At 44.9% G+C, this 58,502-nt stretch overlaps 1 protein-coding gene across 7 annotated transcripts; it reads left to right on the forward strand.

The window, feature by feature from the left end:
• The first annotated feature begins 372 nt into the window (after positions 1–372).
• Positions 373–42,487, forward strand: IRF2 (interferon regulatory factor 2). Of its 7 annotated transcripts, none has more exons than XM_061474382.1 (10): positions 373–658; positions 18,189–18,322; positions 19,765–19,857; positions 25,213–25,312; positions 25,904–26,080; positions 27,213–27,259; positions 30,991–31,102; positions 34,645–34,803; positions 39,745–39,791; positions 41,133–42,487. In XM_061474382.1, exons 2-10 carry the CDS (start codon positions 18,317–18,319, stop codon positions 41,442–41,444), a joined length of 1,053 nt encoding a protein of 350 aa, XP_061330366.1. In that variant the 5' UTR covers positions 373–658; positions 18,189–18,316; the 3' UTR covers positions 41,445–42,487. The 7 variants fall into 7 exon arrangements, with proteins under 7 accessions (XP_061330366.1, XP_061330377.1, XP_061330352.1 ...); XM_061474393.1 differs by having other exon boundaries at positions 376–658; positions 19,754–19,857; positions 34,639–34,803; XM_061474368.1 differs by having other exon boundaries at positions 376–658; positions 34,639–34,803.
• The last annotated feature ends 16,015 nt before the right edge of the window (positions 42,488–58,502 follow it).

The raw sequence follows: 58,502 nt of genomic DNA on the forward strand, positions 1-58,502 counted from the left end.
TGCTCACTCCCCGCTGCCCGGAGCCATCCCAGTCTGAATGGGACGTGGGGCTGGGGCTGACATCCCTCCTCACCACCCGGCAGCAGCCCCGGGCTTGTTTAGAGCTGGCCATGGGAGTTATTTCAGTCACAAGTCAGGCTACGAATAGAGTCCAAGATTTCCACACGCAAGCCAGACCGTGGATTAAAAATACTTAAAGATGCTGTAGGAGCCGACGCAGCAGCACCCGAGAACCTTTAGCACCGAAATCACCCACCGCCGAAACGGGGCTCCCCGGGACCGAGGGGGCGCGGGGAGGAAGGGGATAACAGGGATAACCGGCTGGGGGGAGCGCTGTCCCTTGCCTTGCCGTGCCGTGCCGCGGCGGTGACGGGCGCAGCGCGCTTCCGCGCCCGCCGCCGCAGCCCTGCCCCCGCCGCCTGCGCGGCCGGCCCGGCCCGGCGGAGAGGCGGGGGGATTTCCAAGCGCCGGCGGCCTCGCCGCTTCCTCTCGTTGTTTTGCTTTCGGTCTGCCCCGCTCTCCGCCCGGGCGGAGGCAGTTAACTTTTAGTTTTGCTCCCGCGATTGCTCAGCGCCTGTTTTCATTTCCATTTCGCGTCCCCTGGCAACGGCGGTAACCTTGAGGAATTATATAAGGGCCGCGAAAACGGGCCGGCAAGGTAATTTTTAATTGGTTTATGTGTTTCTTTTTTGTGTTTGATTTTTCATCTCGTCCCTGTTCTTGTTCCGGTTCGCATCGCCGCTGTTTTCGCGTGCGGGGCTCCCGGGCAGATGCGCATCGGTTTAAAAACAAAAGGTCGGGCTGCAGCGCCTGCGGCCGAGTCGGGTTCCGCCGCTGCCTGTGGGAAGGGGCGGCGGGGAGCAGGTAGCGGGGAGCAGGAGGGCGGCCGGTTTCGGCGCAGATGGAGCGGAGTCCCCGCCATCCCCGGGTCGGGAGCTCCGGCCGCAGACAAAGGCGGGGGCGCTGGATCTGGAGGGCCAGGGCGCGGCGCGGGCCGGGCCGGGGACCCCGGCACTTGTTGCGGGCGCGGTGGCTGCCGGTCTCCCCGGTAAGGAGCAGGGGGAGCAGCGGCGGCGCGGCGGGGCTGCGGGCGGGGGTCGTGCTGTGAGGGGGGGGGGGGGTCGCTGCCCCCGCGGGTGCTCGGGGCCGGTGGGGGGGCGGTGCCTCGGCGAGCCCTTCCCCGTCCCGCGGACGGCCCGTTACACAAGAGGCGGGCGGGGCCTCCGCTTCTCCCCGTCCCGTCTCTAGCGGGTTAGGGCCCCCGATGGCTGCTGAAGTGCCCGGAGGCGGCGGGGGGGCTGCCCCGGTGAGCGGACGGCAGCGGAGGGAGGTTGGCACAAGATGGAGCGGGGCCTGAGGAGCGGTCGGGCCGCCGCGGGTGGGCTGTGTGGGAGCGGCGGAAGGAGGAAGTCCTGCGGAACGCTGCACAGGGCAGGCTGATGGGCGGTGGTGCTTCCTCGCTCCTGTGCAGCAGGCCTTTCCGCCTCTGCGTCTGCATCGGAAAGTAAACACGCCTTTAGAAAGCGAGCGTTGCTGTCCGCCGCCCCGTGTGGTCGCGGTGACTCCAGCCTTTGCAAGTGCCTCCTTCAGAGCCTTGAGCCAGGCTCTTCATTCTGCTTTCTGCAGGAATAGCCTCTTTTTTTTTGTGGGTACAGGCTCCTTGCGTGGCTGTCCTACTCCACGCCAGCAGCCGGAGGGCCCAACCCTGGACTTCTTTCCCCGGAGGACGTTCATGAACAGGGGTTTCGTTGTGTGTACTACGGAGGGTCAAATTCCAAGCATCTCGCAACGCATCTCACAATGTCTGGGGGGCAAAGCTGCGAGTGCTTGAAGGATTTGATTCCTCGGCTCAGGTTCCCAGAGATACGGGTCTTTAATTGCGATTTAGATTAGTGTGAGCACCAGACTGCAGAGTGTTTGAAGCTTATTTGTTATTTAGACACAGAGCTCAGATAAAGGAATTTCAGTATGCAGAACTTTGCTCCCGGTTACTGTATGGTTATAATTTATAGCCCAGCTCACCATGCTAAGATCTTGCAGACGGTCGAACGTAGGAGCAGTTGTAAACTACAGCCTGCTTTTCTGGAGATGAAATACAGCATGTTTAAGTTGATAGTTACTGACGTCTGAATGGTTTGCAGATAGTAACCTTTGCAGAATGCCTGAGTTAGCACCACAAAAAGAGAGTTGAGTGGAGCAGCAACATTTAAATTCACCCTAATATGGAAACAAAAATGACAAAATTATAAAAGCAGCAGAACTGATCTGCAAGGCAGATGGCTCCTGTTTGAATCTCAGTCTTTCCGTGCCACCAGCCCCTTTGGCGATATTAGTGTCCTTCTCTAGCCCCTGTTGATAATGTCCCATAGGGGACTTCCTACACCTGCTCCTTGCATGCAGCGGCTCCTTTTCACTTGTAAATGGTGGTGGGAGGTCTGAGTAACTCCTTTGACATGGTATCACTTTGTTGTGGTCATATGCCACACTGAAGTTCTTCAGCTGGGTGCAGGCATGGGGAGGTGTCAATCTACTGACCCTGGTGTTACCCCTCTGAGGTTGGGAGTCCCAGCTGTCAGCAGAGGTGGGTAGAGGTTAGCCTTTAGATTTGACACATATCTTTGCAGTGCCACCTGGTTACTTGCTTACTACAAAGTGACAGATTTCAGAAGATGTCAAGTCAGCCTCTTGAGCTGTTCATCACAGACCATGTTACATGGAAAAGGGTAGCCAAGAGGTATGAGAGATAACATACATGCTGTTAGGAAGGGGGGTTAAAGACTGTAGTCTCTGATGAGTGGAGGTCTTTTATGTACGGGACCAGGTGGAGTTAGGAAGGGACAGAGTCTTAATGCACAGTTGAGAAAATGTTGCAGAAAAAAAGGAGCTAAGATTCAAGAGGAGATGGAAATATTTTTTGAATAGGAAGAGGGAAGAGTACACATTAGAACAGGCTTTACATAATTTTTTTTTTCATTAAGCATTAAAGCATCACACAGCCAGGATATGTACACCTTAAATTAAAACATATATTTATATATACTATGTATATATTATTACAAGTTTAAAAACCAAATAGTAGAGAAAAGCTGACAGGTGAAGAACGTAAAGTTTGCCGTGACACATTCTCTCTCAATAAATGGTGTTCAACATGTTTAACTTGTGTTAAACATCACCATGATGTAATACATGGAGTATTAGAAATTTTGCAGAAGCTCAGATATTGTAGAAACAGACTACAGATGACAGAGAGAGGACAGAGTGGCTTGCACTTGCATGGAGTGAGGTACTTTTTGTTCAAGAGGAAGTAACTGTTTAGGGAAGTAGCACAGGATCTCATAAATTAATGTTCAAGGCCTGTATAGGAGGAGCAGAGATTAGGGCCTATAGGACTGTTTGCCCAACCAAGATGCTGACAGCTATTGTCATACATTAAGGGGGAGTAGAGAAACTGAAAAAGTGGGAAATATGATGGTAAAGGGAGGCTTCCCATGGTAGGTGACCCTACCTAGATTATGTCATGCTCCAACATGGAATTTCCCAAGGTACTAACTTTTTAGATGCCATAAAAACTTAGTTCCTAGGTGTAGCTTGTAAGCTGCTACTTTGTGGGTAGCAACTCCGGACAAGGTCCTGGCCAGCAAGAATTAAGTTCAGAATTTTACATTAGAAATGCCAGCCAGCTATGGTGTGACAGTGATCATAATGTGCTTAGACTCGGTGTTGCTTTGGGGGCAAGGGTGGTTGTGGCAGCATTTAATTTTCTGAAGTAAATGTTCATAAAGTGAACTAAAAAAAAGAAATAAAACGGGGAGAGGCAGCCAAAAGTGTAAAGGACTTGCAGGTGGCATGTAATTCTTCAAAATTGTAGTAAAACTTCACAGCAATTGCATGGCATCTGTCAGAAATACCAAAAAAGCTGAGCAGGCTGACAAGCAAAATAAAGGAGTTCAGTAGAAGTAAAAAGACATCTTTCAGAAGTTTAAGCTCCAAATGGGAAAGGTGGAAAAGAACATGAAATCTGTGTTAGATGCAATGAGGTAGGCCAAAAAGAGTCTTGGAACAAGTTGCTAAAGGAATGAAAACAATTAGTAAATACTCTTTGAAATGCATCAAAAGCAGGAAGCCTGCTGATATGTGATCCATGCGTACGTGGAGTGCCCAAGGAAGATAAAGTCTTAGCAGAGGAGAGAAACAAATTTTTGGCCATTGCTTCACTGAGGAAGAGTTAAAGGAGATTCCTTTGCAGGAGGCTTTTTCCTGTAAAGGGTGAGCCTTCTGGAGCATTTCTCCAGGACTGAAGTGTCTGTAAGAGAGGGCATCAGAACGAACCATTCAGAAGGATGAAGTAGATGGCAGGTGTTACTTGTTGAACAGTTTTGAAGGAACTTAAAATGCAAAATTGCCGATACTTTGCCTGTTGTGTGTAACTTGTTGCGTAGGCTTGTCTTGGTGCTCTGGGAACCTTGAAAGTGACTAATGAGCTGTCAGGCTTTCAAGGTTCCCAGAGAGGCTGAGAACTCCAGGGTGGTCATTTTTGTTTGCTTGTTTGTTTGCCAGGGATTAGTGAATGGGATTAGTGAATACAGGTATAAACATAATGCATTGACGTAGACTAGACCTGACTTTTGTTGGGTGTGTTGGGTGTCTTCTGGAGTTCTCTAAAGGCATTGCTGAGCTGTTGTTGGAGTCTGTTTGATACAGTCCTTCTTAGAGCAGGGCCAGTTTCAAAGCGGGATCAGATTGGTCTGGGTGGTATGGTTATGGTCAGTTTGCTCAATGCTAGTTGCCCCCTCCAAAGTCTGCCCAGGGTCTGTGCCTTCAATGGATGGAGGAAGGGTCAGGTGGTTATGTGACACGTTTGTGTTGGTTGTATTAACTCATTAGGAGAATAAAAATCCTGAAAGTGGAACCACAAAGACTGCGGAAGGATCTCATATTGAAAGTCCAGATGTGAGTTTACAGGTGAAATTCAGCACGTCAATGTAAGTGTAACACGCACGGAAGGGAATGCAGATCTTCACTTTCTGTACATAAGGGCTTTTTACTCAGGAAGAGATCATACTACACAGATAATCCACAGATAAGGTCTGTGCTCAGGAGTGGCTGAGAAGGGAGAGGGCAGGCTAGGAGTTATTACGAAAGAGTGAAAAAAACAAATAGAAAACACTGTCATACCACTATAAATCCATGTTGCTCCCCTCTCTTGAATAGGGTTGACAATTTTTGTTCCCCATTATAAACAGGTTGTAATGAAATTTGATGAGCTACAGAGAAGGACATCAAAGATGATCAAGGATAAGAAAGAGCTTTTGTAAAAGAGTAAGTAGCTTGGAAAAGAAATGCCTGAAGAGAATGTGGGGATGTTCTTTAAAATCACTAGTGTCATGAAGAAAGTGAATAGGTTATAGAACAGATAAGATAAACACGGCCCAAGTAAAACAATTGGGAGGCAGCTTCAAAAAACAGGAGGTGTTTGTCCTGCAATATATAAATTGCAGTGTTCATGGGCACTGCCTGTGTGTTGGGAGTTTATGTGGGTTCACGAATGATTAGGCGGTCTGTGGGAGAAAAACTTGCTGTGCAGCTTAGCAGTCAGAACAGTTCAGTATCAAGTTTTGGGCACTGACTGCTCACAAAGAATTACTGCAGATGCTGATTAAGAATTATTGCTAAAAACTGCAAACAAACCTCCACTGAGAAGCGTAGGCCGCGGTCCGTTTGCAGATAACATTGAGAAATTGGACTGGGAATTGCCCTTTGTTATGTGAATCTTGTGGCATAAGATCTTACGAAACTTGCAGCAAAAAAAACGTTTCTATGACGATCCTGTTTAATCTGTGCTTGTTATCCTTGGACTTATTAACCTGACACAATTTACGGTCAGGTTAAGTGTATCCTGTATGCATGGGAGTGCATGGGAGTGGTACCCCAGCAAGATTTCTCTGATGTTTGCAGGATTAGAACCTCTATTTATATTTTGTGGATCTTACATTGAAAGTCACGGTCCATTTGTAGGTAAAGAAATAAAACTAATCACATGTAACTCTTACTTATCTCTGCGACTAGTTTGTAAAGATTGCCCTTTTGAAATTCTATTCTTCAAAGGCCTACCATGACTGTGATATTGAGGGCATAAACCATAAGGTAGTGTTTACAGAAATTTTATTGTAGCTTATGGTGCTATAAACTGTGATTAGTGTAAAACATTTTCTGATTTGTCCTTTCAAATCACAAGTGCAAAAGCAAACCAAGAAATAAGCCAAATGGTACAGTGAATGAGAGGAAGAGGTTTATTAAGTTGCATATTCCTCATGTATGAATAACATTATGGAAAAAATCATTCAGTGTCATTAAATAATCCCCCCCCTTTTTTTTTAGAAATTTTGTTGGGACTATATGAAGGCTCTTCCTTGTATTTACTATGTGGGAACTCTTAAGATTGGAATAGATTAGTCAGTAAGAAAAACTGGAATTGGCAATTAACAGTTATTAACAGTGAAAGGGAATGCATGTTAACAGTTAAGAATTTAATGTCTGCATGTATGTGTATATATATGCACAAATGCATAGGTACATATATATAAAAATCAGATGTGTATAGCATAAATAAAATATTGTACAGCACACATTTATTATTGACAAAGGGTAAAACAGTTTTAAAACTTGCTCTTCCAATTAGCACTGGATAGGTTTTCAATTTCTTGGGAGTTGATTAAAAGATTACTGCTTTTTGAATAAGCTAGGGAGGAAAGAAAGAAGTGGTAAGCAGTAAAATAATGTTTGGTTTCTCAGTGTGTAATATACTGCAAGTCTGGCTTTGTGTGTATTGGAAATCTTCTGACCCCTTTGTTTACTTGGGGGCAGATTGCAAAAAATGTACAGCAGTTTTTAGGACAAGGCAGACGTTTTATCTTGTTGCAACTTGGACACAGGCGTCCAGGAGCAAATCCGGTGCATGTGGCGTGTTTCACCCAAGGTGCAGAACTAAATCCTAACTTCAGATTATTTTAACGTTCAGTTGCTGTTGCTGGTTGTTGGCTTTTGAGATGAGCTTGGAATAATAATAATGATTTCCATATTCTGTGCCCTTAAAGAGTAGAGCGTGTTCTGGTTTGGTAGTTTTTCAGCTAAGCTTTACAAGCTTGGTTTATAGGTCCCAACAGATCTGATGTTAGGAATGGAGTTAAGGTGTGACAAAACAGGAAGTGTCAGTTTTAAACAGTGCATGTTGTCTAACCATTTTCCCTTTTGCTGTAAAATTATTTTAAGTACTTTTAAAGACTTACATGGTTAACATTGATATAGTACAGAAGAAAGGAAGGATTGTGTATAGGTTTTGTTTTAAAAAGTGTGAAGTGTGGTTAAGTTCTGCTTTTTGATGTGACTTGAAGAGCTTGGTGAGTGTACAGAAGACAAAGTATACTGTAATACTCCTATTGATACTGGACATTGCTTGACACAATTAATGTGCAGCATTACAGGCAACCCTGTATTCAAGAATTAAGGCAGCAGTAAGTTCTTTATGTGCATTTAATGCATGTATATAACATGCATTTGGTGCATGATGTGGGCTTTTGTGCGTTTGGTGAACTGACTGCTCTTCTAAGGGTTTTTGTTGAATCATGTAAATATACTTCATATGCAACTGAGAGTTGAATCCAGTGGAAAATACTGAACTACTGAATTTAATTGCATGTGGCATATAAATCTGTAAAATCAAAATCAGTCATTCCCCACCCCCAAATGCATTCCAGAATTGTGACAGCATCTTAAAAAGTTTACCTAAAATACAAATAATTGCACAGTAAGAAAAAAGGCAGGATAGGAGAGTCATGGTTTTAAATTACTCAAAGCTTTCCTGCAGGATCTGAAATCCCAGTAGCATTACATGAAAAAGATGAAAGCAAAACTTGAGGATAAAATTGAAACCAAATATAAACAAAAGTGAAACCGACTCCATTGGTTTTCATTTCCCAGTTGGCAAAAAAGAAAGAATAAACACAGAGCAAAGGCATATGAAAGCTGAACTTGAAAAATTATTTCAGTTTTATTATTTATTTCATCTGTCATTAAATTTGACTTCAGCATGACAACGTTCCTTTAGCAGACTACACAGGAGGAGCAGGGGTTGCTCTCTCCCTGGTTTATCGGGGTACCACTTTTCCTACCCAGTGGTCTGGGTGATGGCCCCGCAGTATGGGAAATGGCGTTTTCTTCAGTCATGGAAGTAACGTTTTGAAATGCTGAAGCAAGCGTGTACAGAAAGTACAATGGAGGTGATGACATCCAGTATGATGAAAGGGAGTCACTCAGCTGGTAGATGTGCTTGAATTTTATTCTTGTTGAGATTTGAGTTGTTACATAGTATCAGGTATAAAATAGGTGGTGGGTTTTTTCTTGTTCCTCACCTTTGGGATCTGGGTCAGCCACAGTAACTAAAAGATATTATTTGTTATCAGCTGTGCTGATGACATGAAATGACTGTGAATGATTTCACTCCATTTCCACAGGTCAGTTGACAGAAGGCCCTTTTTGACCTCGAGAACTAGCGGGTGAAATAGTCAGATGGCCAAACATTGGGTTGCTATGGACTCTTGAATGAAAATCTTGGTTAAATTGTCAAAAGTTTGGGTGTTGAGGGGAGCCTTGGACAGTCGCTGCTCTGCTGGAGCTGTACTAGGGTGAAACGAAAGACTTAGGTTCCAGAGGGTTAATTCTCACACATTTGCATGCATTGCATTCGAGCATATGAAAACTAAAGTCTTTGAATGCCGAAACTGTTCTGGAGATTTGATATTGATGAGAGAAGCTGATGAAGACTAGTTTTGTTTAGTTTAATAATATTTATCCAGCCTAGATAAGGAATGAAGATGAGTTCAGTGGTCGCACTCTAGCTCAGTAGTGTTTTAGGAAACTTCCAAGATAGAAATAGCTGCTGCACATCAGAAATTGAGGTTGTCTCACTGCTGCTGGTCTGTGGTCAACACAGGATCTTAAAATGAAGAGCACATTCTGTAACTGATCCTATTAACTATTCATATCTCTATATGAAAATGAGTTAAGACGTTCCTGTATGTCATGTGGCAGCGGACAGAGTAGCATTTTTATAAAAAGGAGAATTACGTCATACCATTTCAACGAGCGTCAGTATTAAGCATTTAATACTTGGTTCTCTTTAAGTGCAAGCCTTTCAAGTGTATGTACAAAAGGAAGACATTTTTCTCTTAAATCCTAGAGTGTAAAACAATGTCTCTGAAATAACTAATTCAATTTAAATTTTGTGTTCAACACATCTGCTTCTTTCATGGTGCTATTTTTGTAACTGTAAATAAGTGCATGTGCCAGACATGTTTCCAGCTCGCAGTGTGGATGATTCAGAGGATCCCAGCCCCCACGTCTGTGCCTGCTGTGGTCTGTAAAGAAAGCATCTAAGTAAGCAGGAGAGTGTTTTTTACAAATTTGAAGTAGCGTATACTTTTCTTTACTATCTTCTCTTGGAAGTAAAGGAGAAATTGCTTCCTTGAGGGAGCTGGTTTTGGTGCTCACTGTGAGGTTAAGCGGAGGTAGTTTGTGTGTCTTGCTCTTGGTTCTGGGTGCTGCATGAATGATTAGAAATTCTGGTAGCAGAAGTGTAGGTGTGGGTTAGCTATTAACTTCAGTTTTAGAAACTGCCTTTGCCCAGACAATAAAATGAAAGCTTTAAGCAAATATTAAATTGTGCTTTAGTGTAGTGTGCAAATAGTTTTTGCTGTGTGTTGCAGAACAGTATGTTATACAAACAAAGGTAGCTGTGAGAAACAAGACCAATCCGAGCAAGGTGGATTACATCAGGTGCAGGTCATGGCCGGGGAATGTGAAAACTCTCCCTTGAACACATTTCTCAGTGTTAGCTATCTGGAATAATTTTTCTGCCTCTCTGAGTGCCTCTGAAATGTCTTTGTCTTCTCTGCCATCCTGCCGTAGCCTCACAGGCCACCACTGTGGGAACATTGAGCTTAAGGACTTTTGTTTTACAATGGCTGCTTTTCTTACACATAGCACCCTATAAAGCATTGACCATCTCCTTAGGCAGAGGAATGCAAAACAGGACATAAAGTCTGCCCAGATCTTGCAGATACTTGCATATGTGATTTTCCACTGCTTTCGAAGGGACACATGTAAGAAACATGTGAGCTTATTAAAAGTTTTAGCGATGTCTCCTGTAAACCTAGACGCAGAGCTTGTAAGAGTGTGTTAGTCAGAGACGTGGAGAGACTTTAAAAAATGTTTAAAATTAAATCAGTGTGATAAAAGAAGTGATTCTTGCTAATTGTTTTCACCAGGCTGGAAAATTCTATATGAATCAGGTGTCAAATGCTGACTTTTCCTGGCAGCTTTCAAGAACGCACAGGGTTTGGCTTCTGTGGATTCTGACTGACACAGCTAAGCAGCAGCAGCTATTACGTGTGGGGTATTCAGGAGTGGATTCATGTGTGAGCACTTAATTCCAGAATAAAATTGATTTATTGGGGGATAACTGCTCCCCAATGCAAGGAATTAGTTCTTCTCTGACAACCATGCCAGCAATTTGCTTGTTGTAAACAAGCCCTTCCCAGAGTTGTCTGAGTGAAATACAACTCTACTACTGAAAAGTCAACACCTCTTTTCTAGACAGTTTTTTGGGAAAAAATAGTTAGACATGCCAGATAATGAAGACAAATCATGATCACTCATCAGATGTAACGCATATCTTAAGAAGTAAGTAAATCAGGTATTGGACTTGTTATTAATAATCAAGTTATGGCTGCTTTTGAGACTCTTGGAGGAGATGTCCAGGGGAGAGTTTTCTGTAATCACATGCTGTTGACTCTCACTTGCATAGACCCATTGTCATCCCAGTGCTACCAGAGTCTGGCATCTTCATCTTCACTCCAGGCAAGACCTGGGAAACAAACAAAGGAACCCCCCTGGAAACAAAGTATTCCTTTAAAGGTGAAGGTAAAAGCAATCATTATGTTCTGTTGTCAGCAGACTTGCAGACACTGGTGTGTGTGCAGATGATGGCACAGAATACTGCAAAGATGATTTTTAACAATTATTTGTTAGAAGCCTGGGCCAAGTTCCCAGCTGATGTAAGTCACTGTGATGCCAAAGAAGTGAATGGGCTCAGCCACAGACATTGTGTTGTTCAAGTGGCATGATAATGTTCAACATAGGAGCCAGTGGAAGGGAAATTTTATTGTAGATATTGAGAGGTTGAGCGTTGTTTTGTTATGGCTAAATCCAGAGCCAAAAACCAGCCTTCTAGTTCTGTTGTATTAAAATAAGATAGCTTTTCTTCAGTACACTTTTAGTCTGCAAATCCAAGGGCTACCTTTAATGATGCCTGAGATCACTGCAAAATAACAACTTATGTCTTTGCTGCTGAGAGAGAATAAGCTTTGCATGGAAACTAAAGGAAAGAGTCTTGTTTTGATGTGTAATGCCTGAATCCCAGCCAGGGCATGTTAACACCCTTTGGGTGGAACAGAAATGCTATGGGGCTGATGAAACAGACTCTATATAAAGTATGAGTTCCCACTGTACGTCTTCCTGGTCATGTTTATCATGCAGTCTGTAATGCCTCAAATAATAACCATTTGAGGTATTTGCTGCCTTTGTTTCTGTGTTTTTTCTTCTGCAGGCAATGTTGAGTTGGTTGATGGGTTTTGCCCTCTGTCCCTGGAAGAACTTTTCTTCCCTCTACCTTTGTGTATCTTTCTTGGGTACAGCAGCATGAGAGGAGGGCACGCTGAATGCCTGCTTCCTCATCCATCTGCCTTGCACTTCCCTACAGGCTGAGGTAGGGAAGTTGGGTAGTTGTTGCTAACTTGAATCCAGCAGTGTGGGTTCCCAGGTGTTTCACGACCACACAGCCATGCTCCTGTTGTAGCCCTGAAATGTGTGGTTTGGGAACCTGGGAAAGCAGGTGGAGTGTTGCTTGTTGATTGCCTGTGCAGGTTCTTCCCAATGGTCAGGCTGTGCCTTACACTGGTTTGCCCAGGACCTGTGACCTCCCTCCCTGCCTGCTCTCCAATACTTGGCTTTCCATCCTGTCTTGATGAAGTTTCCTCCTTCCTGCAGGCACCTGAGCAAATAAGATACCACCTTTCCTGCCCACAGTGAGTTATTTTTCTTGGTGATGGAGAGGAAGGATATAGCATGCACATGGCATCTTTGCAGCTGCCACCAGAGTGTTAGGAAAGAGCAGAAAAAATACTTCCATTGCGACAGTGTGGATCAAGCGTTATAGCCAGTGCAGGAGCTGGGTCTGTGGAGCAGTCAGCCATGGGGTACGCTCTAAGGGAGCACAGAGCAAGAGGTGATCAGTGATAAGCAAATCTGCCAGCAGAATGGTGATGTTTCCCCCATTCCTCCTAGTCCAACAGGGCATCACAGATATTCTTGTGGAACAAGAGGCACCATTTCATACAATTAAAAGGGTAGGTTTTGCTGTCTAACTGTCCATGAATCCAAAAAGTCTCTTGCAGGGATCTGTGTGTTTTCTTGCTTCCTATCTGTTTTCCAAGCCAAGAGTCTCAGGATTTTATTTTGAACCCTTAACCCCTGCACCTCTGAGAATGGTGATACCCACTTTTCCTTGTTTACTAATCCAACTTTAATTACATGGTTTGCTGTTGGTTCCGAAAAAGATCTGGATATTTGCATAGTTTGGGGTTATCAGAAACAAGGCATGTTAGTTCTGCTTCCACAGCATCTGTGGTGAGATTCTCCTTCTCCTTGTGGCAGGAGGGAAGTGCAGTGGGCAGAGGTCTGCCTCCCCATGGACTGCAGGAGGGGGATTCCAGGCATCCTGAGTAAAGAGCAGTTCAATTGTCTGTGTTTCAGTGTCAACCTTGCATTTCCGAAGTACTTGTGAGAGGTGAGGCTAACAGATTTTCTTACCCAGGAAAAGTCTCTATCTCTCTGATGAGTTTGACTTCCAAGCAGGGCTTTACTCAGTGCATACAATTAAACCTTTGAAAGGGGCATCCACAGTGGCATAGCTGAAAAAAGTGATCCTGCATGGAAGATCCTGTATGAAGGCAGAATCTGAGCTGTGACCAAGTGGCAGAATTTTGCTGCAAGTAGTGTTCCTTAAAAAAAGATCGTATTTCCTTGTATCCTGGAACAGTCTTGGCACAGGGACAAACACAGAACTCAGTTCTCTGAATCCTAAAATTAGCGTATGGTCTCATTTCAGCATATCTATTTGGTCACACAGGGTGATAGATGCTTTTCTGAACTGCAGCAGTGTTAGCAAACAAAGGGAGTACTTAAAAGTTTATCAGCAAAGCACAAGTACTAGATAACTTTAAAAAAATAATGATTGTCAGTTCTATATTTGCAGAGAAAAGAGAAATAGATACCATGCAATGTTCTGCACATGTCCTCTGGGGAACAGATGTTTCTTCACAGCTCTGGGGTAAGGCTGTGACCTACTTCACAAATGTCCCCTGAAGTATCTTGCCCACCTTACCTTCTCACAACCATTTAGAATATGTCCATGTACTGACAAATCTTTTCACTGGGTACTCTACGATGAGGAAAGAATTGTTTTTTCAGATTTTTTTTTTTTTTTTTTTACTTTCACATATTTTTTTTAACTATCCATAGGCACAGAGTAGCTGTGTTTTCAGGATAGCATTTGTGCCTTTTGGTTATCCCTGTCAGAGGGAGTGAAACTGAAGGGAAGAGAACATCTCATACTGCTCAGATATAATGCCTGCCATGCTGTTGCTTTCACTTTCTCTCTACAGCTGCCGTAATGCTAGTGAAGAGCTCTTCATTCTCAGAGGTTACACTTTCTGTATGGCACGAGAGTTACCTCCATCAGGGAGAAAAACAAGTCAGACTTACTAGAATGTTTTGCCAGAGAGCAGGGAGGACTACAAGCTCTTTACTGAACATTATGGAGTAGAAATATTTGTATGTATGTATAGATGCAACCGTTACTTCTGTCTTTTTCTAATGTGTCTTTAAAGATTAATAACTCTTGAAAATAACCAATATTTTTCTAATATCTCTAAAAATAAATGAGTGGTGTGAGTTTCATTTTGAAGAGTCCCATAAAGAACCTTAGAAAGATACATCTTCCAAAGAAGTATAGAGCTGAAATTGAGTACAGTTTATTGAATCTAAAGGATGCTGTGGTGACAGCTACCTGCTCAATGCCCTTTGTGTGACTACTCCTAAAAATATTGCTGTATCTCTGTTTCCCTCTTTTTCACTGTTACAAGTCTTCTTTCAGCCATGTCTATGGAAGCTGGCTTCACCCATTACTGCCAGTGTAGAAAGCTCATTTTCAAGTGCAACGTGCAGTAGCAGGAGTGGTGTTACTGAGTGGCCTCCTCGCTGTCTGTGTGTTCCTAACTGGATTGTGCTGGCCATGGCTTCAGCAGATACTGTGCTGTCTGCCCTCCACAGCACTTCCTCCGAGTCACGTCTGCAGGGTTAGGACAGTTTATAGCTTGTCCAGGGGTAGCCTCCACTGTTTTTTTGTGGTATCAAGTTGCAAAAAAAAAGGCTGAACTGACAGCAGGGCTAGCACAAATAGTGCAGTAAATAAAACTTTGAAGCAGGTCAAAATAAGCCCCCTCCATAAACCGTGGCATCAGCTCATGGGCCATGTTTCTCGTATGGGGATTAGCTCCTTGCCGGCTCCCAGTGGCCTCCTCCTCCTGGCAAATGTTGTTGGGGTCTGTGTCTCACATGCTTGGTGCCTGTTTGGGAATTATTTTATTGATGTGTTAATGTCTGCTGATATATTAAGCTCCTACTACTGAAAAGGCAACCGCCCCTGCCTACAGCCCCCTTTAAGAAGGAGGTAGGTGATAAAAAGAGAAGAGGGAAGTGTTATTTGTGGAGCTACCAGCCACTGCAGGAGGCATGGTTAAAAATTGTGGTTCTTAAAGATTGGCTGTCTTCTTAAAAAGGTCTTCATAAAATGAATTCCCGGCAGGTAGCCCTGCTTCTGTCTCTAAATGAGCTCCTCTTTTCTTGTAGGGCAGAAATATGCTTTCTTAGGTCACATCTTTATTGGCAGTTGACTGTGTTTCTTGGTGATTATTCTTCCCTTCCCCCACCAGGGGACAGTGATAAAAACCAGAAGAAAAAACAGGGATTATTTTCAAGTAATGCCAGAAAGTTTGACTCCAGTGTGAGTCTCTGGGAGTGTCAAGCATTGTCCTATGTTCTCCCAAAGAGATGCTGAGTGTCAGTATTGTCCAAGTTCAAGCTGTGGACTAAAAGCACAGGAGCTTCATTCGTGGTTTTGGATTAAGGAGTTCCTCTCTGTCCTACCCAGCTGCTCCTTCCCACTTCCATGTAGGAGTGCTCTCCTCTCTCAGTTGTGGTGTCACATGTGTCTTTGAGTAGGATGAGAGCCATAGTCCAGATTCAAACAGACAGAAAAGGCTTTCTGGGAAAAGGTGTTACTTGTAAGGCTACTGAACTCCTGGTCTTGTTCACAAACCTGCATGTGCAAATAGTAGCATTAGCATGCAACAAGATTTAGATGGGACTGAAGGGTGGAGGTGATGGAGTGAGAGGTGCTCCTTTGCCACTGGTAGAGCTGGAGCTGTGCTTTCTCCCTGGAACCCCAGCTGGCTCTGCTCCTCTTCCCTGAGCATGTCCATTGGTGGCCTTTCCAAGGTGGAGGAATATGGTGCCAAATGACCCACAGCAGGTATTAAGCCAGTTAACCCAAGTGTGAAGGCTCAGGCTGTCAAAGGTAACCAAGTGTCTGGAGAGATTTGCTTAGGCCAGCAGATGGGTACCCATTGCTCAGAAGCTCACAGTGGTGGTGAACCCACGTGGGATCTGGATGGCTTGGCAGCTTAGAAGATGCTGGTAGAAGTCCACCTGTCCTGATACAAAAAATACAGACAACCTTATGTAGCTGCTTCTATGTGTAAATGTGCAGGAGAAGTGCAGTGTTAACATTGACCATTGGAATGGGAGATAGGTGCCTAGGTACTCCTGGTTTTACAGCCTGCTTCAGAGTATAACTGTTGATGTTTCATTCTCCTTAAAAGGACTGACTGTTTCTGCTTTCCTTTCTGCTGGGTAAACACTAGACGGAGGCTGGAGCAGGAACTTGGCGTGTCTGCTGTTTTGTATGGCTCACCCTAGTTTCTAGCTTTGTAGGTTTGTTTTATAATTAATGTATTCTGTTGGAGGATGAAGCTGGTTTGATGTTATGTGAAACATCAAGCTTAAAACTTTACATGTCTTTGCTGCCTGCTTTGGAGAATTTCAAAGGTCTTTACAAACTTGAATGACTTAATGGCAGAAGGTGCTCCTCCTACTCACTGATGGATGGACTAAGGGTTCTCCCACCTGCATCCATCAGAATAAGACTCCCAGTCACACCCGTTAACCCTGTTTAAGAACAGACAGAGGCTACGTTTAAGGCACTGCAGAAATTGGTGTTTCTTTTTGTACAGTTAAATCATCCATTTGACAGCTCTGGAGGAAGGGGAGATGTGGCATCTTCATTTCCCATAGGCAATTACTCAGTTGAGTTGACTTGGTGTTTTCATCACAAGGATGTTGGTGTGCAACGGCTAAGAAACCCCATATGTTTTAGCACTGTTGTGGTCAGTGCTGTCCTGATGCAAACAGATCTGGGGGTGTCTTCTAAAGACAGCAGGCATTATTTCTGTCAGCATGTGCTCACAGAGGAACACAGGGTGTGTTTTGATGAGCAGAAGTATGCTGTGCTTGCCCCTCTGTGAAAGACATTCCCCAGAGGATGCCCACCTGCAAGTTATTTTTAGCTGTGTTTGGTTTTACTTTCAGATAAACAGATCTTGGAGCCGCTTCTCCTTTCTCACAAGCCAGACCTCTTTTCTAGCTACCTTGGATTAATCTGCCTTGGTGTGTGTGATGGGTGTGAAGGTGTGTGCTGACAGCTGCAGGTGCTAATCTCAGAGGAGTCCCAGCACGATGAAAAGGAGATGAGCACTGCAGCATCTGTGGGTGAGCAGTGGGGAAGCCCCTGGGGACATGGAAGAGAAGAGATGACAGGCTCAACTCTACAGTTTTGGGCAAGACCAGCTTCCTTGTAGCAGCAATGTTGGCAGCTCTTTTGTCTCCTGAAATGCATTGCTTTTGCACAAAGGCAGCTTCTGTTTCTTCTGTGTTGCCTGTCCCAAGAGGGATTTGTTGCTGCTGCTTTCGAGACAACTTTTCTGCCTTCCATCTAATTTGTTCATTCACATGGGCTCTAAATTTGTTTTAGGGGGCTCATAATCCAGAAGACAACTCCCACTGCTAAATGGGAACACTCATCTATTGAATGCTGAAGATGATGCACAGCGCTTCCAGGAATGGTGTCAAAGTGCATGCATACTTAAAGATATCTTACAAAGAAACGCATCTAAGATAATCATTGCGTCTACTTGTTTCTTCCTTGAGAGATGAATAAAAATTTGCTCACTTTTTCAGTACATTGCCATTTGCATTCTGCAGCTCTGACCCAACATGTAGTAGGGGCAGATGGTACAGATCTCCCATACTCATTCTGCTGCCTAGAAGAGGATCATTGGTGCCAAGTGGAAGGGGCTGCAGTGGTGTGGTGGCTGCTCGCTGCAGCTCCAGGGGCTGAAAAAGCCGTACTCACATCACCCGCACCCAGAAGCAGCCTCACTCTTGTACAGAGAGGGGATTTGCACAGGGCCCAGCTGCTGTTGGGTCTTGGGTTTGGCTGTTTTTTGTGTCTGACGTGAACCCGAAAGGGAGCTGAGCAGTTGCAACTATTTTCTGAGCTATTTTAGAAACTCATAGTTACTGGACAGGGCTGTGGCTGGAGCACGAGTGACCAGCTCCACACAGTAGTAAATAAAATGCCAGTGTGTTTGCTAAGAGATTAGTGGGAGCATGGCTGCTGGTAAATTCTGTGAACACATCAAAGAGCCTTATTGTTGCACTCAGGTTTTAATTCCTTATTAATTTCAGGAAATACATGTCCTCAGAGCAATGAGAGGAAACTTTGAACGTTTTTCTTCCTCTTGTGCTGGGTGTGGGCTTGGTACTGCCTAATTGTTAGTCTGTCTGATGCCTGTACTCCCATAGGAAGCAAGAACCCATTTACATTTGTGTCATTGCTGTGTGCTTTCAAATACATGACCTGCTCTTTTTTTTTCTCTTATTTTTTATGTTTTAAGATCAAAGGTGACAAGAATAGCAGAGCAGAGAAGTCAAGAATGATGCAGAGAGCACAGATGTGAAGAACAAAGGAGAGAGGAAGGAGCTGAGCCTGGTGCGGAGGGGGAAAGGAGAAGAAGAAGCCTAAATGCAAGTACTTGAACATAGAAATGATGGGTTGCAGGCTGCTTAACAGGAGTTTAATGCGGTACTGTAATCTGCATCTAGTGCCAGTTGGTGCTTCCAGAGCGGTGCCTGAGATAGGTTAATGTTTTGAAAATTTTCTGCCTGAGGTTCAAGACTTTGGACTCTTGTGTCAATAATTTACAGCTAAGAACAGGGAAGTGGCAGCAGGGTCACGTGTGTGTGTAAGAGAGAGGGAAAAAAAGCCAGTTTGAGTCTCGACTGAATAATATAATGTGGCATGGTGTAGCTGAAGGGGATGTGAAGTGCTCACTTCCTATTTAAGCAGTATCAAAATGTAAAGTAGCAGCTAAAAAATCAGTGACTGGGTTGATCAGAGAAAGTTGGAGGGAAGGGTTCGAACGACTCAGCCAGAACCATAAACTGAGTTCAGCTCTGGGGTCCCCAGCACAAGAGGGACATGGACCTGTGGGAGCAAGTCCAGAGGAGGTAACAAAGATGCTCAGAGGGCTGAAGCACCTCTGCTCTGGAGACAGGCTGAGAGAGCTGGAGTTGTTCAGCCTGGAGAAGGCTTTGGGGAGACCTTAGAGCAGCCTTCGAATACCTAAATAGGGCCTACAAGAAATCTGGAGAGGGGCTTTTTACAAGGGCATGTAAAGGATAGGACAAGGGAGAATGGCTTGAAACTGAAAGAGGGGAGATTTAGGTTAGATATTAAGAAATTTTTTACTGTGAGGGTGGCGAGACACAGGTGCAGGTTACCCAGAGAGGCTGTGGCTGCCCCATCCCTGGAAGTGTTCAAGGCCAGGTTAGACAGGACTTTGAGCAACCTGGTCTAGTGGAAGGTGTCCCAGCCCATGGCAGTGGGCTTGGAACTAGATTTTCTTTAAGGTCCCTTCCAACCCAAACCAGTCTGTGATTCTATGAATTGCTGTGATTTAAAATGTATTTTTCATAATTTTATTTAAATTTGTGGGACAGAATCAGCCATTTAAAAGCACTCTCATTAGCAGGTGCATCATTTTAGCTAGCACAGTGATGCTGATGCCTTCTGCATGTGAATTTTTGTTACAGTTTTTTTCTTGTCAGAAAAAGGTCTTGTGCAAATGCGGGTACATGGTCCAAAGAGGTCTCTACAGGAGTGTAATTATTTTTCTTTGTGGCCTCTGGTATTCTGCCTGTATCTGCAGACAAGCTTTTGTGACTATGATGCATCTTCTTCAGGTGAAGGTTTTCCTAATCCTGGCATAGCAGAAGAGTGTTTTCTGCCATAGAGAAAGCTTTATCATCTCAGTTACTCTTTGGGGAGGCTCCAGCACAGATACAGAGCCACTGTTACAATTTTTTTATACCTGCAAAGCTGTGATAAGTCTGTACTGTGCAGAGATGGGGGAGCTGCCTGGGAGTTCTGCCTGGAAAACTTGTCCCTTGTTCACTGCAGCTCCTTCCGAGGTGACAATGCCTGTCGAAAGGATGCGGATGCGCCCCTGGCTGGAAGAGCAAATCAACTCTAACAGGATACCGGGGCTGAAATGGCTAAATAAGGTAAGGGGGGGTACATGCACATGCATGTGTTCGTGTGCTGAAGAGGGACTTTATAGCAGTGCCTGAGGTTTAGATGGCTAAACCAGCTCATTCCTGGTTTTCAAAGGGGTGACACAGGGAGGAAAGGCAAAGCTGAATGCTTCCTGCTGAACCTGTTCCTCCAGCCTTGCCTGCCAGATCTGAGGCACCCTGTTTTGGCCTGGTGGATCTGTGGCTCCTTTGAAAGCATTTTCTAACTCTTTGTTGTTGGAGCGAGCATTTCTAGAGACTCCACTAGGTTATTTTTTTAAGCTGGGAACAGATTGCTCACCAAGTAACGTCAGAGGGATGTGAACAAAACGCTCCTCTGAGGTGGAAAGCTATGTTCTGTGTTAGACTGTGAGTTGAAGCAATGATCTCGTGTTTCAGGCTTGTGTGACTTCTCTGATATTCCTCAACCTGGGAGAAAATGGGGTGACTTTTCCCTTGCCAGACCCAAACCTAATATTCCTGGTCCTGAGCTCGTGCTGAGAGCTCTAAACACTTGGAGATCACTACTGTGGACTCCAAAATGTCAGTGCTCAGTTTGATTTTTCAGTTGTCTCGATAAAACCAGGGAGTGTATTTGAGACTTTGAACTGCAGTAAACCCTGAAGTACTGCATATGTTATGTGGTATGCAGGAGAGCAATTTGCCACACTGAAAAGCATGAAACAGTTTGGGCTACAGAGGCTGCTTTATTATCAAAATGGGTGGAAGTGCACACAATCAGGTGCAGAAACAGGAGGTGCCACTCTGGTTAAGATACTCACCCATTTAGTCTGGTATCCTCCCTGTAGTAGTAGTTGTGGTGCTCAGGTGTTAATTTTTAGAGCTGAAAAATGGCAATTAAGATTACTGCTTTCAAAGCTAGAAATATTTGTGACTATAAAATTTTCAGGAGCCCTTTAAATTTCAGCTACAAATTTTGTTTCTCAGGAACTTCCTGCATCAGCGACTCTCACGTGCTGTGGCTGGGTAAATAAATATTGCTTTATCCATTCCCTAGTTAGCTGCCCTGTGAATTTGAGTAGGTCTTTGTTCTTGCATAATGGGGTCACAGATGAAGAGGAAGAAGAGATCAGTTTTTGCTGTTGTCCTTGTAATTTAAGTCCCACATTTCAGGTCCCTATGGATTCTTGTCCTCGAGTATCTCTACTTTGGTGTCAGGTCTCTCCTGCTGACAGCCCATCTCTGCCATCCTTTGTTGAGCGTTCCTGCCCAATCCTGAAGTAATTTCTCTGTCCTTAATAGGGCACAGTATTTCAGATTTGAGCATACTGCTCTTAAATATTATATCATCTGTAGGTTATGTTCATGTAACCTCTTTCAGTACACCCTGGGAACATACTTTCCTCTTTTGCTCCACAGTGTGAAAACACTGCTGCTGTGCTAAGGGCTTCATTTTGACAAGTTCGGCCCACCAGCCCATAAAGGCGTTTTGCAAGGCACATCATGTTGGTTAATGTTCGTATGTCTCTGATCTTGTTACAGGGGGTTCTGCTTTCTACTTCTGGCATAAACTGTTAGCATGCAAGAATCTGTAGAAGATTTTGTTTTTAGCATAGTCTATACTGACCAAGGCTTTTCTCACAAATAAAGTATTTTTAATTTTTTATTATTTTGTCTAAAACAAAGCGCTGGCTCCTACCAGGAAGAGAATACCAGGCTAAGTGGCCTGCCTTGACGTTTAGTGAAGTTGGATTCCCCACTTCTACCCTCTGATTTGGCGTCATTCTGGGTTGTCTTTACTGTGCTCAGCAAGCTAATTGCACTTCTGAGTATTTCTGTTTAAAAATGTTTAAACATTCATTCCAACAATGAATCATTAAACCAAAAATATTTCTATTTTTGCTGTAAATCCTGACCATAAACAAAGCCATGCATGGAATCAGTGATACAGTGTCATGTGTATCACAGCCTGTTCTTTACTCGGAGAATAAACTCTGGAGTCTGTAGGATTTGGGAGTTTGTGTGTTTTAAACAGAGTTTGGCAAAGGACAGCTCACAGTACAGAAGAGGTGGGTCAGATTAGCAAGAGAATGGCACTTGTGTGTGTGCAGCTTTTAAGGAAGTAAGATTTAAATACTGTAGAAACAAATCACCTGTCTGGGTGTGTCACCGGCTGTCTCAGGGGAATTTTTCCAAACTGAGAAAGGAATTAAACCTCTCTTGGTTAAAAATGACAAAGTGGGTACAGGTGAGTCACCTAATTCCTTCCCTGACTGTCAGTTGATCACATTATACCTCCTTTGTGCCCCCTCCAGAGCAGACCTGTCTCTGTAGGGTTTAAAAAATAAAGATCTGTGCACCTCACTGATGAAAATGTTATCCTGCTGGATGACATGAGGGAGGAAGGGAATTTCTTTACCTTCCCAGAGAGAGAACTGGGAGGTGTGAAGGAAATTACATGGTTCAGTAGAGGGCAGAGGTGGTGTGAGGAGGGGGATGAGAAGTCAGTGTTCCTCGTGGAGCTGGAAAAGGAAAATAGAGTGGAAACATTCAGAGTAGCTGTAACAAGAGTTGAGGGGCAGCCTGCTGCTTTGATGGATGCTTGGAGTACTGCCCTCCAGACAGATGCCGCTATTTGAAATTTGTCCTATGACTTTGTAGCTAGTATGTGATCTCATGCTCACTCACCTGCTTGGAGCGTTTTACAATGCTAGGGTTGCAAATGTTTGATACTACTTTCCACTTCCTGGCTATTTCTAAGAATGTGACACCTTCCCGTGTTGATGTCCTCACTGGAGATTGGTAGCAATTCCTGTTACACTGCAAAAGCTTTGTGGGTTGTGCTTTTGGCTTTAGGTGTGGCTAATTTTTTAATGGAAATACGAGACTGCTACACAGATATCCAGTGATGGAGTTCTCTACCAGGTGGAACATGGTTTTCCAAGGCTTAAGAGAAAGCACTGATGAGACTTTTCGTAATAAGAAAGCACTAACTGAAGAAGGAGATGGGTAAATGTTTGCTAATGTATGAAATCTTAATTAGTATTTGTATAGAAAGCATCTAGATGAACTAAAGCAGAACACATAGCCACTACAGTCAGCAGTCTTGCAGGGTTTCAGAGAAGATTAGATGTTTGATAGTTGATAAGAAAATCTGTAGTGTCTGTATAGATAAGTAAAATTATGTATGTATTATAAGATCACAATGCACGTGGATTCTCTTATTTTGTTATTTATATTATAATTAGTTAAATGTCCGTCCGCTTCAAGACATCTGGGATTGGGAGTAACGTTCTGTAATAACCAGAAGCACTGTAATGAGCACTTAGAATGCCATTGAGAGTGTCCTGGCACCTTCCTTTGAAGCTGTAAATACGGTTGCTGATTGCAGGATGCTATGTCTGGAGTCTTGTTCAGTCTGCTAGTTCTTATAGAATTTTTTCAATTATCATATGGAATACGAACCCCGTGATAAAACTTCCGTAGCATTTTGTAGCATTGTTCAGTCCTCTCCCTGTCACCAAGCATGAGAAGACTTTTTAATCTGGTAAATTCTTAAAGTTCTTGTTAATAGAAATAGTTTTCTTTGGAAATATGATTTTTTTCCATGTTCATTATACTCTGTGGGAGAGCAAAGGCAATGAAGTTATTCTAGCTCTGATGAATACAATAGTGCTGTGGACCACAGGATAGTGGGGTTGAGGCTTTCCTTAGACCAAATCTGCTTGGGGAAAGAAGAGAACATCTCTATAGGATGATTTAATTGTACAGCGGGGGAAGAGTAAGGAGGCAAAAGGCACATGAAAGAAGTGATGGGAATAGATTAAGAGGAGGAATGAGAGTGTGAGGGCTTGAAAGGCAATGAGGAAGGTGTTAAGTCTGTGCTTTCAGCAAATTAAAGAAAAGATGAAGCCAAGCAAGAAGGGAAAAATGCAATCCCAAATAAGTGAAGGTAAATGAGAGAAAGGATTGAAGACAAGTATTGAAGGACAATACAAAACGCAGGAGCAAAAAAGGAAAGATCACATGGGAAGGAAAGGAAATAAACCTAACCTTGACATAAGTGAAATATTAACCAGACAGACAAGGAAGAAAAGTGGTTGTTGGAGAAAGGGGAAAGGTCAAAGGATTCATCTCACCCGACCACTGACATCTGCAATGCAGTCGTTTAAATGAGAGCTGCCTGTCTAGAGTTGTTTGCTGTCATTGGAGAGAAATAAGCTTGTTTAGGGTGCAGTTCAGTTGGCGTGGCTTAGGTGGCCTCCTCAGGAGGAGGCTACATTTTGCCCTGGAAGTGCTTTTCACAGACTGACAAGTAGATCTAAACGTGTAGTTGCAGTGTTTATAGCACAATATGCCTGCATATGAAGGCAGATAATTATTCCCCTTAATAGGGAAGAAAAACAAGTGTTGTGGAACAAAGTTCTATATGGCTTTGTAGAAATGAGCATGAAGAGTTCTGAATCAGCCCTGTGGATCAGCACACATTTGTTCTGGTGTTGTATGACATACAAGCACATCTGATGCAGCATCCATTTGGCCGAGTATTCTGTATGCTAAGTGCTGGTGGGATGAGTATAGGAGACATCCTGTTCACCCTGTGAAAGCCCTTGGTCTTCCAGAGCTGGACCTGCATCCCAAAACTATCATTGTTAAGTCACCAGTGTACTATCTTCCATGAGTTTTTCTGATCCCACTGGGAATCAGTTTATACTTCCACTACGTAAGGCATGTCCTGGTTTAACTGCATGCTGTGTATTAAAAAATAGTTTTAGAAAAAGCCTTCCTTTGGATTCCTTTAAAAGCATGTCTCTTTGGCCTGAAGTTTCTAAAGTAAAATACATTCAGCTGTCTTCAGTGCCACCCCTTCAGATGCGTGTCTGATGTTTTTTATCCCTGCTGGAGAAATGTGCACAGTTGATAGATTCATATATCCATTTGCTTGGCAGAGAGATCCCTTTCCTTTAGCATCCTAATATTTTACTGGCTGAATGCTAAATCCCTTGAATTTGCTGTGTTCCTGTTGTTGTTTAGTTTCAGATGTAATTTTTCTAATCATAAGAGTGTGCTGCCAAAAGTAGCCTTTGTTTGAATGTTTAGAAATGTGCAGCACTGCATGTTTTATCCATGTGTCAGCTTGGAAAGCTGCCAGGCTCATCATTCATGAAGGGGCTTCTGAGTATTTCGTATACTTAGGGCTGTATTCCGTGTTCTGTGACGCTAGTGGATATTTTCCTATTGACTTCAGTGACAACAGCACTGGGTTAGAAGGAAGCAAAACACTTGCAGATGCTGGAACTGTGCTTTTAAATAAGTGACTTAAAGTTATCAGAAGATCCCTCAAGTCAGTCAGTGTTGGCATTTCCTGTTTGTTTTCCCTTCCAGGAGAAGAAGATTTTTCAGATTCCCTGGATGCATGCTGCAAGACATGGGTGGGACGTTGAAAAAGATGCTCCCTTATTTAGAAACTGGGCAATTCATACAGGTATTGGAACCCTCTTTCTGTAGGACAGATTTTCACGTTGTTTTCCCTTTAAAGTTACATTTTCATTCTTGTCTTTTCTTGCACTCACACAGAAAGTGAATCTAAGTTTCTAGATTTGTGGGAGGCTAAGTGCTTTTTTCAAGGTGTGCAATACTCTCCGGCTTTATTGAAGTGCCATAACTCAGTTGCATTGAGGAACACGGTAAAACTTAGTTGATTTAAATTAAAAACAAAATTGTCAGTCAGCGAGCACACTCAGCACTTTGTAGACTCGGGCCCTTGAGCTTTATATGCCTTTTTATGGATTTGAGCCAGGCATAAGGTAAATGCTGTGCAAGCTTTTCCACATTGTTGTGCAGTCGCATCTGAGCTGCAGTGTCCTGGGTCTTTCTTGAGCAGAAACTGTTCATCGTGTGGTCTAGAAATGTGCATGGGAATAAGATCACAACACTGTCTTGCATCCTCAGCTATTGTGTAAATGTTTGTCATGGGAACCGAAGGCTGACAACTTGACGTTAACCTACACTGTATTAATTTGCCTTAGGTTCTCAGTTGCAAGTCGTGTGTGCCTAACTTTCTTTTCTTGCTTAGGAAAATACCAGTCAGGAGTAGATAAACCCGATCCAAAGACATGGAAGGCAAACTTCCGTTGTGCTATGAACTCTCTGCCTGACATAGAAGAAGTAAAGGACAAAAGTATAAAGAAAGGAAACAATGCCTTCAGGGTATACCGGATGCTGCCGTTATCTGAAAGACCTTCCAAAAAAGGTAGAGGGGAGAGTTTGTTGACATGAAAATGGTGGTGGGGACATTGTTATTATTGTGGGGCCTGCAAAATGTGCCAGTTCTACTTCTGTGTGAAGCTGAACATTTTTATCCTGATATTCCCCAGAACTTCCTAACAGCTGTATGAAAAATGGGCTATGTTCAGTTAGTTTCCCTGAGCTGTAACCTGTCCCACTGTGGTAAGATTCCTCTCATAGCTCTGAGAACTAGAAAAGTTCATCATGAAAGCTGAGATTCTGTAGATGGGGGCTGTATCAGGAAAGGGTTCTGTAGCAGTTATTATAAACTCTTGACATATTTTGGGCCCTGTATATATTCTCACATGCCCTTTCTGTGTGGCTAAATTTATGTGTGAGTGAGAGCAAAAGAATTTGGCTGCAAACGTTTCTAATTCTCAGTGCTATCTTGTATTAGAGAGATTGGAGAAATTCCTGGGGCATGTCTGTGCAAACAGTGGGGTAGAGCTGAGCTTGCAGTAGCAAGTCTGAGCTTCCACATCAGGGTCTGTCAGGTCAGAGCAGGGCAGCAACACGAGGGTCTGCCAAGGCACATGACATTGTGTGAAGGTTGTAAGCTCTGTGATTCTCAAGTCACCATGATTGCATAAAATACTTGTGCATGAATTATAATACACCATCCCCCTCAGATTACAACTGTTCACAAAAATATTTGTTGAAGTTTATTGTGATCTCTTTTCATGTTATATCAATGAACAATCTGCCTTTTTTTTTATAGCTGCAGTGAGAGTGTCACAAATGTGATGAGACATACATTTAGCTTTTTCCCCTTTTAAATATTCCCCCCCTTCTTTTTTTTACAGTATTGCTGCTTAGTTTGTCATTCTTCCACATTTTTCACCTTGATTTCCTCAGTCCTATCATAGTTCTTTTTTTGTAGCCCTTTAAAAACAAACCACAAAGCCAGAATGTTCAAGGTGAATTTTTGACTGCCCAGGCCTTAGGGGATTTAAAATCAAGCAAAGTGTGTTCTCACTTTCCTAGGAGGGGCTGCCATTTTGAGGCACCTTTTGGGGCTATTTGCTGGTGAATATACAAAGTGTGAAGGATAACTCGCAGTACACAGGACTTTAAGAAATCTTCCTCTGTTGTTGCAGGAAAAAAACCGAAGCCCGAGAAGGATGACAAATTCAAACAAATTAAGGTAAGAAGTGGCTGTTTAATAGTGCAGAGCTTGTGAAAACAATCTGTTGCAAATTTTTTTAATAGCCCCAATAGTTTATTGTGGCGGATATTTGCAAATCTCTCATGCTTGTGGCTTGGTTAAGTAGCTACAGTTACATGGGATGTTTGGGTTCTTTTTAAACGTGAAGGCGGTTAAAGCCATGACTGACGTCATCAGTTGACACAGCCCTTGTGTTACAATGCCTGGAGGTTGGAAAACTGGCAGCTGCAGCAATACATTTGCCTTTTGTTTGTCTGTGTAAGTAGAAATACAGTAATTATGGAAGGAATGCTTCTGAACAATGGAGCTACCTTTTGGAGCAATTAATTGCTGTGTGTAAGGCATTGGAAATGCATTTTCTTTTAGGCAAAGGAGAGTTCTTCCAGAGCTGCTGCTTCTGTTCCTATTCTGTCAGTCAGAAGACCTCAGGTGTAAAGCTCCTGGTGTAAAGTCACTGCTGGAGATTCCTGCTTGTTCAGAGCATGGACCCAGACTGATGTTACCTTTCCCTACAAAGCATGGTGTTTTCTAGCTTTCTTACTTCTGATGAGCGCCTCTACTAGGTGTTCAGTATTACACACAGGCAAGATTTCGTCTGCCTTATATTTTTGCAAAGGTTTGCTTTCAGCCTTCAGTAAAGTTGCTCTCTTTGGGTTGCACCTAGCAGCTGTGTTTGCTGCAGAAGGGCATGTCAGAATCCTGCGATTTTTAAATTGCTTTGAAGGAACCACTTTTTAACCATCCTACCTGGGTCATGCAGCCACATGTGCTTGTTATAACATGACTGATGGTAGCCTGTGTTTGGCCGGAGCCAGTAAACTCCTTTGGTCAGAGCAGAGCAGTGTGTGGTGCCTGCTAAAGCTGACAGTAGCAGTTTGCTAATTCCCCTCCTTCATAATCTTACTTTCAATTGAAATATAATATTAAATGCATTAAAAGCTGTAGAGGTGCTTGAATGATCTTGTCCTCTTCATTAAGATTAATCTCGCAAATAGTCATTGCTGAGGGAGTCCCAGTGATGCCTGGCAGATTAGTACATGTGGCATTACACCTGGGAGTAGGTGCTGGCGGGGTGATGCTCACAGCTTTTGGAAACACTTTCCTCCTGCTTGGTTGCCCTGAGCTGCACAGAAGCATTAGCCAGGTGATGCGGGAGCAGTGAGCTGAGCTGGCCATGCCTCCAGCACAGACAGTTACTAGTGATACCTATTACAAGCATACAGCTCACCAGCCTGTGACTGTGGCATGGCCACTTGGCTCTTGTGGGCTTTGAGCTGGGGCCAGGTAGTATTCCTGTCTGTTTCCCCTTATTCTGACAAAGGTGTACACGGGCTGGCTTCCAGATATGCCTGGATTTTAAAGCAGGGGCTCCTTCCCTGCTCAGCTACAGTTAGACTGACTATTGAATGTTGAAAGCTTTAATAGTGGAGAAGGGTGGTGGATAAACTAATGCAAATGCACATTTCTGAGCATTAAAAGCTGCTTATAATTGCTTTGCTTGGTGATGTGAATTCCTGAGATCCAAATTGTGTGTTTTGCATTGAATGTCTTGCAGTTACTGTAAAAACCTCTCTTTAGTGGAGCTGAGTGGGATTCTGCTCCATGATCTGCCTGGTAAACTGCCATGGGGCAATATCAGCAGAGGGAGAAGATGAGGATCCAAGTACAGATCTGCAAAGGGACTTGAGCATAGCAAGAGTCTCATGTTGAGCTCCCGCATTGCCATTGGTGCACCCTGTGTGCACCCACAGCAACAGTGGTAAGGGTGAGGAGCCCTGCCAGACCTTGCTGAGCTTGAGCAGCATGCTTGGAGTGCTCCCTGCTTGTCCCCGTGGATGTGAGAGACCTGGGTCTTACCAAATCCCTGCTCTGCATTAGGCAGTGGGGGCTGCAAGCATGTTTCCTGCCTCACAAATGTCTCTTTACCACTGAGCTTCTGGGCAAATGGTGTCTCTCCATTGAAAGAATGAGTTCTTGACAATGGGAAAAAGCCGTAAATGTCTAAATAGCCCAGATAAAAATAAGCTCTTTGAAACATTTCAAAGGAATGAGCTGCCTGCCTTATCCTAGATGTATCCTTTTGACTATGCATGTAGGTCCCTATTGAGACATTTTTCAACTCTGACACCTTTCCTCATGTATTTAGCTTAGGCTAGGCATCTGGACACTGAAAATGTAGGTAATTTAACACCAGCTGTGCCAGCGTCCAAGCCTCTTTGCGGATCTGGCATCATCACCCAAGTTCCAAGATGCATATTTGTTTCTGCAGCTCGAAAGGGGCTACTGAATAAACTTCACGGAAACCAAGCCTCAGCAAAGCTGAGCAAAGTTCTGCATGTGCAGCATTCCTATGGGGCAGCTGTATTTACTGGGGCATTGCACAACACCAGAGGCTCAGGGCTGCAGCATACAGCCCTAGCTGTCTCTTCAGTTGTGATCCTCAGTGAATCAATAGCAGCTAATTCTATCTTTTCCAGCTCTCCAGGTCTTTGACCTGTGGGTCAACACAGCTGGTGCGGCTCCTCAAATACCTAGTTGCCATTAATACTAGCTTTGCACATTTGTGATTTGCAGAAGGGCCTTGGGAGACTGGGCATGTGTTTGCCTCACTTGATGGCTGGGAAGGTGCAAACTTGTGTCGAAGTGACAGCTCATTTTGAGTGGATCACAGTCACAGCATGTGGCATCCAGAAAGGCCTGTCATGCTGTCCGCAGTTTTTTTTCCCTGTGATAACAGTTCATATCGTTAGTACTGTGAAGGGCTGGCACCACAAGTCCTGCGGCTCACATTTGCCCTTCTCTTGCCGAAATGCTTTAAAGCAGTGAAAATGAGCATGGTGTGGCATCACATCCAACTGGCAGCCCTGCACCTTTCTGTGGGTGTCTCTGGGTCAGCAGCAAGGTAAAACTTGCCTTGCAGGGCTGGCATAGCCGGACCAGGGTAAGAGAAGACTTTAGACTTTGTAACCGATAACCCTGTAAGGGAGCCAGTACCAGGGAGGAAGTTGGACCTGTAGATAATTCTTGAGATGTGTTTATAGCTCTTTAAAGAAAACCTGAGTTTGTGGAATTAAACATTTTGGTGTCTATTCTGGAGGGGTTCTTTTAGATTCCTGCTCGAGTGTACCAGACCTACAGAGATGTATCTTGTAGACAGCTCAGTCTATGTAGAACAGGTGGTGTTTTCCCAACGCTATTGCCCTGTGGTAATGTTTATGATGCAATCTAAAAGGCTGTGTTTAGTGTAAACACTTTGGTTTGCTTTTAGGCTTGCTGCAGAGAAAAATTAAGGTTAGGATTTAGTAATTGCTGTACAGAAGCTTTCAGTAAGAGATACAGCGTGTTTGGAAGGGAATGAGGATGAATATTAAACAGAGCATCATTTTAAAGCAATGTTTCTTCCTTGTTTGTTGCAAATGTTAATCTCTTGTAGTAAATAGCACATTGATTTCTTGCTCTCTGAAGGCTCACTCTAAATCTGAACATTAAAAATAGCTTTCATCTCAAAGCAGAAGGTTTGGAAATGAGTAGACTGGCTTCTTCTCAGTGAACCAAAATAGTCATTCTAAGACCGTGTCTAGCAGAGAGCAGGAGGTATAATGGCAGGCAGAAGCAATATGATTTATTACTGGCACAGAACAAAGAGATGAACTGAGTCCAGGCTCCTAAAATAAATCAAACCTGACCCAACTGTACTGTTTTCATTCTAGCAAGAGCCAGTTGAATCATCTTTTGGGATTAATGGGTTAAATGACGTCACTTCTGACTATTTGCTGTCCTCCAGTATAAAAAATGAAGTTGACAGTACAGTGAACTTTGTAGGTAAGTACTTCTATGCTTTTCTTACATGCTAAGCATACAGGTGACTTCAGAACTCTTTTGACTCTGCCAGACTCAGCTGCCATCAGCATTTTGCACTTTGGAGAAGGTTGTGCTTGCAGTCAAGTTGACCCATTTTTCACTAGCCTGAGCCACATGAGGTCCTGGTTGCAGGTCAGCCCCACCATCTTGCAGAGGCAGCAGCACTGTAGCGGTGTGGTGGTTCCCCTCCAGAGTAAAACATTTATAGACATGCTCAGGTGGCTTTTCCTGACATGAACCTATTCCACAGGGTAGTCCTCAGCTATGAGAAGACTGTAGCCAATGTCATGTGGGAGTTAAGCTGTAGTGAGCTTGTGGTTTCCCATTGCTCAGAGCAAAGGTTTGTATAGGGTACTGTTTCATTTGGGAGATTAAACCTGCAGGCAAGAGTGAGGGATTTGGTTTTTTTTTTACTGGAACCTCAGTAGCAGAGTTAATTTTTAATGTCACTGAGCTAACAACAAGGATCAGTGAAGACTGCATTTAGAAACTGGTACATTAGGAATTAGCTGTCATCTCAGCATATGAATAATTGGTTCTCAGTAGAATTAATTGGGCTGTTTTTTGACAGCTCTTTTTGGTTGAGGTTGTCACAGCAGTGAGGGCTCATAAAAATGTGACCCATATACCATTTTTACTAGAATTACACTTTTATATATGACGAACAAGTGTTTGAAAGATATGTTAGTCTTCTGCTTGTAGAGATGGCAGAAATTATGTGCAGTGACTATTTTTGATCCCCATTTCGTAGGTTGCAAGGCTTTGCATAGTCATTCCCCTCAAGTACTTCTGTGGCTGAAGAGTTTGTGAGTAGTCTTCCTCTCTTTATGGCAGTTCATTTAATCATCTGTTGCTTTGTAAGAGTGTTAGAACACAGTTGTCACTTTGGCTGTCACAGAGTTTTATAACTTGAAGGGATAGCACTATAGTACTATTAGTGCTTCCTGTTTACTGACTGAATCATTAAGAAATCTGAAACACCCCCAAGGCCACTATGCAGTCCCAGGGAAGAAGTTTTGAACACTTTTGCTTTATTTTACAGTCTTAAAGTCAAACAAAGATTATTTAAAAGTAGTCTTTGGAAAATACCTGGTGTTCCCCAAAACCCACTAACATCATACAGTCATTATGCTGCAGACACCTTGGTTTTCTACAGTACAGTGAATCCCAAACTCCTGTATGATTTTATGACGAGATGAATGCATGTTGCACCTTAGGAGATCTCAGCAACAGTTTACAGGGCAGGACTCATAGTAGCAGCATCAACATCTAAGAGGTCTGTTGTGGAAACCAAGCAAGAGATTCAGAATAACAGAACTGAATTTGCATCTTGAGGGCATTGTTTTTCCTCTGGACTCAGAGAGTCCAGTTTCAGGGGCAAGACAGCAAGGCTTGGGTGGGTAAATGTCATCCACTGTTTAATGGCTTATGAAGTGTGCTGCTTATGCAGGCTGGAGAGAGAAGTCCTTATTTAGGATTGCAATTGGGATTTTAATGTAAATAGGGGAAAAGGCTGAAATAGATCTGTTCTGCAGAAAGGAGGGAAGACAACTGGATGAGAGGAGAGGCAAACAGCACCTGTAGTGTTTCTGACATACCTGCAGTTCATGGGAAGTTGCAGCATATTGCCCAAGTGAGCAGTAATTTTTGCTGTGCAAGTTATCTCTTGGGGTGGGTAAGAATTCGTCAGGTATTGAGGAGAAAGATAAAGCAGTGCAGATGGCTTGGTCATACCCTGACAGGGTTGCACAATATTGGTTTCACCCAGATAAAAATTCACTCTATGTATGTGCGCTCTTGCCCCTGCACCCCACTCAATAAAAGACTGATTGTTTCAGAACCAGGAAAGGTGAAATAGAGTTGAAATAAAACGTCTGGAACAAAATCCCAGTAATTGTAGTGATTCAACTTTAAAAAAAAACAACAACTCTCCAGTATTTATGTGATTTTCTTTATGCTGGAATTGTATCATAAAATACATGCCTAGGTTTGGAGGATTTTCTAGTGGTTACAAGGCAGTTCACAAAGTAAAATAATAGGCAGCTTTCCCCTGGGAGAAAAACTTGTCACTTTTGAAAAGTTGTGTTCTAGCCTTGTCAAATGATAGAAGGCAGGAATGATTGTGTGTATATACATGTGCATTCATGTATATGTATCTTAGTTCATCCAGGAGCAGATGCTATCTTTTGACTTTTTAAAAATTAATAATTAGAGTACTTGTATTACTTAACAGAAGAATTTCAAGATGCACTGGGTTTCATTGCCTGCGTTTTTCCAATCATGGGTTTAGAGAAAAATGTATTGTCTGAATTTCTAACAACACAGCACCATGTTTATACAGAGTTTGTTTGTATGAAGATCGCTCTTTTTGAAGTTTTATGCTCCAGTGAAAAAATATCTATAGTCCCTCCCTTTCTCTTGAACAACTGTGGATTCAGGTTCGCCATCCTCTGAGATGGCTCCACCACCATGCAGTCTTCTGACCTAATAGTGACTTTCTGCTCTGTGCTGGATTAATGCAGTTGTCATGTGTTCGTATTGCTGGGGCTAATGGGGGAGTTGTACAAGACAGAGGAAATAGTCTAAAGCAGCTCCAGAGAAGTGAGATTCTGGATTTTGCTACTCTTTGACTCAGTAGCTTCTTGGTACCTTGGATTATTCCCGTTTCAGAAAGGTGTTGTGTACCACAATTAATGTCTGCAAAGCACTTCAGGGCACTTGCAAATCATCCATGGTGCCTTCACTTTGTAGAAATTAATTGTGTTCCTCTGGTATTAAATAGCAGGTACCTGGGGGAATAAGAAAACCCTCTCTTAATAACTAACCAGACTGTAGCTTTCTGTCACAGACCATGGGGATTGCAGACTACAGGTACAACTGTCTTTCCACATATTATCAGTGGTATTGCAAGGATGAGTGAAAATAATAATCTAATTGGAGGAGAAAATTTTCACAGATCCATGTCATGCATAAATCAGTCATGTTTTAGATGACCATGTGGCCAGCTTTTGCATGCCATTTCTGGTCTTATGGTGCATAATTTACACGAGAGCAGTATCCAGAGGCCATGGGATGTTGGCAGCTTGCTTGGTGAGGATGCTTTCCCAGATCAGGAGAGATTGCTGTGGTCTGTATGTCCTGGTGAGACCACATTTATGGGTGGAGGAGGAGTGTGGCTGTGGTCTTCCTTGCAAAAGCTTTTGGATAGCTGGAATGCCAAGGAGGGCTCAAGGGTGTTATGTGTGAGAGCCAGGGGAGAGCTGGGCATTTTCAGTCATCACAAGTCAGGAAACAGAGGTCTCTGAAGGTGATAGAAACTAAGTCAGTCACATGAGTTTCCTTTAAAAGTGCCATTGGAAGCAGATGATGGGCATGGAAGAGAGTGCTGAGACAAAATTGAACTCACTCACATACCAAGTGTTCTCCAAGGACAGACTCTTAGAGATCCAGCGGGATTGAGGTGTGATGAGTAATCAATTTTTATTTCTAACCCTGAGTTGTAGGACAGCCTCACCTTGATGGCAGCAGCGAGGAGCAGGTGATAGTTGCCAATCCTCCTGATGTCTGCCAGGTAGTAGAAGTGACAACAGAAAGTGATGAACAGCCCCTCAGCATGAGCCAGCTGTACCCCCTGCAGATCTCCCCTGTCTCCTCCTATGCAGGTAAGCATTCTAGCATTTCTTTACACTCTTTTTTGTCTGGAAGACACTGAGTAAAAGGAGGCTCTTCCAGGGTAGAAATATATATTCATCCACATTCTGCATTTTTAATGCAACTCAAAAACTCACAGTCCTCATTCCACCTGGGGAAACAACTCTGCACATCTGAGGTGGGAAATGTAAGCTGCAGATTTTAGCCTGTGACTAATGGAAAAAGAACCTTTTTAGATGTAATGCAGAGAGGTCTTCTCATCTTTTATTAGAGGGACGTTTTCAGTGGTACAAATTATGTGCTGCAGATATAGTGTGCTCCCTTTGCCCCTGACTTACTAAGGATTAAAGGTCTTCTCTGCCTTTCTTCTGCCTGTTTCCTCAGTGCTACCGCAGTGGACACAGAGTGCTGAGGGCTGCACTAATGTTGTATAATGTAGCCGTGGAGCTGAGGCCCTGGGGGAGTAGATCTGTCTTGTTACGAGTAGTCTGCAGACTAGAACAGCCATGTAGTGGCTGATAACAAGTGGTCCTGAGAGCAGCAGAGCTGTGGACATCTGGCTTCCAACATCTGCCTCCTTCTGGGTTCACTGATATCTAAAAAAGGGTGAGATAACAAGCTTTCCCCTTGCACTGCTCCCAGTCAGGAGGTGCTAATGGTTTCTCTTTTTTTGCCCAGGGCCCCTTATTTTCATTAAACTGGTAGGAAATTCAGAGCCTTTGGCACTCATTTATTCCTTATCCAAGTCCAACAGTATGTTCAGAAGTTGTAAGGGCAGAACAGACATAAATGCACATGTGGACTATATAGAGTCCCTGCAATCATGTAAGCCTTATTTCCATAGAAAGCAGGACAAAGCCACATTTAAAAGTACAAGTTGTTTCAGATCCAACTTGTCCTTCCTTTTTTAACATGTTGCTAACTTGCAAACCTCGGGAGACAGGGTAGAAATACAAACGTCATATTTTTAAGCAAACTTAAGTATTAATTGTTCCCCAGGCAATTTACTATTTTACACATGGTTTTGCCTTTGACTCATTAGGCTGAAATTACTTCCAGATACATTTTATAAATTACATATTTATCAATTTTTATCTTTGGGTCCGAGTGAATAATGTTACGTTCTTTTGAATAGCCTCCAATGTTAGTCTCACACATGTTAATAACCAGTTATGCCTCCCAGTGTGTTTAGTCTGTAATGGCCAAAGCATTTAGAAGAGCTTTGCAAAGTGTAAGGCAGGGAATGAGGGTGCTTTGACTTATTAGCAGCTGGGAGGGGGGGCCTTGTGGAAGTCATGGTATTTGCTTGGGCTGGGATGATAGAGAAGGGTGGTCTGGTGACAGGAGAACCACCCTGATATGAGCAAATCATGAGCTACCTCCCCTAAAGTCAATGCAGCAAGCCTGCATAAGGAAAATGAGACATGGATGAAGTACTTCTGCTATCCTCTTATGTTGTCTTAGTATCCTAGTGACCTTCGGCTGGCCTAACCTATACCAGGACCTGCTAGCCCATAACTCGGTTAACACTGAGATGATTTCAAGCCACTGACATACTTCTGAATGCATCTCAAGGCAGTTCTTGTTGATCCTGGTTACTCTAGCTAGAGGCCAGTAAGAAGTGGAGTACTGCAAGGGTCAGTCCTCGGCCAAGTCCTGTTTCATGTATCAGTGAGCAGAAGAGGTGTTGGGGTACACACTTGTGAAGTTTACAGGTGATACCAAAGAGGGGACAACAGTCGTTATGCTTGAGGGCAAGGCCACCATCAGAGACCTGGAGAAACTGCAGGAACGGACCAGCAGAAACCTTACCAAATTCAGCAAGGACAGATGCCAAGTCCTGTACCTGGGAGGTACTTGCAGTAGTAGAGGCTGGAGCTGATGGGATGGAGAGCAGGTCTGCGCAAGGCGGGTGGGCAGTGAACCGAACGTGAGACAGTAGAGCACCCTAGCCACAGAGAAGGCTACCAACTTTCAGGAGCATGGCCAGGGAAGTGATTAGCCCCCTCTGTTCAGCAGTAGTTACGTTACTTTCGGGTTGGGTCCAGTCTTGAGCCTCCCAGTCCAAGAAAGACACAAACAAAGGGGAGAGAGTGCAGGGAAGGGCTACCAGATGATAAAGGGCTGGAACTCCCTCTGTGAGGAGATACTGAGGGACTGAGGCTTGTTCATCCTGGAGAAGAAACGGTTTTGAAGACCTCATAGCAGCCTGCCCCTACCTTCAGGGATGTTATTGAGAAGATAGAGTCAGGCTCTTCACAGTGGTGTGTGGTGGGATGATGAGGCATAGCAGGAATAAACTGAAGCAAAAGAACTTGGTCCAGCTGGATACAAGAAAAAAATGTCACGTTTTTCAGCACAAGCACTGACAGGCAGTGGAGCAGGATGCCCAGGGAGGCTGTGCTGCCTCCATCCTTAGTGGTTTTGAAGACCTGATTGGATAAGGTTACAAATAACCCAACCCTGTCCTATAGCTGGCCCTGCTTTGAGCAACAGGTTGAGCTATAGATTTCCTGAGGTCCCTTCCAGCCCAAATTGTTCTGTGAACCTTTATTTCTGAAGCATGCATTTGTCCTTGAAGCAGGAGAGAAGACAGGGGTCTATGGTTTCTTAGAACCCTGAAACTTACAGGACATCTTGTGACTATTTCTGGCTTTGTCTTGTTCCACACAAACCCTTGTGAGAACAACAGGAGGCTCATGGTTTTGCTGGGTTGAGCTGCCTGCTCTGTCAGGTGCTACTGCTGAATGGGAGGAAAGAGTATGACCATAGCAGCTGTGCTGGAACAGTTAGCTTAGCTCTTCTGAAATGAAAATAACAAAAAGTAGTCTGAGGTTTCAGCTGTCCTGCATAAATCTGTTTTATTTCAAAACCACCTCTAGCTCCTTTCTGAGGTTACTCAGGCAAATGGTGTGAGTGGCCCTTGTGAGTTTTCTCATATTTCTGCTGATGTCTGTGAAAGTCATTTTTTTAGTACCAGGGCTGTTGTCAGCCTCCTCTTGTGTTTGACACTGATTCAAATAATCTTTGTGATTGAAATAACCTAACTTTCCATGCCCGAGTGATTAGTTTCCCTGGCTTTGCTAACTGTAGTGCTATCTCTTGCTCAGCATTTTGTTATGTATAAACACCAAGCATAGATTCCTTTTCAGCTGCATCACTCTTTTTTTGTTGCCACATGTTTCTTCATGTCAAGGAATATCTTTTTTTTTGTCTGTAAGTGGATTCCTTCTATTGATTCTATCTCTGGGGCCATTTTTTCTTTACATGGATTAATTTCTGCCTCTCCTCTCCCCAGTATAGTTTACTTAGCCAGATTAATCACATTGGCACATCTCTCTTTACCTGGGTCAGTGAGTGAGAAGCCCTGTAGAGTGTTAACTTCACAGGACTTCACAGTTAGATTCAACATTTCAGACTGCTCCTTTGCATGCTGCGGCAGAGACTCTGGTGTAGGGGAGGTACTGGCTTTGGAAGTCATAGTCTGGAGCAGCTTGCTACCTCACCTCAGAAGGACTGGATGCAGTTTAGACCCTGAGGTCTGACTATTGATTTACAACCCTCTGCCTAAACCTAATGCTTAGCCTGAGAGAACAGCAAGGCACTGCCAGTATCTCTGAAGATGTGGAGGGGCACAATCCACGGTAGTCTGTGCACCCCTAGCACTTACGTCCAGTGCACAGCATCAGGTTGCTCTCTGGGAGGGCAGGATCATGGTTTATGGTCACAAGGATGCAGGGGCTGTGCAAAGCAGTCTGCATGGGCTAAAATGCGTAATGCAGAATGGAGAGTAGAAAATGGGACTTCAGAGCTTCATTACCTGCTACAGTTACTCATCACATTATGCCATCAACCTTGTAATTTCTGTGTTCCTTTTGGCTTAAGGTGTGGATAAGCCCTCTCTGTTCAGCCATGGTGCGGCTTTTTCAAATGCTCTGGGTAGCCTGATACATGCCTAGGAAACAGGACACATGGGTACAGAACCCCGTGAGCTGAAGGGGACCTGCAGTCCAAGCCTCCACTTTCCTGGGTGAGGGTCTGGGCACTGGGCAGCTGTGCTGAAGGCAGCAGCCATTGCTTCAAAACTGGTTCTGAAAAGAGGGGTTTGTGCCCTGTCTCAGAGGCGCAGAGCCCCTGGGCCAGGAGCCTGACTCTCAGGCACTGGGAGACCTGTGTTCAGACGCACATGGGCTTGAAAATACAGCCAGAATTCCTGGATTTCAGTCTCCTCTGCAAGTGAGGGATACAGCAGCAGGGGAATGGCTATCCTGCTGAAGCTGTGTGCTCCTGTGTTTGTGCTCTGGTTGAAGTGAGGACGGTGAAGGAGGCCTTGTACAGTGGAGGAAGGTGATGGGGCTGGAGAAAGCAGCATTTCTTCTTGCTTGAGTGGTGGGTGAAGGGTTGAGAAATAAGATGGGGGGGGCGCAGGCATGGGTGGCAGAAGTGAAATGAGAGCAAAGTATAACAGTAATGAAGCACCAGAAGTCACAACAAGCCCTTGAGGCGGCAGGCTGAGATAACAGTTCATGAAACAAAAACACACTTATCTCCACTGGGATGGAGTTATTGCTGGTTTTGAAGGGAGATAAAATAAGGATTTGGACAGAACTTTGCTCTTTGCCAGGCCTGAAGCAGGAAGAGGGGGCATCCTTGCTTGCCAGAGGCTCTTCCTTCTGCTCAGAATGCACAAATCTACTTCATCCCTCTCCATTGCTGTCTTGTCCACGGTATAGCCATGCTAACTGTGATAACCATGTAAATTTACCTCAGTTGTTCAGTGCAGCTGTGCTGTCTAGCCCTTGGATCTCTATTGTGAACCGTTTTTTTCTGGTTGTTTGACTTGACTCTGCTTGCTTCTACTTGTTGGAAATGGATCAGATCTCTTGAGCGGGATTTTGCTACTGTAGATAGAATAGTGCAAGTTTCATTTTTGGTTTTGTTTTGTTTGACAGAAAGCGAAACAACGGACAGTGTTCCAAGTGATGAAGAAAGTGCAGAGGTAAGAGTTTTCTGGGATTTTAGCACCTTGGAGCAATGTCTCAAGAACAGTGTCCTGGGATATTCTTCCCCCTCCTAATAGCTGGGGAAGAAAAACAAGCCAGGAAGATTCAAGGGAGACAGACATTTTGATGATTGTCACAGAATGAATCTGTACAATTTCTTTCCTCCTCATCTGTCCAAACTACAAGGAGATTAATTTGCATCATAAGATGTTCTGGAGAGCCATCAATAGTCCCAGCTAGTTTGTTAATATGATGCACTGACATTGCTGGGTAGTGAGCATTTCATCTTGGTTGAAACCGTGCTCACTTTGTTTTCCTTAAGTGGCTCCTGAACTCTTGCAGTTGGAGGAAATGCTTACACGTATAGTAGAAATGCAGCTTGAATGTTTGAGATATGTGAGGCAAAAAACATTCCTGAGCACTCATTTGGGTATTGCTGGGTGAAAGCAATCAGTGGAACAAGATCCTTTGCAACACCAGAACTTGCCTTTTTCTTCTGAGGCTGATATCAAGTGACCGGACCTGCTGATCTCCATGAGTACACTAGATGCCACGAGTCCCCTGAGGGCACTTAGAAGCCCTGTGCTGCAGCTGCATTTTTGCAGGAGGGCTCTTGCAGATCTCTCTCCTGCTGTGCCCTCAGAAAGCCCCTGAGCTCTTGGAGAAGTGCAGGTTGTGTGCAGCTGTGTAACAATACAGCTGACCTTCTTGCTTTGTCTCTTGTGCCTTGGTTAGGGTGAAGACCATATGTAGACTGCCAGTAATGACTCCCCAAACCTCATCTGACAGAACATGCCATTGTGGCATATGTGATGGGGAAAGGACTGGAGGCACATCTTTCCTTGGTGACCCTCTGCCTGTGATAGGGGACACACCATCAAGTGACAGTGATTTTCCTGGCAGCTTCGCCAAACTGTGTTGACAATTTGGGTGGTGCTGCTTGAGAGGTCTTGGATTTCTGTTGCCTGCCTGTTGGCAAGGGCATACTGTCTCTGGTAATGAACGAGACACTTTTGTTTGAAGTGTTTGGTCATCCATGTCTATTTTTGTGTCCAGCATACTGGGAGTAAGGCCTTTATTTTCCATCAGAAGAGTGGGCAGAACCTCTTGAGTGCTGGCAAGCCACTAGGGTTTAAGCACACTTCAGAAAGGGAAGTGTCTGAGAGCAAAGGCATTCAAAGCCAGTGGCCAGAGGCTCTAAAAGCCTTATGCTTTTAGAGATGGGGTAATTCTTGTGCAATTTGTGAGTGTTTCTGTCTTCATCTTGTTACTCAGAGCACTTCTCAAAGTTGCATTTGCTCATGTAGTCTTCCCTCCTATTTCCCCCACTTTTCTAGGGACGACTTCATTGGCATAAGAGAAACATTGAAGGCAAACAGTATCTCAGCAATCTGGGAACGAGGAACACTTCTCATATGCTTCCGAGCATGGCGACTTTTGTAGCCAACAAGCCTGACCTCCAGGTCACCATCAAAGAAGAAAGCTGCCCACTGCCTTACAACAGCTCCTGGCCCCCTTTCCCAGACATCCCTCTGCAACAAGTAGTGTCCACAGCCTCCACGAGCAGCAGCCGGCCAGACCGCGAGACTCGGGCCAGCGTCATCAAGAAAACATCAGACATCACCCAGTCGAGAGTCAAGAGCTGCTAAGCCTTTGACAGTGTGATTTTTTTAGCTTTCTTTTGTTTGGTTTTGTATTTTACGTTTCTCTAGGTGAGGTTCATCCCTTGGCGCACACAAGACAAATCTAAGGTAAAACCTTGGCAATATAAAACATTGCTGTGTCCGACTCTGCTTGCCAGAGTGTTTTTAACTCAGGACTCCAGCCGTCAGTATGTACACCTGAACCCAGGTGGATTTCCAAGGTTGCTATGTAGGAAAACAACCCCAGAACTTTGGCTCACTCGCAGGTTCCAGTGTTTCATAAGAGGACCAACCAACCACAGGGGAAGTGGTGCTGCTGCGCTTCTTGCTGTCAAGGCTGTGATGGAACTGAAAGCCTCGGAATGGAAGAGAAAATGTGAACTAGCTGGAATATTTTTAAATAAAGAAAAATCTATTGTGAATATTGTACATAGTGCAGTACTAGCAACGTTGCAGTCTGCTTCTGCACCTTATTAAGAAAGCACTTACAAAAGGCCTTTTATTACCTTGCTCTACTTAATGGCACATTGAAGGTCCCTCCCCACCTGTATTCTTTTCCAAGGCTATTCTTGCTAAAGTGTCTTTAAAGAATAGAGGAAAGGAAAGGAAGTTAAAACTTCCCATGTGGATTTCATATGTTTTAAGACTGCTTTTATCATGTTTGTTTCTAATCTGCTATGCTTGAATGCCGCGTGGTACAATAGGAAAAAAGAAAAGAAACCTATTACAGAGATATTATGCAAATTCCCAGATTTAAAAAGGAAGAAGAAAAATAATTCTAACCAGAGCAAGCTTTTTTATTTTTTATACAGGGGAATATTTTATTCAAAGTAAAATTCTAAAGTGAATATAATTTTTTTTAATCTTTTCTACAGCAAATTTATAATTTTCAGATTCAGTCCTTGGTTATCAGCAGTTATTACATCCTTGTGGCACATTTCTTTTGTTTTTAATTTTGTAAAGGTGAAATAGCTTTTATGAGCTCATGTAGCAATCAGATTATCCTGTGGATTGATAATAAATATGGTATATAGTTAAATTTTTAATAATCCTCTTGTTGGTCTCTCTTTTTTTAATCTTTCAGAAGCCCCAGATGGCATGGGTTTGACAGAGGAGTGAGACCCTCTTGGAGTGAGCAATAGTGTGAGCTGTCTTTACAACTTCTGGAGTACCCATCTAACAGGGTAGGAAGTGCAACTCCAGGCAACTCAAGGCAGAAAAAGGAACTAGAGGTTAAAGGTGGTGGACTCAAATTTGGTTTCACGTGCAGAGGCTGGGAGTTGGGGTGCCTCTTCTGCTGTTATTCTGTGGCTGGGCTTTGAGCATGTCACTTCATGGAAGGAATCTTGTGAAAGTCCATCACCCACCCAACACACAGGCTCAGCTGTGTTTGCCCCATTCCTCATATATCTCTGTTAAGCTTGCTTACAGTTTCCTTGTCCAGAAAAATCTCTTTTTGCAGAGTTTCAGGCAATAACTCCTTATTAGTGGAACGAATCAGAGGTCAGATAAACTTTCCCTCAGGCTTTTCACATCTAGAGTGTGATGACAGATTGTGATTCCTCTGGGTTCATTGGGGGAAACTTGAGTATTTAATTGAGTGTGCAGTGGCTTGCAGGGTTGATGGTGGAGGTGGTCAGGCTGTGCCATGAACTCTGTGAAGTGCTGTACGCTTCGGGATATCACTGGCACAGCTGGCTATTGAAAAGGGAAACCAAACAGATTTTGCTGTGTTCTTAACCTGGTGCCAGGATTCTAAATTTCATCGCAAGTCCGTGTGAAACTTGCAGTTTAGTCTTGCCAGCCCCCAGCCTGGTAGGCTGGGAAGGCAAGGTTAGAGCTTTGGTTAGGGTTGAGAGGAAGAGGAAGCCACGAGCAGTGTTTGAACTGAGGCTGAAAAGCATTACTGGTTGCAGCCATGCTACGTAAACTTTCTGGTCTCTGTCCCTTTCATATGGTTGTGCGTTGACCCTTCCAGTGGCCACAAGGTTTGATCTTCCTCAAGGAGCTTTTGCCTGTGTGTGTGCACAGGGTTGTTGCAGTGAGTCTCCAGCATCCCTAGTCCTTCACCAGCAGGGTTATGAGGCTCATGGCTGGCTGCTGTGTCTTGTTCTGGGGGCTCACTTGGATTGATTTTCATATATTCTCGACATGATCTGCTTTGGGTTTTGGAAGTTTTTCCAAACAGCCCCAGTAAAGATCAGCATCTCTTATCCCCTTGTAAGATGATGGGCCCTTGTTTGTTAGGGAGGGACCTCATAGGGTCACAGGCAAGCCAGGGCTGGAAGGAACCCCTTGGGGCATATTGAGTCCAACCTTCTGTTGAAAGCAGGATCTTGGACTAGGTTATTCAAACCAAGTCTTGAATATTTCAAGCAAGGCTTCATGAATCCCTTTAATCATGTAGTGAGTTCCCTGCCCTGCAGCTGGCCGTCAGGGTACTGTTGTGGTTAGGGCTGGGAGCTGCAAGGTGAAGTGTGGATGGAAGGGGGGTCTCTGAGGAGACCTGAGGCCTGCAGAAGAGTCATCTGATGAACTTTTGTTGTGAGAAAGGTGGGCTTGGGGTAGGTAGAAGGGACAGCCCAGAGCTGCGGTTGTGCTGGGGCTGGAAAGGGGCAGCCAAATTCAACAGAGGGCTGATGTTGGAGCCCTCCTCATGGGTTTCTTTTCGGAAAGGAAAAGCTGCAGCTTGGGTCTGATCCTAGGTGTGGGTGTCAGGGCTGAGGGAAAGAGGTGGGTTTCTTTTCGGAAAGGAAAAGCTGCAGCTTGGGTCTGATCCTAGGGTGGGTGTCAGGGCTGAGGGAAAGAGAAGGCTCAGTTGCGTGGGGCTGGAAAGCATCATGCAATGTAAACTAAGTGCTGACACTCATCTTCTCCTCTGAGGAGTATTTAGTCTGTGGACAGAGAGAGACTTTTGCCTCTGGCACAGCCTGGATTTAGTGTTGAGAGTTATGGCCAAGAGAAAGCCCAGAGGTAGGGTTGTGTAGGGACTGGAAAGCATCTTCCTGAGTAAACAGAGCTGACTCAAAGCTTTTGCTTTGCTGCGAGGAAGGCTGCTGTTTACATCTGCCACGGCCTGCTCTCTCCCCACTGTTCAAACTGGTGGTGTTAAATGTTGGCACAAATCCTCCCTGACCTCAGTATTCTGTGTCCATCTGAGATAGGGAACGTATTTGCCCTTTATGGTGAAACATTTTGACTTTTTGAGTTCTCCAGGCTCGCTTAGGTGCCTGCATGGAGCTTGGCCTCCTACAGGGCTGCCAAAGAGGAGTGAGGTCTGAGCTGCCTTTTCTGTGTGTTCTGTGTGACTTTGGGTGAAAGCCTGCCTTCAGCCAGCCCAGCTGGTTACTGGGGTAAAGAGATGATTGCCCAAAGGCTGCCAAGTGATTCTAGGTATATAAATGCTTGTCTGCAATGTCAACTGTCACTTGCCAGGAGAAGGATTTACCATTCTTAGCATCAGCCATCTGAAACTTAGAAGTAGTCATCAGGGAAAGGCAGGCATTTTGAGTTTAACCCTTTAACCCATGCATTAACCTTTACATAGTTAAAGTGAGTTCTGTGGTCACATCTCACCTCTGGTTGTTGCATGTCAGAGATGGTGCCAGCATGCTGATGGCTGGGTAACTTGGCTTGCCCTCTCCTTGGTCCCACTAACCCCCACCCTGCACAACAAGAGACACACGGACATACCTCTGGGAATGGCATGCAGACTTGGTAAATTCCCCTCTTCCCAAGGCTTATGTGTTTGAAGCTCTTCCAAGAAGTATCCAAGCACGGGAGTTACAGAGAATATCTACCGCACAAAGCTGGTGATGCTGCTGTAACTTGCTCAGACCAAAAGCAGTTGGTGAACCGCAGGGTGATGTAAATGCAAAGGAGGATTTCTTCAGGCTGGGACGTCAGATGTTCGTTCTGAAATGCAATGTTTAATTACATTTGCTTGCAAAACTATCCAGTCATAAAATTCGGTATTGGCCCAACTGCCGATTTGGTTCTGGAATGCTGGAAACCGGGTGCCTGTCCATGAGCACTACGAGTACTGTCATAGTTAATCTTGTTGTGCAACTCTGTGATGTGGTTAGCAGGTGAGCTGAAATTGCCCTGAGCAAGGTAAGGGCCAGGCCCTCCTCTGCAGCACACACAGGGCTTGTGGCCAGGGTGCTGCCCATGCTCCGACAGCTCAAGCAGGCCCCTTCGGGGGACCTTGGCTAGCAAGGTGCCATGATAACAAGGTCTCTGTTAAATCTGATCCCTTCAAAGGAGCCGTCTGCGGGGCTCAGGTGGGATAAAAGTCATCTGCAGAGCAGCAGAAACGGGGTAGATGGATTTGTTTAGGATCTAGGCTGTGTTCAGAGGTGTTTCCTGTGGTGGGGGATATTGCTGCAGCCACCCTGTTGGTTAGGGCACTCACAGTCTCTCCCACCACCCAGTTTCCTTATGAGCTTCCTGTTGAAGGGTTAACCTACACAGCCGCCTCTCCTCATTGAGGGCCTGGTGAGAGCTGCCTTTTCTATCCAGGCACGTGTTTTCTCAAACCTTTAGGAACTTTTCACCAGTAGCACACATCGTGCTGCAGAGTTGTAGAACACTTTGGGTCAGCGGCACCTCTGGAGGTCAGCTGGCCCAACCCATGCTCCAAGGCTTCAAAGGGAGGTCAGGTTGCTCAGAGCCTTGCTTGGTCAGGTTTGGAGAATCCCCACAGATGGAGACTGCTGCCTCTCTGGGCCCATGCTTGGGGGTTTCACAGTGTGAGCGGGGTGGGGAGCATGGTCTGATGGGGTTCCATAGGAGAGCATGTGTCTCAGGTCCTCGGGAAATCAGAGGTTTGGTCCATGCAGCTCCAGGCCCCCATGGTATCAGCTGGGGACCTGGCTGCATGAGATACTGCAGCCACAGAGAGAGCTGCTTTGAAGTCAGAAGTGAGGGGTGATGGTATGCAGCAAAAAGGGGATGATAGAGCACAGGCTCCTCCTGTATATTCACATGTACCACAAGGGGAATCATCCCTCTTTTACCATGGGTGCCTATTTACCACAAGGGGAATCACCCCCCTTTTACCATGGGTGCCTTTGCCCTCAGCTGTTGCTCACATCCATCGCCTGGGCTTGTGTTCCTTGTGGTTTTCAAAGCTGACTGGAGGCAGCCTACCCTCACTCAGAGAAGCGAGAAGCAAGAAGAGTATTTCTGTAGCACCTCAGGGAAAAAAGAGGTCAGGTACAGGGTCCTGGGGATTCGAAAGGTGCGAGTCTGGTGTGCCGTGACATGCTCTTCTGCTCCCATCCCAAACAGGAGTCTACTGAGCGAATGGTGTCTTGAGGTGGATGGTGTTTTCATAGGGGGAATATGTATGTCTGCATATAGGAGATGAATTTACAGGCAAAGGAGTGAAGGGAAGATGGGTTAGAGGGGCTGTTTGGAGGTGCTCTGTTCCCTTGCCCAGGAAAGCTAAGCCCAGCCATGTCTGGTTTTTCCAGGAGAGTTTAAAAATGGAACATAAGCAATTTTTTTTCCTGGGTTTGGAAGCTGATGGAGGAGTCCTGTGAAGGCAGGACCATCCCTGTGTAACACAACTGGAATAATGGAAAAAGTGAGGGAGAACAGGGAAAAAAAAAAAAAGAAATAATGGCCGCAAGCATAAATGTATCCAGGTGTGCTTATGAGTCACATAGTGTTATATCCCAGCTTCCTGCTGGCGTCTGGGGCTGCCACTCCTGATGTCCTCCTGGAGCCGCCCCTCCTGATGTCCTCCTGGAGCCAGACAAGATGCTCACACACAAAGACACTCAAATCCCATTCAGAATGATGATGGGTGACAATAGTTTCCCTAGGCCCAGGCCCTTACTTTTTCCCTCCCCAGCCAGTATCAGTGGTCTCAGCTCTTGCTTGTGTGTAACCATCCGGCCATCCTCCTCCTTCCCTCTCCTCCATGCATCAACACCAGAACAGGCACTGAGGCTTGGTTTACATCCTGATTCACTTGCACTTTTGTTGGAAGTACCTGGGAGACGTTTTGGGTTTCCTCAAGGCTTCTTGGAAGTTTGCTGTAGGGCTCCTGCCTGGACCGACAGAAACCAGCTTTGCCTTTAAATCATGTCCCTATCACCCAAGAGATGCCTCTTTTCTGTCTCTCCCACCCTACTTGCAGCTGGGGCTTCCCCAGAGAGGTTGAACAGGCATTACCACATACCCTTGCTCCAGCCTTTCCCTCCCCATCACTTGGCATGGAAGCTATGAGGTGGCTGCACATGGGGCTGTGCAGTGGTGGCCTTGGAAGGGTGAGCATGAGGGTCAGGGGCTGGGACCCCTGGCTTGCATCCTCAGATGCCTGGAGAAAGCACTCCCTGTGCCCTTCCAGCAGCATCCCAGCTGGTGATGCAGGCGCCAGGCTGGGTTAGCTCCATCCCCGCTGCCTCAAGCTAGTTCTTTTCGTGTCAGTCTGTTAATTGGTGTTGCTGATTGGCTTTCACGAGGAGGGGCCAGTGCAGGGGCTGATGCTGCAGCAGAAGGACCAGCCCAATGACCTTTTCTGCGGGCAGTGGGAGGAGGGTTTCCTCCTCGGTGCTCAGAGCAGCAGGTGCAGGGGGGTTCTGTCAACAATGCTGAAAATGATGGTGGGGAGGAAGGAAACCACGAGGGCCAATGGGGACTGCTGCCACAGACAGCGCCTTGTCTAGAATCCCAGGCTTTCTGAAGAGGAGAAGTTGCAGTCAGGCTTGAGATGCATGAAATTCATTAACTGGACCTCACAGCTCCTTGGATGAGCTTTTCACTGTGTGTGGCAGCTCATAATGCATCGCCCTATCCGAGTTCAGCGTGTTATTTTTGATCAGTAGCTGATGATAGGTGGCTCCTTCGGGCCAGTTCTGCTCTCAGTGACATGCCTGTAGACTAAATAATTCATCAGCAGCTGAAAGGTGTGCTGCTGAGCTTCCCGCAGCTGCAGCCCCAGCACTGCCCGGCCTCCTCAGAGCATTTATGTTCAGAGCTGGATTTATACCGTCATCAGGAGGTGAAACATCACTGGAAATGGGTTCTTATTTTATACAGGCTAAAGCTGGTAGGGTGATGGTGGAGAGGCATCAGAGTTACTGTTTTAATTTTGTAAGGAAAATAACTAGTAGCATTGCCTTCATTCACTTTACTCATTTGGTGCAAGATTTCCCAGATGATCAATACAACTCATCCTACCCTTTAAACTCAGCACCATTACATATGTTTTTCCAGACTGTTCCTTAGGAGAACTTTTAGAGTGCCCAAACGCAGGCAACAGGCTGGGGGCTTGGGATGCTGCGTTATTAACCCCTCACAGCTCCTGCCCTGAGATGCGGGAAAGCAGCAGGAAATGGGGTGGGTGCTGAGGATGTTTGCAGTAGCAGTTGCTTTTGCATGTGCCCGTTCAAAGATGCTATCTCTCGCAGCCAGTGCAGTCAGGTTTCAGTTTTCAGTTGTATTTTTACTCTCAGGCAAATTTGTTTTTTCTTTTTTCCTTTTTTCAAAGAACTTAAACCCCCAAACGCTGCCTGACTCACTGTGACATTTTAAAGGTCATTTTTTGTTCATATTACATGTGACAAGGCGCAGGTCTGACGGGGACAGTAGCCAGGATACTTTTCTGAATGCAGTTCTCCTGAGGGCAAGAAAATATGGACATGTAAATCGGGGTGCAGGCTTGTTTCAGGTTTTAACATCTATGCAACTGATGTATGCTAAAACCTGTTCCATGCCTGTGGTGGTGGGGTCAGTCTCATTGGCCGGGCAGGCTGTTCTGAGCTCACAGGAGGTAGCCACATTCAGTTTTGGCTGCCTGGGTGTTATGGGGCTGCTTTACCCTGGCCCTGGCTCCTCCTGCATTCGTTTTTGTGTTCTATTTCTTGCTTTCTGTGGCTGGGTTTTAACCGTTTCACAAGTGCACAGTGTGAATCCAGCAGCTGAAGCCCGCTTCATACCCCTTTCAGTCTGGTCCTCCTCTGTCCCTCCTCACTGGTTGGCTTCCGCTGCATGCTCCTCCATTAGTTTGCATTGCCCCACCAACCCCTGCCACCCCAGCTCCCGGTTTCCTCCGTCCAGTAAATGAAAGAGGAGTTGTGTGACTTGGTGCTTTCACCTTCCCGTAAGTAGCCTCCAGCAGCACTCTGGGCATCTGTAGGGAGCACATTGATGCTGTCCTGTCCCTGGGGCAGAGACCAGCATTGCCCATCACACTGCTCAAGCCTTTTACCTCCAGTGGACTGCCACACAATGAAAGAGGGTAAACTAACTCACATGGATTATATAAAACACAGCACAGAGCAACCTTGAGTCAGCAGTGTGGGGTTTTCCACTGCCCAAAACACTGCCTGCTCCTCCTGACATGATGTGGGTGACACGACTTGGGCAGCCCTGTACTGGTGGGGTATGCATGCATCCATGCACCCGCACAACCCAGCTGCCTTCATGGGATGATGCTGTTCCTTCCTGTGGGGTGCTGTGGTACCCACACAGCCACATCACCACTGGAATGAGGTTCTCTGCCCTCATGCCAGTGCTGCTCAAGATACCTTTCCCTAATACCTGTTTCCCTGAAGGTTTCCGCTGCCCTGGCACATGCAGCACAACTCATCCTGGTATTTACACTTTTGAAGCTTTGTTTTACATTTGCCATACTTTGCTGGAGAAAATGAGATGATTCCTGTTTTGCTGGAAGGCCTTACGGTGCCATGGCACGGTGCGTTTTGGGAGGATATTGCTATGTCTCCAGCAATTGTTGCTTGGAGACATGGGATTCTTGGTACTCCAAAGAGACTATGAGCATTTTTTGTGTTGGTGGTGGAGGAAAACTTACAGGAAAAGTGTAAATGATGAGTGTGAGGAAAGCTGATACAAGATCTCTTTGTAAGCGTTTCAAAGCGCTCTTCCAAAATGAAACAATGTCAGTGCAAACCAATACCCAGATCAGTTTAGGATCAATTACCTAGAGATCAGTGACCCACTCTACCATGCCTGACCCCCTCTGCTCTCCTGGGGAGGCTGCCCAGGAAACCTGTGCCTGAGTGCAACCTCCCTTGGGGACCGGGATGCAGCTGAGCATCCCAAATGGCTCCTGCCACACCCCAAACAGCTTCTGCCAGAGCTGAGAGTGGGATGTTCCCTGCTGGCACGGCAACCAGGCAGGTAATGTGAGCTGGGCACTGTAACAGCAAGTGTTCCTTCACACAACTGAGTGAGTGGTCACTGCTGCTGAAATTATCCTCAGCAGAACCTGTTTATTTTACGGTTTTACACAGTTTCGGGTTCCAGATGGGATGGAGAATTGAAACCAGAGCAGCATGATAGCAAGGAATTACATTTGCAGCAAGTCTACATTTATTCACAAAATCTGGTTAACTGAGTTCTAAATAGTTTTACTTAAATTGCTTAAGTTTCCATCTGAATAAGGTCTTTAAAAGCAGACAGATAATACTAAATCAAGTTCACTGCGGGTTCAGCTGCAGGAGCAAGTTACCCCATCCCACCAATCCACTCTGGCTGTCTGCCGCAAATGCTAATTTGGTGAATGGAACAAGAAGGGAATTAGCTAAAGAAACGCCCACCCCAGTGGGTCAGGGCTAAGGTGTTTTTATTTAGCTGCTTTAATTAACCAAACACGATCTCCTTGTGTAAGCAGCTTCTTGCTGCTCCAGGGGACGGAGACGCTGAGGCGCAGGACAGCCATGTGCGTGTGGCTGCCTTAGGATCATTACCTTCTGCACATGTCAGCACTGCAGACCTGCCAAGCTATAACAACGTCCCAGCTGGGTCACTTCAGGTGAAGCCAACAGGATGTGCAGTGACTTCCCTTCCCTCAGCAGCAGCAGCACAAACAGCCCCAGTGCCGTGCCGGAGGTGGTACAGTGGCCAGATGCACGTTGTCCATCAGCGGCCATGGCTGGCACCCTCTACACAAGGGTCTCTTTTTGACCCCTGTACTAAATGGCATGTGATGCCAGGCTGCCTGATTGCCTTACAAAGGAAAGCCTGGGCTCGGCAGGGGTGCAGCTGCCTGGTTTATTTTTGTCATCCTTTGGATGTTTCTTCATGCGCTGACTTGAAGGGAGTTTTTATGAAGGTAGGCTTCAGTTTTAAAGAACAGTGTGAGGAAAAGCAAGCTTCTTGCCTCAAGCCAGTTGCCCCAGTGGATGGGGGGAAGGCTGTCAGGGATGGTATTGTGCTCTGAAGCCCAGAAATGGACCTGAACACTGCTGGAGAGCAATCATGGAGGAAAGTGGGGTTGAGGGTTTCTAGAGCAGTGCTGGTATATGGGGTCTGGGGAGGGACCCCTTCCTGGATGCTATGTCTTGGTTTAAAAAGAGCCAGGACTCTCTTTCTTGGAAGGGTAAATCATGCTCTTCAGTTAAAAACTGTGCCAAATTTACACCCTGAGTTTTACCTTCATGATAAAACTTATCTGTGTTGACTGAGGCAAATTCTTCTGGACTTTGACAGAACCAAGCTGGTGACCACCTTACTTTTACAAACATCCTCTGGGCTTCAGCTTGGTCTGAAGATTTTTTACATGCCCCTTATTGTAGCAGTGGCACCTTTCATGCAGTTAGGAGTCAGTCAGTCTTGTCCTTTGCCCGACAATCCACGCACCTCCTTACACATCATAAAATAGCGGTAGCTGGTTTTGCCATAGCACTGCCCTGGAAACTCACACTTGATGCTTTCTCCACTGGGAGCCCCACACCACACATCATTGCTGCTGAGATCTGGAGCAGAGCCTTGTTGCCAAGCTGCCTACCATGGTGTTTACAAATAAATCAGTATAAATAATTCATAAACTTAATTTTTTTAATTAAAGAACATTCCTCTGTGACCTAATTTCTATTTAAAATCCTGCTAAACTGAGTGTCTCCTGCAAATATGGGCGTGTTTACTGTCAGATGGGAGCACTGCCCCAGAGCACTGGGCTCAGCTCCATTTTCATCATGAATGGGCAGCAGTTTTGGGGAAGTCCAACCATATCTTCCATAGGGCCTGCACTCTCACTCTGTTTTTGTATGTCTCTGATAGGTGTTTCTGCTCTGTTTGGAGCAAAACTCATTTTTTCATTGCTTCCCCTGACTAAATATGTGCTCAGTGCCCTGGCATTGTTCTTTGGGTTTGGGCTGTTTCCAGCTGATTAATTCTTACAGACACACGGTAGTTTTTACAACAGTAGGACAGGGATGTGCGTCAGCTTACTGGCTCGACTGGACCAGTATCCTGTCTCCAGGATTTTGGACAATTATTTTGGACAAGATTATTGGAGCCAGGGCTAGATTAGGGTGTTTTTTAGCTTGGTAAATCCTTGCAGCATTTACTGATCAGCATTTTGTTGGGTTAATGAGCTGCAGGTTACATTTGAATGACTGTCGTTAACAGGCACGGTGGATACACCTCGCACAAGTGTGTCTGATTTCTTTTTGACCCTGTTCATCCCTTTAGGCACTCCAATATCCCCTGGCAATGAGTTTCTCCATACAGCTACATGTTGTGTACTGTTCTTCAGCTGCTTCAGAGCGATGGTCTGATAATTTAACCATAAAACAAGCATTCTGATTTTGTCAGATACGCAGGCTGGGAAAGGGAAGACATGCCTCATGTGCTCAGATTTCCAAACCATGTGTGTGCATGCTTTGGGCACACATTAAACCTTGGTTACCTGGACAAATGCATGAGCAAGTGAGAGTCTTCAGTGACGCTTCTGGGCACATGTAACTGGTTCCACCTCTGCAGGATCCCAGCTGAGACCTACAAAACCCAAGTTTACCGGATCAGTGGGGCACCTGGGCAGGGTGGCAGTGGCAGCAGTGATGATACCTGGGGTGCCCAACTGAACCAGGGCCAGCCTTTGCTTAAGGGTCCCGTGGCATGGACTGGAGCCATGTAACAATACCGAGGGATTAAAAATAGCAGCTAGCTATTCAGTGTTAAGTGGGGGGGGGTGGGGGGGTAGGAAAGGTGGGTTGAAAGGAGCACAGCTGACAAGGGGAAACCTGTTGGTGTGGGCAGTGCTTTCAAGCACCAGCAGTTGAGCATAATAACAGCAAGTGCATCACTGGTCCCTACTGCTATCAAAAGTGCTCCAGGGCTGGCTGCTGTGATGCTACCTGCCTGACCATGAGGGCACAGCACATGCTGAAGAGGCAGCACGTGCAAATGCCTTTCACAAATGTATTTCCTCCCATGCAAATTAAAAGCCCATTGTATGCAGTGAACAAACCTGGTTTTGAAGGGGTTTTAAAGCCCTTCCTTCACACTGTTGTTTGGTTTTCACTGAAGAGCGTTTCTTTCTTTCAAAGAGGAAGCAGGTGCTTAGAAAGGATTTGTGTTTGCAGTAGGGGAAACTGCAGGACTGTGGCCTTGGCTCAGCCCCACTTTGCCGGCGTCAAAGCCCCACTCTCAGTAGAGCATCCCCCCAAAGCCCAGCTGGTGGTGTGGGGGCTGCTGCTGCTGCTCTTACCTTGCTGGGACAACCCAGGTCTCACACTGCCCGTCCCTGTTGTGTGAAGGGAAGCAAGCTGGTATTACCTTTTCTGATAAAAAGTAAAGATAAAAGGCAAGTTTCTAAAGTGACAAAATAGCAGAAAACAAGCATCGCTGTCAGTCAGGGCCATACCTTTGGGAGCCTTGCAGACTTTCACTACAAAGCCTAGATGTGAAAGGCAAGCAAGGGAGGAGGAGCAAAATACAATACAGAGTGTTTCTCTGTCCTGCTCTGTGCCTGTAAATCTCTTCTATCGTTTCTTTCCAGCTTGGGTGGAAGTAGCCACCAGGTTGAAAAGTTTGTGAGCAGGATTTACTGGCTGAGGAAGCAGTTGGCATGGGCGCTTCCATGGAAAACAAGCTGAAGACAAGATTGCTTTGTCCTAATTCACAGATATTTCAAGGAAATAAACACAGGCAATTAGTTCTGACCAGAGATGTGTTTTATCTCATTGCTTCACCAATACTTTGACCACTCATAGCAGCTGTGGATGAAATGCTGTTTTGTTGTGCAGGTCTTACAAACCTGAGGAGAGTTCCTGCTAGCTACCCTCACCTTTTCTGACAGCGAATTGCGTGTATACTGACCTGGGTTGGCTTTCCTGCACTTGGCTGTGCTGTTCAGGCTCACATGTTCCGTGTGGCCTTGGGGATCAGTAGCGAGAGAAAGCATGCTAGAGATGGATAGATTTCCAGGCCTGTCCCCTGCATAAAGCTGAGCTGGAGAGAACCAAGCTCTGTTGTGCTGGGGATGGGGTCTCCATACCCTGAGCTAGTCATGTATTTCTGCTTTGCCATGCTGTGACCCCAGCATTCATGAGCATATGCTGAGACATGAGTTGATTCATCTTTTAATAGCAGCACGTGAGGCAATTCCCAAATGCACCAGAGCATGATATATGATGCATACATCAGATGTCACCCCACTTTACCAGCACAGTGTTGAGTCAGGAGTCTGACACACAGCAGACTCTGATCCACACTAAGCATGCAGTCACAGAATCTCAGAATTGTTAGGGTTGGAAGGGACCTCTGGACATCATCTAGTCCAATCCCCACCTGTTTTAAGCCTGGTTTACTTTTTCTGAGCAAGAAGCATGATTTTCTTTGTGCTTCAGGAGTGTGTTTACCCACCATGAGGGTTTATCACTTCCCTTATGTCCTGTGAAATGAATAGTCATGCGAGTTCTTGAGCATCATGCTTGTTTATGCTGGTACATACAGCTTGTTCAGTTCATGGGCAGGAGATGCTCCAGCACACTGAAATAAGCGTATATTTTGGTCTGAAAAGCCTGTGCATTGCCTGTGCTTTCAGGAGAAAGCAATCACCCTGTAGTATTTAGGTGTGTAATCCATGAAGACTTTTCTCTTTAAAATCACCACCATATTGTGTTAACGGTTTGTGGCAGCTGCTTCCATTTCCCCCCAGATGTTTGGCATTGCTCAATGCAGGGACTGCCTGGGCATGAGCATGGAATGGGGATGATGTGCCTGGTCCTCCCCCTTCAGCTGTGCTTTGCTTGGGCCCCACTAAATGGAAAGGAGAAAAGAAAAGAAACGAGAACTTCTCTTTGGAATTGTATCATCCCAAAACCGAGAGAAGAAGCGAAATTTAAATGAAAAGGGCTGGTTTTAGTAAAGAGTGGTGAACTTGCTAACCTTGTAATGAGCAGTTCCCATGCTGCGGTCTGTGGAGGAATGGCTGGATTCAATATCTGTATGAAGCATCAGCTAGCATCACATGAAACATTCCCTTGGTATCTTCCAATGGGCAGGGAAACCTCAGGCTACCTCTGCTGTGAAATTTAGCCAAAGAAAACCGATTAAGCCTCAGTTTCTGAGTTATTAGTAAAGCATTACAAAGAAAGAAGGTGCAGCTTTGTACAGCTGCTGTGGTTAGTATGACATATCACATCCCTATCTTAGCCTAAAAATACATGGCACTTTGACTGTTTTTCTGCGTCTGCATTAGAGCTCAGAAAAAGAAACAATACCAAAAGAGAAAGAGAGGAAAAAGAGTAAATGCCAAACGTATGGTTGTGAAATCACACTTTGCAACTGAAATTTCTCTCAGAAACGTCTGACACGGTAGAAACGTGGGCCTGGTTTTCAGCTGAATATCTCATACAATTTCACTTACAGAGGCCAATAGCAGCACAGTGAGAACTCACACCCTGCAGGACTTTCAGAAGGGGGTGGTGGTAAGACTGAATGGCAAGTCAGGAAGGTTTTGGCCTCAACTGTAGTGCAAATCTGGCCTGAAATCCTTATTGAGCTCTAGGAGAAGAACGCGCTAGCAGGGACCTGTGGCCGTGCAGGTATTGCTGGGCAGTTGCCAACTCTGATCACTGGGAAAAGAGCCCTGAGATTTCTTCTGGTTTCTTCATTGCATCTCCCAGGTATGGTCAAAACCAGTTTTGATCAAAAGAGGGGACCCTGTTTGCAGATTACAAATGGGAAAAAACGGGATAAACCCAAGAGCTGTTCTGCAGTGTATATGACTAACCCATAAAAGCATGTCATAGAATTTGTAACTGAGTTACAAATTCCTTAGGAAGATCGATGAAACTGTGACATGCCCCCCCACAGCTTCCATAAGGTATAACTTCAGTGTTCCCAGAGAAACACAGGACAATCATTCTTTAAAATATTAGTGAAAAGTACTAGCCATTTGATAAGCTTCCCATCCTCAGGATGATATTTGCATCTGTTGACCCGGGAACAAACGAACATTTCATATTCCTTAGACAAAACTAGGCTAAGATGGTATTACAGCTGGGAGCAGATTAACAAACTCCAAGTAAAATATATTACAGGACTGTAGTAATTATCTACCAAAACCATGCATGCAAAAACTGTAGAAGAATCAGACTTGCAGGTAAATTTAAATGGAAGTGTAAACACGTGAGCACAGGGACACATGGGCAGCCGAGCACGGCAGGGGTGATGGTGCCTGTGAGCATGATGACAGTCCAGCCCCACTAGAGGCAGCACCTCATGGGATATCGCCCCCTTCCTCTGCTCGGTGTTCAGGTGATGGCCTTAGGGCCTTGTTCTTCTTCAGTTTTCCCTATTAAAATGAAAGTATATGTGAAAAATGGTGCTGACTTATTTTCATCTGGACTAGATATTGTTCTGGAGCTCTTCCATCTCAGGTGGTATAGACACTAGAGTATGTCCATTCAAAATCTCTATTTTATGACTAGATCTAAAGCAAGGTCAACCAAAGCATCTTTAAACAGGAACTAAACCCACTTAAATCTTCTCTTCATTTATGTGGCCCAATCTGAAAAAAGAAATTGAGAAACAGAGCAAAGCTTTAAAATTAGCTACCTGTAAGAGACTGATCTGAAATCAGACTCCACTGTCCATTGTCTCAAAGATTGGTCTGAGAAGGTGAGATGGAAATCCACCTATATTTGTCTCAGAGATGGGTGGAAGGAGTTAAGACTTCAATGTCCATTGCCTGGGAGAAGGGTGTGAGGAGGTGAACTGGGACCCCACCAACCACTGCCTGAGGGATGAGTGGGGAAGAGCTAAGACTCTTCTGTCCATTACTTTGAGGATTGGTGTGAGCTATTATCCCAAGAATTGCTGCAGACACGTGTCAAAGAGCTGGCTGCAAGACCAGGGAAACTGGTCCATCAGGAGCGTGTAATACATGACAAGAAGAGCAGAGGTACTCCCCCTTACTCTTTACAAAAGGGGAAAAGGTAATCACCAAGGCACACATCACCAAGAGACACATCACCAGGGAGCCACTGCCATGAGGATGACTCCAGAAGGACACCTCTGTGAGGACCTTCTCCACCGATGACTACTATGGACACTAAGGGACACCCTCCATGAGACATGGCCATGAGGGCAACCCCACGAGACACACTCCATGGGGTACCTTCAAGGGGACTCCAGAAGGATGCCTCCATGAGGACACCCACCTCTGACGGGCTCTTGGGGGACACTCTGCTCTGATATCGCGAGACTATGAACCCTGAAGAACTTCCACCACCAATGACAACAACAACGGATCCCTGGGACACCGCTGTATCCACAGTGGTGACTATCCCTCTCTCTCTCTCTCTCTGCACCCTGAATTCTTCATTTTCTACCTTTTTTCCAACCTGTCCTATCACTATTTCCTTTATTAAAATAATTTCCTTTTTTAACAATAACTTTTTGTAATTTTTAATAAACAAACTGTCCAATTATGGTACTTGACCTTGTTTGTGTCTTAATTTCACTCTTGGGATCACGAACTGAAACAGGGTCCGGCACTGGGTTTTTCTCCAATTGGATCCTAACACTACCCACTACCAAAAGAGGTATCAATATGTAACTGCCAAGGTGCCTATTAAAAAAGTGGATCTATTAAACTAAGGCCTTCCACCAAACTTCATCCCAAGGTGTAAAATCACTTCAGCATGTCCTCAGACTGATTCTTATGTGTTGAGCATTAAATCCATACCTTTTGTGCTTGGTAGGACACTGGCTCGTCAGAAGCAGCACCACTATGGCAAGTGGGCAGATGCTGGTGGCATTGGTGTTAATGAGAGAGTGCCACATGACTCAGAAGCT

Source organism: Pezoporus flaviventris, unplaced genomic scaffold, assembly GCF_033815535.1.
Source record: "Pezoporus flaviventris isolate CSIRO_AGI_PZ_B2104156 unplaced genomic scaffold, CSIRO_AGI_Pfla_v1 ptg000002l, whole genome shotgun sequence".
Classification (NCBI taxonomy): Eukaryota; Metazoa; Chordata; class Aves; order Psittaciformes; family Psittacidae; genus Pezoporus; species Pezoporus flaviventris.

Coding starts and splice junctions, on each gene's coding strand:
- IRF2 (XM_061474368.1), top strand. Junction 19,858..25,212: donor GGCTGAAATGGCTAAATAAG/GTAAGGGGGGGT, acceptor TTTCCCTTCCAG/GAGAAGAAGATTTTTCAGAT. Junction 39,792..41,132: donor GTGATGAAGAAAGTGCAGAG/GTAAGAGTTTTC, acceptor CCACTTTTCTAG/GGACGACTTCATTGGCATAA.